Here is a 60948-nt window from a genome sequence, read left to right as displayed (position 1 = left end):
TTTGTGAGTTCATTAGTTGTCTTGTTCAGGTGATTGTTGAAAACACACACTAAAAAACTCAACTTAAACATCAGAAAATACAAATTATGAGAAAATGTATGAAGTTCTATAACAGGCAAAGTCATTTCAAATGTGTCTGTGTGAGTTGTCGTTACATTATATGCAGTGTTTTGTGATCTGGGGACTCCTTTCTGTTCATAATGTGTGAAGGTGTCTTTAGAGAGTCACTACAGTGTATTGATCAACAGCTCATTATGTGGAATTAGTTTAATTTTTTGTGGATCTTGGACATGACCAGTTTTCTGTTAATGGAGCACCATGTGATTGGGTAGTCCATGTACAGGATATGATAACAGCCTACACAGCAGTGCTCCTGTTGATGTTTTTAGTATCTTACTTGCTGAGTGAACAAACCAACACTTTATCAGTTCTTGGGCTTCCTGTGGCTGTGGCCCACCTGTTGGGCACTGAGGCAGGCGATCGTCTCTCAGCAGAACTGAACTTTGAGCTGTGACAGGCAGAGAGGGTGAAAATGCTGCTTAACATCAAACCAATTAGCAGTAAGTCGGAGGATTAGAGGCAGCACCTGATCTGCTGTTAATGGGATCAGAGCTGATCGGAGGTTTGGGATGACAAGTCACAGCTCACTCTCAGTTGAACCTTTTCTTCTGCAAGAAAATATCAGTGCTGAGGAGCTGAGTAGGCTACTTAAACAAGTAGGCTTTATGTAACTTTTTTTTTTGTAATTTTATGGCAGACCCCTCTGCCCCCCCATCATTATGGACTGTCCTGACCTGCTGGGCAATATGGGTCTAAAATTAGGAGTTCTGGCGGAGTCGCATTCAACTGCTTCTTTCTGGAACCAATCAAAACTCTGAAACTTGAAGGGATTTTCACTTTGAAGGAGCCTGGTTTTCTTCTTAATACCTGTTTGAAGTGATTTTTGATTTTAGCTGAGTGCTTCTTTCACACCAAAAGTTAAAAATGCCGTTCATGCCAGTGAAGTTTAACTCGCAAAAGCGGGTAAAGCTGGCTCAGGGCCTATGGCTGATCTACTGGCTCTCGGTCATCGTGGGGATCTTTATCTTCAGCCTCGGCATCTTTTTTAAGATCGAGCTGCGAAAGAGAAGCGAGATGATGGACAATAATGAGAGCCACTTAGTGCCCAACCTGTTGATCCTGGTTGGTTTGTTGGCCTGTGGGATCAACGCCTTTGGAGGAAAGGTGTGCCACGACTCTCTGGACCCTGTCAAATTTGCAAAATGGAAACCAATGTTGAAGCCATACCTGATGATGTGCTGCGGCTTCAACGGGCTGTTGCTGTTGACTGGGTTGCTCTGCTTCCTCATGCAGTTTGCCGTGTACCTGACACTGGCTGAGGGCCTGAAGAATAGCATCAAGTTCTATAAGGACACAGACACGCCAGGACGTTGCTTCATGAAGAGGACGCTTGACATGACACAGATCGAGTTCCGCTGCTGTGGCAACAACAACTTCAGGGACTGGTTCGAGGTGCAGTGGATCAGTAACCGCTACCTGGACATGAGCAATGATCTGGTCAAAGAGTGAGTACCCCTACACCAGCCGAACATTGAAACAGCTGAGACAGTTATTGCTAAGTTTATTGTAAGGAAATAACAAAACCAACAGTTCTGACAACTGATTAAGCAGAGTGTTATTTATCAACCTTCAACTCAATCAATCCTCTAGTGTCAGTGGTTTTATTACAGAAATTGTGTACAAAAAATAGCTAAAGATGGACAGAAACTTATGATATAAGATTAGTTTTCATCTGATCCAGATGTTGAGCTGTGCAGAACCTCCAATTGCTTTTTGTTTTAACTTTCCAAGAAAGTTATCCTTTTGACCTAATTTCTCTTAATTCTGCCTCTTTTTCTGTATCTTGAGGTCATCAAAAGCACAAACTGGGATTATCTCTTAGCTCCCTAATGAGAAAAGCCTTATTGAAACCTGCAGTATCTAAGTGCAGGGCGTTTTCAGCTGAATCACACTTTAAACCTTCAGAGCTCAGGGGGTCCAAAGAGAGAGTTTTGTTAAAACGGGTCAATGGAGGATATATGAGGGAATTAAGTGGGTAGAAGTTACCATACAGGAGGTCGATGCACTAGCTTCCCCTCCTTAAGTCTATAATCTGTTAGGATCTTATCTCAACCGAGCTGCAGCTTACACACCCATTTACATGGCAAGGTTAAACACATCATTGGTCTCTCACCATAAAAGCTCTTAAAATGTCGGACATATCGTGATCATTACAAACATACAAAGGCAGAACTCGTCTGATTTGATCAATAACTATATTTAACTGATTGGTAGGGACACGTAAGGCTCTGGTTGCGTGTTTCCATGTTCTGTTTCTGTACTAATGGACTTAAGAGATATTACTCTCTCTAGCTTTGAGATGATTATTTCTTGTCATCCAATCTTAACCCCCCTGTTAGCCACAGGCCACACCCACTGGTCAATTCTTTCAATCAGTCTTCACAGTGTCTTTTGACTTTATGTTCTTTTGTTTGTGGTGAAAAAAACTATAGATTTTCAGATTTTAATGTATTCAGATGAGGAATAACTTTACTCACACTGGAAACATATTAGTGTAAACTATGCCTGTGCTTTGGAGCAGTTCCCACTCTGACAGAGGAAATCAGTAAATTCTAATGATTTAATGAGCCACCGTAGCTTGCTGCATTTTTAGCTCTCTTTAGATTCAGAAGTCAGCTCTGACAGGACAGTTTGCTGGAAGATGATGCTGTAGATGCTGTTATGATATTGCTTTACATTTTATGTTTATTTTCTGGACTTCCTTCCTTTTCCTGCCTACTTTTTAATGGGCATGCCTCAGGGTTCTATACTGGGACTTTTACTATTTTCCATTAGTGTACATTAGCTTTGGTAATTTATGTTTAATGTAATACTAATGGTACTTTTTTTGTTTTCCAACATGAGCAGAGCAAACCTAGTAATTCTATTTATCTCATTTTAGTGTTAAGATAAGGTTAAGAGGTCACTAAAACAGAGCCTCAGTTCAAAGAGACATTTCTCATTTTTTGTTAGACAAAAATCCTCTTCTGATCGTCATTTAGCAAAAAGTTAACAGTCCCTTCAAACAGAGGCTCTGGCCCCAGCAGCCTGAGAGCTCAGAGGGCCCCAATAGTCCAACTGAGTTTTCATCCATACCTGTGTGGTTATGAGACCCATTGTGTCTGTGTTTGTGACCTCAGACCTCACTGTTGAGTCAGTAAACATGAATTCTAAATGTCTGTTCTGCAGTCGCGTCCTCAGTAATGTGGAGCAGAAGTACCTGATGGACAGCGTACCGTTCAGCTGCTGTAACCCTGGTTCCCCACGGCCCTGCATCCAGCATCACCTGACCAATAACTCTGCCCACTATGACTATGACCACCGCATTGAGGAGCTCAACATCTGGACCCGCGGCTGCCGTGAAGCCCTCTTTTCCTACTTCAGCAGTATGATGTCAAGCATTGGAATACTAGTCTTAGGCACCATCATCCTAGAGGTAAGGGTCCATACTCAACCATCCTCATCCAATCAGCAGCAGCACCAGACAAGTTTGTGACAACCAAAGAAATAATTCCTTATCTAGTGAACCCTGTTGCTTCCCTTTTTGGGGGGATTTTTGGATTGGCACAACTCTTTATATATTATGAAGCTACAACTAGCAGCTCCTTAGCTTAAAGACTGGTAACAGAAACAAACAGCTTTCATGGCTCACTCTAAAGTTTATTAACCCACCATACATCATTTGAATAATCCAAAAGAGACATTTTGTAGTTCAGAGGGTTATGTATATTATTATTTATTGTGAGGACAAGTAACTTCCTGGAGTTTCCAGAGCCAAGAAATAGCAATAACAAAACTGGTTTATATTTTTGTTCAGGTTAGCTGCATCAAACCTGCTGTAATTTTTAATCTGTGAGGAGTTTCTTTTGGAGGTTAACACAGGATATGTTCTCTTAATCTTCTGATTTAAAACAAGATAAACATAGCACACCTGCAGTAAATTAACCAAAGCAACCTTAAATGCTCCAGATTACCAACATAATTGATTAGCATGTGATAAGCATTAGTGTTGAAGGAACAGCTCCTCTTGACAAACAAAACCAGAAAAAGCTTTAACAGACAAACAGACCCAACAAGGACAAAACAATTGTTTTAATGAAACTAACTGAAAAAATGTGGCAATTCGCCCACTTGATTACATTTGTAAAATATATTTGCCTTTCATCCATAACATTTCAGATACCTTTCTGATATCCATTGTTTTGATTGATTCAAACTTAATTTGATCATCTATTAACCTCCTTTTATTCATTCATATTCATCCAGTTCAGTGTTAACATTGTGCAGCTCTGTTCATCGTCACAATTAGTTTAATTAAGATACATCACATTGTTTAGTACGTGGTTTTTATTAAGTATTGTGCTGAAACATCAGCCTAATCAAAGTTCATCATGTTGGAGTTGACTCAGGATTCAGTGGTTGATCGGGTGCGGAGGCGCAGTGCGTTAAGCTAAAGATCGTTGGTTAGGCTCACTGAGGATCAGGAACTATTTTGGGGGGGGTTAATCTCCACACAGCAGCAGCAGGTTGCATCCTGGGAAGATCAGGATAAGGGACGGTTCCTGAGAGTGAAAAGCAATTTGTTATTAGGGTCAGAACAACAAGTTTGACCTGAAGTGTCACGGCAGGCGGTGGATTTAAAAACAACATCCTGAACTCAATCACACGGTTTGTGTGCTGTTTCTGTTCACAGAGGATATATATATTCCACATGGTGAAGAAGTCATAACAAATGAAAAACATGTTATTAATTTAATATGATTTGGAGGAATTTGTTGGTCCTAATGTTGTTGTGACAGGCAGAGCTTCTTCTTGGGATCATCCAGGATCACTGCCTCATTACCTTACAACATGCCTCTCTAAGAAAACTATATTGAAATGGAATATTATAGGTGATGGTCTTTCTTGTTGGTTGCTGTCGAACATCCATCATGACCTCTCATTTTTGTGCACATGTGTTTGTCAGTCTGCAGACATGGCAGGGTTAAAGTACCTCACTACAGCTCTGGAGACAATGGAGGACCCAGAGAATCCCGAGTGTGAGAGTGAGGGCTGGCTGCTTGAGAAAGGCGTGAAGGAGACATTCGGCGATCTGCTAACCAAGATGAAGACTCTGGGTAAGGGGAACCAGGTGGATGAGGGAGGAGACGCACAGGAGGCTGCCACCTGAGAGCCCTGCCCACCACAAAAGACTGAGGTCGCCCCCCTTCTCCCCCACCTCTGCACGCCTCTCCCATTGATAACAGGGAGCAAGAGAGTAGAGGTCTCCTCAACCATCTGTTCCTATGCCATCATATATGAGTTAAAATACCACAAACACACACACACACACACACACACACACAAACACAAACTAATTCAAAGTGAACAAGCTGTTTAAAGTAACTGTGAATGTTAACCATTCTGTAAATATGTTGAACAGAGTTTATTTTTAAACCGGAGGAGCAGAAACCTGCTGTTGTAAATAAAAACGCCTGGGTTTTAAAATTATTACTAAATACAAAAATTAAATCATCCCCCCTTCCCCCTCCTGAACCAGAGGTTGCTTCCAGTCAGACACCGACAGGCCTGAACAATCGAAACCCTTTTTTACTGAAGCCCGACCGATTTACCACACTACTGATCTGTGATCAGAAAACAGCTTGTCGCACAGATAACAAAGATGTCTGAGATTGAGTAGAAACTTTAACACTTCCAATTTGTCTTGCTGACCGCAAAGTACAGGTATTCTTAAACCACTGATTGAATATGAAATATAAACAAGGAAAGACTCCTGCCAAACATATGTATTTATGTGAAATAAACTCAACTTTATAATCATTTATTTTTATGTCCCAATTTTGTTATCTGTGTGTCAGACACATACGATCGGTCGGACTCTGGTCTTTACTGTCTGACCTCTGACACGACATTGAAACAGACGGCCAAACATCTGGATAAACAAGGAGGGCATGGTGAAAGCAGGTACATTCAGAGGCATTTGCAGAGGTAAATAGAGAGGTATTAACACCGAGGTAAATACATAGGGAAATGCAGTTATATCCAGAGGTAAAAACAGAGGTATAAACAGATAAAGGTAGGTAGCTAAAGGTATAAAGCTGTAGACAGGTTATATGCAGGCAGGTATATACTAAGAAGGAATGTTCATTCAGCTTCATAAGTCTTCATTCAAAACATTTCAATTATTTTTATTGAAAAATCATCATAAAGACTCCACTTGTTTGCTGATAAAGTGTGCCGTGTGAACAACTACAGCTTCAGTTTCCTCCGTCAAAGGAACGCTAACATCTGCTGCTGTGAGCATATGATTAGTGGCGCGTGTTGGGCCAGGACTGAGCATGGCAGACTGAGTTCAGGGTGAGAATGTCCTGTTGTGGCCGTCTGGTTCCCTGTCAGAGTGATGCTGGTTCAGACTGCAACAGGAACTTTTTTTATACTCTAACAACGCAGCCAAACCAACACACAAGCTTTGATGAGGAGTTCATTTGAAACTGTACATTAATATTCAGCGTTTAACAAACAGGAAGCTGCATCAAAGGGAGTGTGTGGATCTGGTCTGTGTTCAGTTCTACAGAGGTAACTTCAGATAAGCTGTATAGAGATTTAAGAGTATTCCAGTTTTCAGTGACAGGTTGTAATATTTGTATGTCTGTTTTTTTTTCTTTTTTTCCTTGTAATATGGACAGTTGTTACATTTTCAGCCAGTTGTTGTGGGTTGGTTGGAGCTTGTAGTTGCTCCGTTGTGTATGAAAGTATTATAAAGAGATTGTGAATGACTCCAAACTGTCCGACTCATCTTTTAAAAAACTTATGAGCACTATCTCTCGACATGTGATTACAACCATTTGCAGGTGTATACACGTGTATATAAGGTCATAATGAAGAGCTTAGAAAGGTACTGAAACGTGTATAGGTGTAAATACAGGTTAAGAACATGGACTACCTTGTATGTAATGAAGTGAAGGATGTAAAGGTTCATACGTAGGTATATACAGGTGTATACACAGGTATGTATTGGGTTGTACATAGTTGTACCGAGAGGTAAAAACTCTGTGTTAATAGTATATGTATATACAATAAAGACAAAACTTTTAAAAATGAATAAAACACAAACAGAGTTTGGTTTTGTGTCATTTCTATCTTAGTGTTGGGGAAACTCAGCCAACATTTGTAAAATGTGTTAAAAAAAAATGACTTTGTAGCAGACAAAAACCAACAGGTATCATAGATCAGCTCAGCGTCTGGAAAGTTAACAACCAAGTGTGGCAGGGATGATGTTAATATGTGAAGGGGGAAATACAAAAGTCAACCATCTGTCAGATTTTCTAATTATTCAGGGTTTAAAATGTTTAACATTACATCATCACATGTTTTAAAAACTGAATGACAGTGTCTCAGTATGTTTCAGAGGGCCATTGTTCCACTGTGTCTCACTTTCTCCGTGATTTACAGCGTGTGCAGGTGGTTAACAACGTTTGAGTAGATAAACATTAAATCAGCTTAAAGGAACAGATTAACTGCTGATGTCAGCTCAGGGCCAAGGACAGCGGCCGTGACGCAGAGGGACACCCCAGGGGCCGTGGGGTGGGGGTCCTTTGAAGGACAAGTTCAAGACAGATGGATAGATAGATAGATAGATAGATAGATAGATAGATAGATAGATAGATAGATAAACAGACAGATAGATAGATAGATAGATAGATAAATAGATAGATAAATAGATAGATAAATAGATAGATAGATAGATAAACAGACAGATAGATAGATAGATAGATAGATAGATAGATAGATAGATAGATAGATAGATAGATAGATAAACAGACAGATAGATAGATAGATAGATAGATAAATAGATAGATAGATAAACAGACAGATAGATAGATAGATAGATAGATAGATAGATAGATAGATAAATAGATAGATAAATAGATAGATAGATAGATAAATACATAGATAGATAGATAGATAGATAGATAGATAGATAGATAGATAGATAGATAGATAGATAGATAGATAGATAAACAGACAGATAGATAGATAGTTTCCTGGTTTATATGATGTCATTTATTTCTTTACCTAACATTGTAATATGCCTACTCATTTATTTTTTCCTTATTATTTCCTCCACCCCCTGAATTTAAGATGTGAAACCTGGTCTCTGCTGTCATAGTATGAAATGTATTATGTTCAACATCCACCATGAGCTCTGACTTCTGTGCCTATGTGTGTGCGTGTGTGTGAGTGTGTGTGTGTGTGTGTGTGTGTGTGTGTGTGTGTGTATTCTTAGCCGCAGCTGTGATGAGATTAGGGTGAACCTGAGGAGAGCTAAATCCTTCAAAGGCCGCACGCAATACACACACACTTATTCAAAAGCAGTGTCAAATTGTGAGCCAATTAAGGAAGAACAGGTCAGAGTAATGAGGCGAGGTCAACTCGTGTTCTGACAGACAGTAGAGAAATAAAAGGGTTTTTTTACTGCAAGGGTTTTTATTTCACAGTCTGTGTTACAATGCCACATTGAAGTATTGTCATTCATAACAAGATTATTGTACTGTAGGAAACCTTGGATAGAGTAAGGATGGAACAGGGAAGACAAAGGGTTAAATGTTCCTGGAAATTGTAAGACAGTGAAAGGCTGACTCTGTTAAAGAAATAGGATGATCTGGCTTATCTGGCACTTTGCCTGCTGACAGTCCAGATGTACTACGAATTGTTATCAGTCCAAATTAAGAAAGTTTCCTCTGCCAACGACGTCCCTCCCCTCCAGAGTCCTAAACTGTCAGCAGCTCTCCGTCCACCACTTTGAGATTCTTCTAGGGAGGAGGGACAAGGGCCTGCTGTTTTGAGTTGCAGGGAAAGGAAGGTGCAGAAATCTAGCAGATTCACATTTGATCCGTTTTCGAGTGATACCACGCTCAGGGTGGGAAGTATGAGCAGTGTTAAGTAAATTGATTTTTTGAATGCTAAATGCAATAATAAACACACTCGTAATATGTTTTGTGAAAAGAGAAGAGTTACCCCTAAAGGAAAAGCTTTCTGCATAGAACAACATTTTTATAGATACAGATTGATAACAGGCATTACCTTTGCATTCTGTAAGAGAATTACATGTCACATTTTTGCCCAACATATATCCAAGTAACCTATATCTCACCAAATCCTTTGATATAGACAGCAAATGTACTTTCTGCAATAATGAAACAAAATCTTTAGTACACACCGGTGTAGTGGTTAGTGCACACGCACCATGTACAGAGGCTTCAGTACTTCAAGCAGGCTCGAACCCGACCTGTGGCTCCTCTCCTGCATGTCATTCCCCACTTTCTCTCTCTCCCTGATTTCTATTTCTATCCACTGTCCTGCCTCAAATAAAGGCACAAAAAGACCAAAAGTAAATCTTTAAAGAAATCAGGGGAAGCCGCCATGCTGGAAAGTCTAATTTTCAGTCAACCTTGGTGAGAAACCTAATCGCCATTCCCTTGATTAAATCGACAAATGGGCTGGGAAATATGCCATAATCCCAAGAAGGAAACAGCTACAACTATATTAATGCTTATATCAACAATGTTGGAGGTATAAGACTCTTATCTGTCTCCTAATAGCGTAGGCTGTAGAAACGAATCATTGACTAGCTAACATGAAGTAAAAATTAACAGTAACATCAACATGAGCTCAACTAAAGTAATACAATTATCAATGTGCTTGTACAAATGTGAAAAGGAATCTAATGTCATTCTTTCACTGATAATTTAGTGATACAGTAACATGAAAATAACAGCTTCTCAGTTAACGTTATGTTGTGATCACATCATTTATGTGGCTTTGTGTTAAAGAGGAGCCTTCATTTCTAGAATCAAAAATGACATTCCTATCGTATCCTTGACTCAGAAAGGGAAATGTTAGCTAGGGTAGCTAAAAAATAATATTTGCTGTGTCCTGATAGCAATAAAGTTTGAAATGTGGCCTGATGCCTGTTTTTTAGTCGCTTTTCAACCCTGTGAAATATTTTTTTTAAATCATATTCTTGAAGTTTATAGGACTTCCAATCTGTAACAAAGAACCTTTGAGTTTCCCACTTGGAGCATGATGTCACAGGAAATTGGTGGCCTGAGAGTATGGGCTTTGGGGCTTGCTTCCAGCCACCAATTAGCCTCCCAGGAGCAGCCATTTTAACTCCATAATGAATTGTTTACAGGCACCTTAGAGCATGTGGATTAATGCCAAGGTAGAGCCCTCTCTCAACCTCTGGAGAGCCTGCTTAGCCTTGGTAGATCCTGTAACTCCATATAAGGAAGGAGGGAGGGTGGAGGTAAGCACAAGCGGGACTTCAACTGTTCCAAAGTTCTTGGTAAAATATCTTTAGAGGTTAGCTAAACCCAGAAAAAATGTAAATTAGTACAGGCATGTTTATGTTCCGGAAAATAGATCGTCCAGTACAAAACTCCTTCACAGACCAATCACTTCTCTTTACCTCGAGGATCTGTGATCTTATTGTAAGAGGGGAGGAAGTAGAGAGCGTTCAAAGACAAAGCAATTTGTTGTTCCCTAGATATGCTAATTGAAGATTAGCATTGTGCTTGACTTAAATCAATTTAGAGACTGATAAAGCCCTAAAGCCATTTTGTTCTTGTAAGACATTATAGCAGTGGTTCCCAAACGTTTTCCCTGGAGCCCCCTGCTTGTATCCAAGAAAGGAATGATAAATGAACTTTTCTAGTCTTCTGAATACAAGAAGCACTTTAACACCGCAGTTCTCACCTACTCGTTCACAGAGCGAAAGAGGTTTCTTTGTAAAGTGTCCATCAGTTCTAACTAATTAATACGTCGCTGATGAAGCAGCAGGAGCAACTTGGGGTTAAGTGTCTTAGGGACACATCAGACATGTGGCTGCAGGAGCTGGAGATTGAACCCCTGATCTTTCAGATGAGATATGACCGAATGCACCACTGAACAACCCAGGGAACCCACATGAATAAAAGTTGTTACATTACTGTCAAAAATGATCAATTTAAATTACTTTAAGTCCCCACAGAATTGGCCTCCACAAACTTGTGTGGGGACATAGATAGCTGAGTCTCTGCCAACTGAAGATCTTGAGTACACAGCTCACTCTGCTGTAGCATGGTTATCAGCTCTACTGTTAAAAGGAAGATGATATAGGCTAAGATGAAGTCTGGAATAAGGAACTGTGCAGCTTCTGTGAAGACAACACAAAACCAGGAAGGAACTGCAGTTCCTGGGGGTTACTGGAAAAGTGAGGAACATACTGCATGACAAGGGGGGTGGGACTGAGGACAGATAAACAGAAAATAAAAAACACTTCCAATAAAAATGAGATTGTTTAACACATACAGATTAAGATGTTTTTTTTTCATAGATAAGTTTATTCTTAAGTTGAAGTGTGTTTAACAAATTGGGCATTTCCCAAAAAAACACTGAAACAAACACTAACAAACACTAACAGGTTTTGACCACTCAGGGCTTTGTTGGGAAGACGGCAAGATGCCATGAGAGCTGAGGTTCCCAACAAATAGCCCGATGTCTGAATTAAAGCAGCATATAAATAAATTACACAACAATATACAAGATGGGACATGATATCTAAAAGGGTGATGAGATTCATGTTATTGAACACATGATTTCAATAAACTGTTAAAAAGAACAATGTGTAGCTTTAATTAGTCAATATTAAAATCAGATAGAGAATAAAAGATCACATCATGTTATAGCTGATAATGATGAATATGGTTATCACAATATATAAAATAAGACAGTAAAGGAGGTATTTTTGTGGACCCTGACAGTATTATAGAAATGTCAAAAACTATCAGTCTACTCATCATATTACTGCTTCAAATTTAAATATCCAGCAAGTCTCCCGCTCGAGTAGTTTCCAACATTTCTCCTAAAAGACTTTTGCTTAAAGTTTTAACTTTAAATCTTACCGAGAAGGTTTTTCATAAACACAACTTTTTCAACGCAACGTTAAGTTTTAGGTTCAGTCGATTCAAAAATTGGGGAAAAAAATTAAATCACCTTCCCTAAAACTGTTTTTTAAAAAGAAATTGAAAACGAGCAGCCACAGTTCATCCCTTTTACCCACTAACTGTTTACACCTTAAAAAAAGACCAAGGTTAATACAGAATGTACGCAGGTATGTACAGTATCTCCAGGGTTTTTTGTTCCCTTTTAAATTGAATGACCATATATATATTGGAACCGGTTTGACAAAGTTTTAATTTGGGGTGCCAGTCAGAGTCAAGTCTGACAAATAAAAATTAAATGCAAACAAAAAATAGTCAACCTGCACAAAATATGACATACGCAGGAGCCACAAAACAATCAAACAAAACAGCAAGGCAATTTCATTAAAATATATTTTCGCAATTTATATCAACCACACTGCAAACTAAATGAAAGTGCACAATGTGTGTGCGCATTTCACAGTCTCTGTTTGTAAGCAAAGTCCCTTCCGGCAAAAGTCCGCTCCGGTGTACCCACAACCCACAGTTCAGTCCATTTCAGTTAAATGTTCAAACTACAAAACAAAAACTCTGCTCCGGGTTTTACCGCGGGCCTCGAAAACAAATATATATACATATAAATATATAAATACAAATTGTTGTCTGACACAGATCCTCCCTCCTAGAGAGAACACAGAGATGCTGAAGAACCAAATCTGTTCGGCCAGAAACCCAACCCAAACCCAGGATAAAGAGGTTCAGTGAAGGTGGTGTTGGACGTGTGGAGGTTGATCAGTTTATCAAATGAGACTTTGTAGAAGGACAGAGTGCCAGCAGGACAGTCCACATACACTGCTACTCTGTTAGAGAGGGAGGAAGAGGAGGAGGAGGAGGTAATGTATATGGCTTTGTTATTGTGCCAGAAACAGTAACCGTCTTCGGAGCACTCCAGACTCCAGGACTGATCATTCCTCCCGAACCTGCTGTCATATCTGTCTCCTCTCCTGCTGATTCCTCTGTAGCTCACTGATACATACACCAGTCCACTCCACTCCACCTCCCAGTAACAACGTCCAGTCAGGCCAGTTTGACACAGCAACTGAGGACACTTGTCAAATCTATTGGGATGATCAGGATAAGACTGATCCTCCATCACATATGTCCCCCTTCTGTTTCCGTCAGCTAGTTCGATGTTTCCGTTTACAGTGTTCGTGTCAAAAGTGAGTTCACAGGAATCTGATGGATAGAATGAGAAGGAGCTGCAGTTATTGATCGCTCATCTGATCACAGTCTGACACCCTCATGACATCAGAAAGATGAATAAGTGAAGTCACAGATTGAAAGTGGTTGAATGCTGTTTTTATGAATAAATCAAAACACACTCACACTTCCTCAGACCTGGTGTCAACCACTGAACTCCACCAGGCTCCAACCTGAAAGGAGCATGAGGTCAGTCCAGCATTAACCCTTTCAGCATCAGATTATCTTATCACATTATGCACAGTGGCTGGTTATTCTCTGCAAGTAAATGAACATCTTCACATGTAGCACTGATATCAATGAGCTGTTGTTTGTTTAGTGAAGGGGAATTCCTTAAAATTGGAAGATGATTGCATTATTATCAACAATTTATATCTAAGAATAATTGAAAATGTTATAGTTGTGAAAGTACATATAATGCAACCACTAATCACATCCTGTCTCCAAGCAACAGACAGTGAAACCATTTACACACAGACCTTTTTTTCCACTATAGTCACAAATGTCACATTTTTTAAGGGTTATTTTACATTATACAGTATGTTACACATTGACGTATTGTCATTTATAACATGTTACTGAGAACCTTGTTTTAGGTTTGCCATACCTAAGAGTGTTAAGTCTCCACTCTGGCTTCTCCAGTCCAGCAGAAAGCACCTTCACTCCAGACTCTCCTGGATGATTGAAACTCAGGTCCAGCTTTCTCAGATAGTAAGGGTTGAAGCTCAGAGCTGAGGCCAGAGAAGCACAGCCTACTTCTGTGATCAGACAGCCTGACAGCCTGCAAATATACAGAACATCAGCTGAGTGTACTGTGAGTGTTTTTAAGTTGACAGCAGTATTGCAATACCCTCAAAGGTTAGACTAAAGCTCCTGTGAGGAGTATAAAGCTGGCTATGAAACAGATCGAAATGAATGTAGTTGCATCTTTATGACCTTCAAAAGCAAACAAAAATCATAAGGAAGATTGAAAATGTAAATTCTGTTATTTGTACAGTTTAAAACTGCTGCTGGATGGTAGGTGTCACATTAAGTGATTAACTGCATGACGCTGAAACATTTTATTTTTTTGTAGTTTCCATGGCAATGATTCTTGATAAGTGAAATACTTCAAGAAAGCAGAATGAGATTTTTGTATAACCCACAACTTTTGTGTGAACATGACAAAATCCGCTAAGAGATAAGAGTTACCACTTTGTCCGCTTGGGTGTGAAAATCTTTCCTAACAGGAGCTTCAACATTATAATTGATTTCTTTCAAGTCATAACAATTATCCATATCTCATGTCCATAAACATATAACAACACTACTGGTAGCGTAGTATGAGACATGTTGATAGACAGAAGGACACCTAAAATGTGTATCCATTACTGTAAATCATTCAGTTGAATTCATCAGTTGCAAAAGGGTCTACAGATTCTGACCTGAGAGTTTCCAGAGTGCAGTGTGGACTCTTGAGTGCTTCAGAAAGCAGCTTGACTCCTGAATCCTGAAGGTCGTTGTTACTCAGGTCCAGGTCTCTCAGACTACAAGACGGGCAGCTCAGAACTGAAGACAGAGCCTCAAAGCTTTTCTCTAAGAGGTTGCAGCCACTCAGCCTAAAGAGACAATGATGAGAGGAGTGAATATTTTTTACATCTTTTAACGATGACAGTGTATTTACTATTCCTCATGTTGTGCTTACTGAGCTTTGTTGGAGACTTTGACCACTGGCAGCAGCCTCAGAAGAGCCTCCTCTGAGGCAGAGTATTTCTTCAGGTCAAACACATCCAGGTCTTTTTCAGATGAAAGTAAGATGAAGACCAGAGCTGACCAGTGAGCAGGTGAGAGTTCATTGGCAGAAAGTCTTTCTGATCTCAGGCACTGTTGGATCTCTTCCACTAGTGAACGATCATTCAGTTCGTTCAGACAGTGGAACAGATTGATGCTCTTCTCAGAAGAGAGATCTTCACTGATCTTCATCTTGATGTACTCGACTGTTTCCTGATTTATCTGAGAACTACTTTCAGTTGTTACCAGCAGGCCTTGCAGGAGAGTCTGGTTGGTCTGCAGAGAAAGGCCCACGAGGAAGCGGAGGAACAAGTCCAGGCGTCCATTTTGGCTCTTTGAAGCTTTATCCACAGCACTCTGGTAGAACTGTGTCATTGCACCTTTGTGTTTCTTCATTTGAGAATTATTGGATGTTGTTTGTCCTTCAGCTAGCAGATTGACTCCAGAGTTAATGAAGGTCAGATGGACATGAAGAGCAGCCAGAAACTCCTGAACGCTCAGATGGACAAAGCAGAACACCTTATCTTGGTACAGTCCTTTCTCCTCTTTAAAGATCTGTGTGAACACTCCTGAGGTCAAGGGGGCTGCTCTGATATCGATGCCGCACTCTGTCAGGTCTGAGTCATAGAAGATCAGGTTTCCTTTTTGCAGCTGCTCAAAAGCCAGTTTTCCCAGAGACTCAATCATCTTCCTGCTCTCTGGACTCCAGTGTGGATCTGTGTCAGCTCCTCCATTAAACTTCATGTTCTTCCGTTTGGTCTGAACCACCAGGAAGAGGATGTACATCTCAGTCAGGGTCTTGGGCAGATCTCCTCCTGCTCTGGTTTTAAACACATCCTCAGAAACTGTAGCAGTGATCCAGCAGAAGACCGGGATGTGGCATATGATGTTTAGGATTGGTGATGTCTTGATTTGGGAGATAGTTCTGCTGGCTTGTTTCTTGTCACTGAATTTCTTCCTGAAGTACTCGTCCTTCTGTGGATCAGTGAACCCTCTGACCTCTGTCACCCTATCAATATACTCAGGAGGGATCTGATTGGCTGCTGCAGGTCGTGTGGTTATCCAGAGGCGAGCAGAGGGAAGCAGTTTCCCCCTGATGAGGTTAGTCAGCAGCACATCCACTGACGTGGACTCTGTGACATCAGTCAGGGTCTGGTTGTTTTTAAAGTCCAGAGGAAGTCGACACTCATCCAGACCGTCAAAGATGAATAAAACCTTGTATTCTTCAAACCTCCAGATTCCTGCTTCTTTGGTTTCAGTAAAGAAGTGATGAACAAGTTCAACCAAGCTGAACTTTTTGTCTTTCAGCACATTCAACTCTCTGAAAGTGAATGGAAACACAAACTGTATGTCCAGGTTGGCTTTATCTTCAGCCCAGTCCAAAGTGAACTTCTGGGTTAAGACTGTTTTCCCGATGCCAGCCACTCCCTTTGTCATCACTGTTCTGATTGGCACATCTCTTCCAGGGGAGGGTTTAAAGATGTCTTCTTGTCTTATTGTTGTTTCTGGTTTGCATTGTTTTCTGAATGCTGTTTCAATCAGTCTGACCTCATGTTCTTCATCAATCCCCCCCTCTGTGATGTAGAGCTCTGTGTAGATCTGGTTTAGAAAGGTTTGGTTTCCTGCTTTAACGATCCCCTCAAAAACACGCTGGAACATCTCCTTCAGGTAAGATTTCAGTCTACGCTGTGCGCAAACTTGAACAGGATACCCTGAAAGAACACAAAGGAACTTTTATTTACTTGATAAATGAGTATAAAAACATATATTTTTGAGATATTTTGAGATTTCTGTGAATATGTTCTGTTTATCCAGCATGTTGAAAATGAAAAGAACTCGTCTTACTGCACTGCAGACAGTCAGCCAGCTTCTCCTGCTTCATTTTTCTCAGGAAGTACAATGTGATCTTCAGAACGGCATCTCTGCTGCCGCTCTTCTGTACTGCATCCTCCTCATACCTCTGGCTCTCTAAGCACTTTGAGAAGTCTGAACTCAGGACCTTTTGGATCTTCTTCAGCTCGTCCTTTACAAAAGCGACAATATCATCCTCCAGGGCCTGAAATAGAAAATGACAACGGAAGACACAATCAAACTACAAATCATTGAAACAACAGATCCTTAAAAGGTTGCAGGGAAGGGATAATTGTGGCACACCAACATGTAAATGTAGTTGCTGAAGATGTACAGACCATGAATATGGAGTCGAGGTGTGATTGATGCTGCTGCGCAGACTGACCTCCGGGAGCTTCTGCGCTATGCTCATCGTTTCTGTGGAATAATCACAAAGAAAAATCTCATCTTGTTTGTGTCCGCAAAGAGAAAAACACAAGATAAACTTCCAAAAGTTACTATTTCAATGTCAATGGTAAATTAGATTAAATTGTGTAGTATTGTGAAGCCGACAGAGAATCAACAGCTCAGTCTGCAGGTGTTTGTAAATGGACTTGAGCTTATCTAGTCTTCTGACAACTCAAAGCGCTTTCACACATACCCACCCTGATGGCAGAGGCTGTCTGCTGTATGTAAAGTGTTCATCAGTATGAACTCATTCAATTCATTCACACGCCGCTGACGAAGCAGCGGATGCAACTTGGGGTTAAGTGTCTTGCCCAAGAACACATCAGACATGTTGCTGCAGGAGCCGGGGACCGAACCCTCGAACTTCCAGTTGAGAGGCGACCGACTCTACCACTGAGCCACAGCCGCAAAGTGTTTTAAATCATTAGTGATCTTCGCTTAGTTCCAACAGCTACCCGGCTGCTATTTTTCCTCTGTCACTGTAAAGTACTTAAGTGCCCAGGGGCAAGGCACCTAGAACCCCCAGCTACTCTAGTGGACCTGCTCAGACTTTAGAGGACTGGGCAGCTCCAACATTGTCAGGTTGGTAGAGGTAGGTGTGAGGCAGCAAAGAAAAGGGACAAAATGCAGACAGTAAGTAACAGAGGAACAGTCAAATCTGCTGACAAAGGGGTGGCAGCACATCTTTTCAGTCAGTCCTGACTTCACTACTTCTCCATTCCTTTCACTGGTCACTTCTCATGACACTAAGAGGAAGAAATGATTATGGTATTTTGACCAAAGTTCATGCGAGGGGCCGCCTTTACACTGTTCATTTTTACTTTTTCACATTTAATTCTCACAGATCAGATCCGAAAATATATCAGTTAAACAAGCTTGGACGACTCAATATATGGACACTCTGCCATTACGCTTTGTACAGTAATTAAATGCCTATCTTTACTGCAGATCACAGCTTAGATTCAAACCCTCAGGTCCTCGCCTGATGAAATAAATATAATGTTATATAAAGAATACAAGCAGGCAGGAGGAAATCAAGGCTGAGGTGCCACAGGTTTTACATGTGGACCACACCTTTATCAAGGGACTCCAACAGGGAGAAACCTCTGAAAGTGGCAGGTGACACCCAATGGATGATAGCTGCCACACATCCGGATGGCTCAATGACTGACTGATTGAAGGCTCAAGAGATACAGAAAACAGGGACTCCAGGCTGGTGACTAGCTGACCCAGGGCAGGCAGGTAGCAGGTTAACTTAAGCACTGCTGGCATGAAATGAGGACAAAATGAGGGTCCACATACAGATGGCAGTGAGGGACTACAGGCAGCACAGATATTCATCTTTTTGAAGATGAAGTTCTCTCTCAGCTTTTTTTGTCCCTTTTCATTAAAACAGGTGATGTCAATGCTGACTGTCTTTATGAGTGGATATCTGATCATGTACCACTGCAGGTACAAACACCTCTGATGACTGAAATGGTATGAAAATATACTATTTATTAGAACTTCACTTGACTTTTTTTTCCCAACCTATTCTTTTCATATATAATCATTTTAGGAGGATTCATTGACCTTCTCATGTAGTACTCTGACTATTTCTAAGGAGTTAAAAACAAAACCATTTCTCTCAATGACAGACAGCTTTCAACAACAAAGAAACAGTTTGTTATGTCAAGATATTTTTTCACTCATACTATCAGATACAACTTACAGCGGACCAGCAGATGGAGGTTCTCCTTTAAACGTTTCCTTTGATCGGCTGGTTTTAATGGACAGACCAGTGGGTTCAGAAGTGTCTGGTCTCTGCTGGAGGAGCCTGAAAACATAAGCAGCTCAGATAAACATGCAGTTTGGACAGAAAACTGATCTTACCTTTAATTGATGACTTGATCTCTTTTTCCATTTTTTAAAAATCATTACCTTTCATAGTCAGGATGTTTAAACGTAAGAGGAACATCCATAGACGTAAAGGACAAACAACTGGGTTCACAGCCGTGCAACATCGGATCGATTCTGTAAGAAAGAAAGAGACTAAAGTTTAAATAAATCACAGAACTTCTCGTTGAATTGAAGACTTATATGTTAAATTTAAACATTTTGAATACTACAAAGCCCTTGAGGTCCACTAAGGTGATCATTTTTATCTTGTAAATATATCAATGATTCCACTTACCATCAGTTGCCATCAATCGTCATTATTCCCCATTATTTGCAAGTTACCTTCTATTTTAACATTGTGGATATAGTTCATTATGTATTCTTATCAGCATTACACTGGGATTGGTATTTTGTGCAAAACACGAGCGCCCTCTGCTGGGGCCCCTGAAGACTAAACACTCCATGTTGTGTTGATATGCAATAATCTAAAATACATTAAAATCATGACATTTTCTTGGTAAAAGTACTATTCATACATGTTTCAGAGAACCTCCAAATTGAATATAGAACACTTTTGTGATCATATCAATTTGCTGTAGAGTAATTACGGCTCACCAGGTTAAATCATGGCTTCATCTTTAATGTCTGTGCTGTAGCTCACTAACAAACAGTTTTTTAAGACGAGTCAAAATCCACGAGTAATGCACTGGAGGTGTTTATAGTTAAAGATGCACCGATCCACATTGTTTCAGTTCCGATCCGATTCCAATACGTACAGATACCGTCATTTTTATTATCATAACTAATAGGATTATTGTTGTTGGTGGTATCATGTGTAAGGCTACATAAAGTTGTAGTAAACCTGGGATTGCATACAAACAGGAAGCAGCACCAACCGTCAGGTTTTCAAATGAAATGTTTCAAACTGAAGTGTAAGAATTGTCATTTTGATCATATAGAAGGAGCTGTTCCATCTCGACTGATCGTCTTAATGTACTGTAGATTATTTGTGGACACTTCTTAAAGTTCAGTAATATTTAAAGTTCTCAACGATCTTTCTTGATGAGTGACGTGGATGGCGTTGATCGGGACCATTAGTCCGATATTCGATACGTAAATCATGTCAATATCGGACCTGATACCAATATTAGATGGTATCTAGGTGTTCATGTCATTTAGCAGGATATGATATAAATCCTTGAGCTGCACTATGATATGTAAATAATGACTGAATATGGATTATAATAAAGAATGGACACTGGAGAGAGGTAACAGCACCATCAAGTTGAAAAAGACAATGTGACTCTTTATTATGGTCAATATGGTCCAGGTCAGGTTCCTATTACTGTCTGTTCTCATAATGTACAGAGCATGAGTGCATCAGCCCTGACAAATTGTTAAGTGTAAGGTGGATAAAATCAATCACGCTGCACTAGCAGATGGTTGGAAACAGCAAAGTAGAGTAAAGATGGATACCTCCTTTACTTACACTGTTTGATGTCACAACAGAAGCAAAATCATTTTTCAATCAATTACATACAAATAGACATCTGAAAAGTGATTGCATACAGTAAAGTGAAGCAGAATGGCGTTAAATATCTTAAAGGTGCACTCTGGAGTTTTGGTAGAGAAATGTGGTAAGTGGAGAAATTTACAGATCATGTGGTAGATGTTCATAACTCTATACACAAACTGTCCTCTGGGGAAAATGTGTAACACTGTTTGAAGATAAAATGCTACGTGAGAGGTTATGGTGGTGGGCCCGCAACAGTGAAACTGTAACTCTCCTGGTAGCTTTTTAGCTCCAAACAGTGTTCCAGGGACACATTTTTTTCTTTGAATAAAGTTTGTTTATTTAGTTCAGAAAATATAGCATAGAATTGTTTCACTTCTCTAAATTTCACTAAATCTACATAGTGCACCTTTACCCAGTAGTTTGGTTCGGGTACTATCCTTTACATTGGGAATGTGAAGACATTTGAGTCTTGACAGTCAAGAATGCAGACAAACTCGTCTCCATGCAGAATAACGTGAAACATGTTGAACAGAACATGTTGTCTTGAATGCGTTTGGTTAAATGCTGTATTTCATGTCTGGGGATTTTTTTTCCATAATGTGGTAATGTTATTCTTAAAAGCGGCAGTGGTTCGAATCTGACCACTTCCATTTGCTGCATGTCATCCCCCACTCTCTCTCTCCTCCCAACATTTCCTGTCTCTCTTCAGCTGGCCTTTCCAATAAAGGCAAAAAATATCTTTAGAGAAAGAAAAGCTACTCTTGAATAAACTCAAAGGTTGTTGGGTTCCTCGTTTTCTGAGCCCGAACATGTTTTGGAAATAGGGTTTAATTCTTTTTATATTCAACTGATTGACTCATACACATGTTTTTGTTTGGTCATTGTGATGCTTGGCCTGGCAGTTTCACTTCCTGATGTTCATCTGAGGTTACTTGCCCTGTTTTATTACGGACTGCTACACACTTCTGAGGAGATTCATGTCTTTGTTGTTGTTTTTCTCACCTCTTTCTTTTAGAGGTGGGGACGTCCTCTCTGTCCTCCCTCCGATCCATACAGGAGCTCCCACCTTCACCCAAACACAACACCTGTGAAGAGAGTGTACTCATGTGACAAACATTACTCCTGTCATCAGGAGACCATTTATATTTCTGGTTATTTGATCTAAAAGAGACAGCAAACATTAACAAACTGTGTTAATCTTCTGTGTTTCAAGTAAATGTTCCAGATTTAACTCCACATTTTACCAAATGTGTAAAAGTCTTCCCAGATTACAACATTTCCAAAGATGATATTGAAGTGTCTTATACTATGTTAAGTCTTTTTATAAAGTGTTTAGTACTGATTGTAATGATCAGCTTTCTGTCCAACAGAAAGGCCTTGGTAATTACATGTGTCCTAATATGTCCAGAATTTGTTAAATTTAATTGATTCTCATCACAACTTTTGAAACTTGTATTTTGAATCTTACTGATATTTCTGATCATCTTCAGATTATAACATTAAAAGTTTTTCTAACAAGAAATTACACTTTAGTACCCCATGAAACTTTTTGTATCAACAATTATTTTGTAATAACTTAACATTGTACTCTTTTTCTTTCACTGTTTGCTGAGAATCTTAAAGTAAATTGTTTGTTCCTCGGAGGGGAAATTCAGTTTGACACTAATGTTAAGACATGCTACACACACACAGGAAGAAAAACAAACCAGTCACAAGACTGAGAATACAATTCATGTGAACACTTCATCATGAGTTTGATAGCGATGAAGACAAAACACATTCACAACAGTTTCCAGAGAAAAAGAGCTGTCGTGTCACAACGAAACTTTGACATCCACAATGCCTTGAAGACGGAGAACTTCGTTTTTTACTTCTATCTCACACTAACAGGTTTCTCAACATCCTAATACAAGACCCATATCTCTCTTGATCCACTACTTCCTGTCAGAGCGTCCAATCGCAGCTCGTGAAATAATCCAAAACAATTATCATCAGCTGCAGCTGAACACAAACACTTCAAATAAGTGTTAGCAGAGCTGAGAATAGTTCCGCTCTTTTACTGGAGCTTCAAAATAAATCAATAAAGACAACATGAACACAGAGTTACTCAGGAGTCAAATAGAGAATCACAAACCGTGTATGAAGACAAAGCTGCGACACGACGAACACCACTTTCCAAAGTGAAACTAAACTGAGCATCACTCGGGGAGTGGCTCTCAGGTCACGGGAGTGTCAACGTCATTACCACGTCATAACAACACCCATAACAACGATGAAGAAAACAGGAGTGACTACTGACTCCTCTCTTCTTTTGTATTTCCAGCAGACTAGATGCCTGTCTTAAATTCAGCTCTAGATTCTGCTGACTCATGCAGGGATGGCATGATGTACCCTTTGCATGAACATCATATATTTACCACCACTAATCATATCTAGGCTACTTTAAATAACTACTAACATTAACATATCAAAGTATATTTTTAACTTGAAAAAGTAACAAAACAGAGTGCAACATATACATCCTGGAAGCTAAATTCTTCAACAATTCAAATAGAAAGTGTTCGTCCAAAGTCACAATTTGTAGAAGGCTACTAGCTCAAATAAATGTGCCACAATGTAGGCCTAAAAAAGCTAGCCTCAAATAGTTCTGTCACTGGCAAAAGGCATATAGACAATCATAGTTCAGGGGTTTGGTTTGGCCAGTAGACTTCAGGAGGTGGGTAATAATAATAATACATTTTATTTCAAGGCGCCTTTCAAAACTCTCAAGGTCACCTTACAAAGCAGAGATAAAAACAACAAAGTAAAAACACAACCATAAAATGAACATTCAAAAAACACAAATGTTCAGGATGTAAAGGAGTTATGAGACCGGATGGAGAATGATCAGACTGAATATGCCAGTTTAAAAAGATGTGTGGTGTGCATGTGTGCGTGTGTGTGCGTGTGTGTGCGTGTGTGTGTGCGTGTGTGTGCGTGTGTGTGTGTGTGTGGGGGGGGGTGTCAGCAATATAGCCCCAGACCAATATATGGAGCACATTTAACAAGCAAACACAGCAGCAGAATGTCCCAGAAAGATATCACATCATGCTCAAGTTGACATGAGAAGAGACTCAAACTGCTCTCAGTGTAAATATGAATGAAAAGCTATTTTAAGAAAACCATTCAAACAGCTGTTCACATTAAAAGTAGACAATCTGCTCTCTATCTACTCCACATTTATCAACTTCATTTAACAGGCTGCTTTTCTCATTTGAGGGATAACATGCAAACAATTGTAACACGTGTAAATACTCTGAGAAAAGTCCGCAGCAGTAGACTTTTATCAAATGACCACAGGAGGGCCACTGATGATCTCACTAAGTATGATACTGTGACTGTGGAAGAACAAAGGTTTTGATGAATGTTCCTGCAGTAGTGCTGCACTTCTTCCTGCTCCTGATGGCTGCAGGTGTTTCATACCTGTCATACCGATCTCACATTTTTGGATATATATAACAGGGTGATTCACTAACAAAGACCAATGTTGAAGAAAGATATTGATTTAGAACAGTTTATTGAACTACGCAGGCCAGAGATAGAAGTAATAAGTGAAGTTGGATGATGGGACGATTGAGGGTGGATAGATGAAGGGGTGAAGGTTAGGGTGGAGAGATGGAGGTAAGAGATGTGGGAGGGGGTAAATGTAGATGGATGAATGGATGTATGTAAGGGTCAGGAGGTGAATTGAAGGACGATGGACTTGTGTCAGCTGATTTAGGTACAACGTGAGAAAAACCAGATGGGTGGAGACTCTGGGTGGGGGGGCCGTCTCCTCAGTTCTGTCTGTTTGGACACCTGTGGTTCCTCTATTTAGACAAAGAGAGAAGTGAAGAAACACAGAGGAGTTTGGGGGGGGGGGGGGGAAATCAGCATCAGAGGAATAGGAGTGATTAAGGCATGCTTACATACGTATGAAAAGGAAATGGGTTGTGTTTGAGGCATGCTCTATGTTCCTGAACCACGTTTCAAAAACTATATTTAGAGTGAAGTTCAGATTTGAGTGAAAGAAAAAAAAAGAGTTTAGCTTATCTGTTCCTCTATAATGCAAACGTATCTTTTGTTCTTTTTGTATCTGTCCATCGGTCTAACCTGCAGCCTCCTGAGTGTTCACCCTGTACGGTCTGTATTGTCTCTCTCTGATCCTCTACAGAGCGTATGTTGACCTGACTATCTCAACTACAAAAGCACGTTCAATAGCAGCTCTGCACTAACAGGAAGCGGTAACAGTGGTTTGAACTTTCTTCCACTTTAACATTCAGTGTTTTCTTATCTGTGATCTGAAGAACAACAAACATTTGTGTATGAAGAAAAAACTCTATAATTCACTGTAATGCAGACGGTAGCTCACATAAAAAAATTCCTTCCTACCACAGTGAGTTCATGGCTGAGATATTATTCAGGTTAAAGGAAAGAAACAGACGAACAGAAATAAAGTTCCATTAAAAAAACAACCCATGTGCCCATGAGTTGTTGTCTGTGTCTGGGTTTAAATCAGCCTCTCAAGGGCCATCCAGAGGTCTACAGAGAATTTCAGATCTGACATTTCTGACAGTCTCAAAAATGTTGCAGAGTACAAGAACATCAGTCAGGGACACTTAAATTTTCCATAATTTTTCCATCATTATTATACATTCAGTTTATACATTTTCTGCCATTTGAAAACATCTAGTATAGATTACATTATTTTCTTTTAGAATATTTTAATTTTTCTCTGTTTAAATTACAAAAAACATTCAGTCAGAGCTGGATGAGTTGCGGTAATTGCAGAAAATGCAATTAAAAACAAAAATAATTAATTCTTATGTTGAAATTACTCTTTGTGCAAGGTAGAGAATATTGTTGTCTTTATTATAATATTAAGGTATATAACTAAATTTCAAGTTTTATATTTAGAATCATTACTGCCATGGTACTTTAATGGTTTCATGAGAATGACCCACATATTGTGTTGGATATTGGACCAAAGTTTTAACCCCTTAGTAAAAAAAAAAGAAAAGAAAAGAAACTTCTCTCATTGATGTCTGGGTAAATATGTCCTCACTACTTTCATGAATTCACAAATGCAAATCTGGGGAGAGAATTCCAGTGGAAAATAGATTTTTTAGGAACAAAAACAGATACCAGTAAACCATGGCTAAAAGTGATGGAGACCTTCATGCACAAATCCAGCTTCTCTCACCATAAGAATAACATATATATATTTGTTATTGCTTCTGTGACAACCCAATTTCACACTAACTGTCTGCCTGCCTGTCCTTACATCTGTCTAACTGAGGGAAGACTAAAAACGTTTTATTGTAATTGTAGAACTTTGAGATTTTTGTTCAAATGTAAAGTGTGTTATAAAATAGATGTATTGTTAATATTTATTAAAACATGAGCTAAATCCTGTTAACAGTAAGAATTCATGTGAGCAGACATTGTTTGTGGTATGATGTCAGTAGTTTGGATACATCTGCAGTGTTAAAAAGCTTTCCATCAGATTCAAACGCACACAGACACTGTCTCTTTTAGTTTTCACTGTGATTCTGCACATGAAAACTGACAATAAAGCATATTTCAATGAGGTGTATTTTATTCAGAAAGGACTCATGGTAGTCTGGGCTGTGTGTAATTTTATGAACAGTGTTGTACTACTCACTCTGACCGAAGGGGTTTGTTTCACCTTCATCCTCCTCTTGTTGTCTGCTTCCCTCTGGTGTTCATGATGATCAGCTGCAACAAACACAGTGAGGGATGTATGGATACACACCGGGGTGATAATAAAGAAGCCTCTACTCTGGAGAAGGCAACACTCATTACATTGTCACAAAGCAGACTAAAGAAACTTTGTAATGGTAAAAAAAAAATCTTGTTAGAAAAAGGTTTGATGTCCTCTCCTGCCATCGACACATTCAAACTTCACTGACACACAGGAAACTTCTTTGAAAGGTTTATTACAAAACGCAAGACAATACATGTCCACTGGATTTATTCTATTGGCAAACACAATACAATGACGAACAACTTTCTATCTGGGGGTGAAGCTTTGCGGGAACCACAAACCAAACAGAAAACAAAGCAACACAACGTGGATCAAAAAAGATAACTGTGGACAAAAAGAGGAGAACAGCATCTTTAAGGCCCAAAACTGAGAGAACACAAACCGGAAGGATGAAGAGCAGGAGGGACGAGGAGGGACTTGTTTCTCATTTTTTCAGGAGGTTCATAGTGCGGACACACACTTATAAATAGGTAACATTAAATTAAGTCAAATCCAATTCACACAGTAAAATGTTATTCACAAACTCAAAGCGTTGCTGCTGTTAAGACATTTTGACAAGCAGGAAAAAAACGTGAGGGGTCGTATTTTGGCTGATTCTGTTCCAACTGTGAGGAAATAAAGCTGGTCCAAGTCACAGGATTGATCCTTCAGTTCCCATCACAGATCCAGACTTTTACTGTCATGTTGCCTAAGGGCAAATATATCACAAATTTAACATTTTAGAAACAACTTTTGAGTGTTTGTGCCTGCAAACTTGTCAAACAGCTGATAGAGATAACGTTTTTGAAGTGTCCATGTTGGTCCAGCGGGATGCCTGACGAGTCCAGATTTGTTTTTAATCTACAAAATGTGTCACATCTCACTTTCAGTTTTTGGAAACCGCTTGTTGTTTTTTCATCAACTCTTAGAATTCAATAAATTATTATTATTGTCGATAATAAGAAATGTCTAAATAATTTAGCCAAACCACCCCACCCCACCCAAAAGAGTCTACTTTGTAAGAACAGATGGTTTAATTTTAATTTTTGTTAAGATGTTTTTTTAGTTTGAGTAAGTGCAACAACAACAAAAAAGCTTGACAGCAAAAGAGCTGTCACATCGTGTGATGTTTGTGACATAATGAAGCGTTGTTGACAATGAGGATGTTGAACGATAAAGGTATTGGTGGTGGTGCTGCTACGATATCGAGGACAGCTAAGCCTGACTAGGTGCTCTCTTGTTTTCTTTATTTAACTGGTCAATCACATTTAAATACTATTTATATTTATATATTACAACATTGTTCCAAATTCATAAATAAGAAGTGCAGTTTCTCTTTGACCTCCACAAAACCATCTGTTGGTACGTGACAAATCCAAACGTCAAACGCTGCAGATCAGTCATCAACCAAACAGCTGGAAAAACTATAAATATGGCTGACTAGCTGCAGGTTATAGTCTTCATGCAAATGTTAATGTGTAGAAACGCCAGGTCAAACCAATCAGCTCGTCCGCTTCCATTTCACATTTTCAACCTTACAAAATATCAAAACTATTAAATTTTTAACCAATCAGAACAGTGCATCAGAAAGAACTTTAGCCAATCAAAATCACTCTATTAAAAAAAGCCACAAAGGAACTGGGGAAGTCACATACATGAAGACCAGCAGAGGCGTCTCTAGTCTGAGAAGAATTGGTCGTGAACCAGATCAGACCAGTACAGACGTTTACTAACAACAAAGGTGTCTCCAACTTTTTAAATTATTATTTATATTTTTTAGAATTACTATCGATGCAGAAAAATATGGGAGGGTCTGAGGGTCAGATTGATTAGTCCATCTCCTGTAAATGTCTCTGAAACAATTTGGCTAATCCATCAATCTTAGATTATTTTAATATTTTTCAGTCAATTAAATGGATGTTGGTTTTGGGATGAAAAAATAAAGACAAATTAAACATTACCAGCAGTTCTATTTGATTACATGGAATCAGCTAAGTAATGCAGAATAAATCAAAATCAACTTTTTTTTTATTTGGTGATCGTAATCTTGAAGTTTTAGACCAACAAATTAAACCTTAAACGATGATGAGGTGTTATTTTCCAGATAAGATACATATCTTAATTCTGACAGTTATCAGATTTATTGGTGTCTTCTCTGTAAGATGACACATTTATTGTAGTGAGAGACTGTACTGTGAAACACTAAGCTCCATAGAGAGAGCAACACTTTGATTTGAATGCTTTGAGGCATCTGATGTTTTTCTCTTTAAGGGCTTGTTTGGTCATCATTCTACGATGGTGATAAGCTTTGAACATTAGTTTGGAGCTTTCTGCAGTTTTGTTGCTAATAAACATCTTGGAAAATTCAAACTGACTTTCCTCAGTCTCAATCACTTCTACTCGAAACGCAATCTACAGGTTTTACTGTTGTTATTTTTGTGGAGACTTCATTTCCCATAATGCTCTTTGTGCTGACTTCTGACTGTCAGCAACCAGATTAACATGTCACGGACCTGATTGCAGGTGGATAAAAGGTTGACTCTGATACACAGAAGCTCCGAGCTCTCCCCCATGCTGGCTGATGGGAAATGGAGTGTAGAGAGGGAAGAATGAAAGCAAACAGGTCTGTGTGCAACCTAAAAGTCATGGGGGGGGGCGGCAGGGCAGGGCAGGGCAGGGCAGGGGGTTAACACTTTAAATCGAGCCCATCCTTTAGAGCAATTATTGAATGGTCAGTAATGGCCTTGTATGAATATGACCTTATATGGAGATCCCTTCGCCATATGACCATATATGGATGTCCTGCTGATATCTACACAAGCGAAGAATCAACCAGTTCCAGTCACAGAAACCTAGCTAAACAAACTGCCATGAGCATCCCAGAATCTATTCCAAACTGGTCCAAAACTGGTGGAGAACTTGCCCAGAACCTTTTCAAACTTAAACTCTACCAGAACTGCTCCCAAACGAGTCCAGAACCAGTCAGTGCTGATTCAGAACAAACCAGAAATGGTCCAGAACAGGGCCAATCCCTGTCCAGAACCAGGTGATGTCACTCAGAGTCGGACTCCAGCGGAGCAGTCTCGTCTAAGACCACTCTCTTCCGGCGCTTTACAGCCGCAGCCCGAGCCCTCTGCTCTTCCTCCAGATGAGCCTTCTTGTGGCGGGAGAAGCTGGATGAGTGCATGAAGGTCTTGTTGCAGGCGGCACAGGTGTAGGTCTTAGTCTTGGCAGTGGGAAGCCCAGACTTGACTTGAAGCTGTTTGTGGTGCTGCTGCAGCTTCCCCCCTCCAATGCCATCCACCCTGTGGGTCTGATGATGTCGCGCCAGGCTGGAGGCGTGGCTGAACCGCTTCCCGCACTGGCTGCAGCAGTGGCGACCTGTTCCACCTCCTCCTACAACCCTCTCCTCCCCCTCAGAGATGGCAGGGCCCCGTTTGCTCGCCCTGCCCCCCCGACGGCGACGATTCTTCTTGCAGAGGGTGTAGAAGTTGGGCTTGTCGCGGGAGCAGAGCTTGAGGCGGATCTTGAGGTCGGAAGAGCTCTCACCAAGGTTCTCCTTGCCAGGCGTGTAGTTGTCCAGCAGCTCCTTAACGTGGGTCACCTGGTGTTTGGACAGCTGCGTGGATGTTCTGAAGCTCATGTCACACTGGGGGCAAGCGTAGAACTTATCTCCGCCCTGACTCTGGATGATGGCGGTCGCCACATGCTGCTGCCTCTGATGCTGCCTCTTGGTCTTCCTGGCCCCAGCTTTCATAGAGTGGCGCAGTGAGGCCATGTTGGGCCCAATGGAGACATCCTTGGGGAGGCCTTTTCCTTTCTTGTGGATGAGGCGGTGGCGTGACAAGCTTGAGCTGTGGTTAAACTCCTTTCCGCAGATGTTGCAGGGGTGGATCCGCCGCTTCCCATGCAGTCGCAGGTGACTCCCCAACATCCTGATGGAACACCAAAACACAACAAATAAAAATGTACCTTCATGACACAGTGATCAAGAAAAACAGGAAAAGATGGCCTTTGAAAAGCTTATTATTCAAACCTTAAATATGTAATTCTGACACCTAGCTTTTAAAATGGGTACTGCAGTCCAAATTCAAAACTTTGGACAGCTGACTCCCCCCCCCCCCCCCCCCCCCCCCCCCAAAAAAACCTTCTTTTGCCACAAGTTTTCCAAATGGTGTTCAGATATGTCAAACAGTGACATGCAGTATTCTGCTGTCATCAGTACAGTATGCACAGCTGTTTTACAAAATGTTTCATCAAACATCACCAAATGATTTGATAATTCACCACAAACCGGCAGAATGATTTGTAAAATATTTTCAGAACTCTATCACCAATATTTTAACTTTTAGAAGCATAATAGTTTACTTTTTTTTTTTTTTTCTCTGATAAAACAGTTTTTGCATCATTAACCTGAAGACAAAGAAACAATGTTGATCGCAACTCATTAGTAAAAAGAAAATCAAGAGATTGTCTTCTTGATATTCAAATTTAATATCGGGTCCTACCCTGAAAATTTGCAGCATGTCAACCCCAACTCTCCTCTCCCAGCATTTACTCTTCACTGAAGATATTTGATATTTCCTCAATAGAAACAGGGTGTCGGTGAGGGGCTGCTAGTGGAGCTGCCAGTTACGTAAATGTATGTCGACTGATTGAATTTTTGTCAACAGATTCCTCACCATATTCAGTGTCTTTCTGTGGCAGTTGTCACAGTCTCTGCTTGGTGATTGGCTGTTAGATCTATCCACATCAAGTAAGAATGTCCAGGTTTATCCTTGTTATTGACGTAAGTTCATCACAATCCCCACTGTACATTAATCATCCAGCCCTAACTGGAAGTGCATTGGGAAAGTCTCTATAAACAGTTCCAGTTGTTCTAAACACTAGAACTATGACATGGGCAGAGAAAACCCCTTGATGTGATCATATAATCATCTGAATAAATAAAAGGAAATATTTTAGGGTTTGGTTGTTGGTCAAACAAACACAAACCACTGACTGACTGAAGTTGTTCAGTTTTAACTCATATCTCTAAACTGGTAAATACAGACCTGCTTCCTTTGAAGCTCATCCCACAATGAGGACAGGTGTAGCGTGAATCCTGGTGTGTCGGCTCTAGTGCCCGTTTGGTAGGGGGCGCTGGTCCAGTGCTCTTCCCAGTGTGGGTCTGCTGGTGGCGGTACAGGCTCGAGGCGTGACTGTAACACTTCCCACAGTAGCTGCAGCGGTACTGTCGCTCATCCGGCTCAAAGTCGGCCTGGTCCGAGTCCAACTCGCCATCAAGCCGGCTGCTCCCCGCCTCCACAAGCACCTCCTGCTCCTCTTCGGTGTCCTCCTCATCTTCATCTGAGTCTGTCTTTATCTCCACACTCTGCTCTGTCACCTCACAGGGGTACACCTCCTCATATGGAGCGAAGAAGGCTTCATCCGTCTCAATCTTAAGATGTTCAGCAGTCAGGTCTGATGGATCATCAGAGTCCTTCTTCACACAGGAGATGGTGAACTTGGAGCCGACCTCAGCCCACTTCACCACGTACTCAATGGGCTGGGTGTCCAACTCCACAGTGATGAAGTCTGCACCCAGGGCGTCCGACTCCGAAACCACCAGCTCTGTTTCAGAGTCCTCCATCCTATACCAAGTCTGGGTGGAGGGGCTGGAGATTCAGGGGAGCAGCTACAGGCCTGAAGAGGACATAAGAGAAGAAAACAAGAGAAAGAACAACGATTAGAAAAAAAGAGGAAGGAAAAAAGAAGAACAAGAAAAATTAAGATATAGACGCAGAAAATACAGGGGAGGACTTATAAGAAGAATATAAATAAGTACAACAAGAAGTGGAAGAATAACCAGAAAGATTAGAGAAGGAGGGGAAGATGTATAGAAGAGAAAGAATAAAGTAAAGAACTTGTAAGAATAATAAGAACAAGAAGAGGAAAAAAGATTTTTAAAAAAGAGGAATACAAAAAAAGAAGACAACTAAGACTTTGAAGAAGAGAGGGTGGAACGTGAAAATAGGGTAAACATGTTGTGTCAGAGGCGGCTGTGGATCAGTGGTAGAGTCAGTAGAATCGGGGGGGTTCGATCCCCAGCTCCATGCCAAAGTGACCTTGAAGACACTGAACCCCAAGTTGCTCACACTGCTGTGTCAGCTGTGTGTGAATGTGTATGAATGAGGTAATATTGATGGACACTTTACACAGCAGCCTCTGCCATCAGTGTGTGAATGTGGTGTGACTGTGTAGGTGTGAACTGCGGTGTAAAAAGCACTGAGTAGTTAGAAAACTAGAAAAGTGCTTTACAAGCTCAAGTTCATTTACCATTTACAGTGTTCTCAAAATAACTACTTCATTTGATTCTGAAACTATAAATGTTGATGCCTGAACAGGAACAGTAGAATATCTGATGCTGCACGCACTACCATCATCATAGGAGGTTATGTTTATATAAAGTACAAACCTTTGACTGATTATTTTCCTGATGATATTCTTAAAGAGATATAAGGATTCTGAACAGAGGGAAGATTTAATTTATAAAATATGCTGGTTTCTAACTGTTTTTAATGACATAAAACAATGCCAGAAGCAGAAATCTGCCCTTTGAACAGTTTATCTCTCTATCATCATCTCTACCTGCTTTAGGTCAAATCCATTCTTCAATTTCGCACAGCAGATCATCCACATACTTAAAGAATGATGAATGCAAAGCAACTATTAAACACTTTATGATTTTATTGTTTGGTCCAAATGTACACTCATGGCATAGCAGATTAAAAAAAATATTTATAACTGATCAAATACAAGGTTTTTTTCACAGATTCAGATTTCATTGGCATTCTTATTATTATTATTATTTGTCAGTGACAGCTGAAGATAGACAAGAAATGTGGGAAGAGGGAGTGGGGTAGATGTGCACCCAATGGCCGAGGCCAGGAATCAAACCAGCAATCAGTATATATATATATATACACTGAGGTCTGTGGCCTCTGAACATGGGGCGCTTGCTCATTCAACCGGTACCCTGAGGGGTCAAATGAAACTTTTAAGAGAAACTGTACTTTTAATAACTCAGAAACTGGAAAGATAGCCTTACAGTAGGACAATTTGAGACCCAAATCCCTTTCATAAATACACAATCCCCTTGGATGGTACCCTGACTTCAGCTACAGGAGCTGCATGAGAGAACACATGTTTGGACCACGAATATACGGATTCAAGAGTGATAGATCCACAGTGATGTCGACACGCCCTTAAAAGGTCTGTTTTCAGTGATGTCATGGCAACTAATAATGACAGGTGACCTCTGAACTGCTGTCAATCAACATGAAATTACATGACCATTATATAAGCTTAATAAGGTTCGAAATACAAAATCATCTTGGAACTACCACAGCAAAAAAATATATAGCTGCACTGAGGCGCTTAAATTATTTATTTTTCACGGCCAGACTAGCACGCCGAACTCCGTTCAAATAACTGCCTACTCGCCGGTAGCCCTCTGGAGAACACATAGACCTTTGTGTTTCGGCAAACTCTTCTTTTCCTCTTCAAACTATTATGCATCAAATAGATCAAGATGCATTTGATCCTTATTGAATATCGAAATAAATGACAGATGTCCACATTAGAGCCGAGTTGACTTCCCACTTAAAATCCCGGGGAGGGCGGTTGCTGGCAGGGCATCCATTACAATAGATGATATTTTATTCAAATTAAGATCTTAGTAAAGGTTATATGGAAGCCGAAATTGTAACAAGGATGATTTGTTTCGTAAAATGTCCGAACCCGTTTTTAATGTTTAATGTGTTCGCCGTTAAGGCAGAAGGATTTAAACAGTGTAGTTTTTGAGCGGAGTTCCGGGATCGGCCGGGCTCAGTGTCAGTGATGAGGAAGCAGAGGAGGGATTTACTGTCCCCGAACCTTAACTGTCAAAATAAAAGGCCAAAACGTTGTAATAAACGACGTTAACCATAACTGGCAGGGATATGTTTTGGAAATTTGGTCACTCACCGAGCTTACGGCGGGGGCACAGCGGCGTAAACGTTAGAATTTCACCGGTGGAGACGGTCACAATAAACAGGAAGCTGGGGACGTGGAAACAAAGCATTGTGGGAAAGGATTATATGGTGGCGAAGACCGGAAAAACGGTGGATAGTCTTTCAAAATAAAATAAAATAACAAAAAATTAAGTTATATGAAGGAAGGCTGAAAACCATACCAAAAATAAGCTTTAATGTTAAACACAAAGTTAAATATTATGTAAATACGGTCAATGTATTTTAACTATGAAAATAAGATACCATAAAAGTAAGATTATGATGTTGAATCTTAAAAATACTAAAATTCTAGTTTTTTAATGGACTAAGAGCCTGTGATGGTATGGTGAGTTCGAATCAACCACTTATAGAACATGCCTCTTTATAGCAAATTTGGCCTCTTGTATTTCTAAATCAGTGTAAGTGATCATTTTCAAACTACAGCAAAGTTGTTATACAGGAACAAACAGGTATTCATTTGTCTTTGGTGTGTGACACTACAAACTACTACTACTACTACACTACAAACAAGCTACTGGATGCTTTGAATTTCCCTCTGCATCAATAAAGTATCTATCTATCTATCTATCTATCTATCTATCTATCTATCTATCCTAAGGGGCCCCCTATACTACGACATAAGGTCAAAAATAAAGCAAGCCTATCCCTACAATTGCTAAAGTGGGTAGTTTCCACCTAGGTCTAGTTTCAGGTTGATGCCCACTTAAAGCTTCATTAAAGTACAAGCAAAGTTTCAGTAAGTCCTCTGTTATATCTCAGTAGAGTCACAGAGAGGTCTCAGGTACATCTCATTAAAGTCAGAGAAAAGTCTTTGTGAGCTCAAAGTAAATCTATTTGAATTAGAGAAGATAGGGGAGGATCGATTCATCCTCCTGAGAAGAACAATTAAATACAGTGATATCATCAGTTATATGACAAAATAATCTACTACTGCTACTACTAATACCATAACAGCTACAGTAACTTGTGTTCTCACTACAGATACTAGAACTGCTGCAGTTCCAGTTGTAGAGTTCCCTGATTCCACAAAGCTTCAAAAATGTCTCACTCGTCAGTCTTATGTCTGTCATTACTTCTGTGAGAATTTCACTGTTTCCACCTGCTAAAACAGTGATGACGATGATGATAACGATGATGGTGATTAACTTGCTGTCTAATTTATTTCTGAAGATAAATACGTCTTCCTTTTTCATATATTATTTTATTTAAATCATATTATTGTATTAAGTATTAATAATGTATATTAACAAAATAAAGTACACAGGTGGAACACAGAAACTGAGCAGAATGTGCATGTTTCTGATTGATCACTGTCATGTTTTGATAAAAAGTTATAACTTTTTTAAAAAACATTTTAAAATTAAAGACAATCAGAAAGGCTCCCACACACTGCCTCACTTTTTGCTGACATATTTATTTGATCATACAACGTTTCAGTCTAACTGCATGACCTTCATGGGGTAGACATTGCCGATGCACCTGTCACACATTAAGGTGTGCAGAGACATTTTCATCATTTCAATATAACAAATGAGAATTAGAGAATACACTTTCTGAAGAAGATGAAATGTGAAAAACTTGAATACTGGGTTCAAAGGTTGAAGAATATTGGTAATGTTACAAGGATATAGAATATGGTAAACAAGGAGACGAACCAAACTACATAGGTTTGTTAATGCCTGTAAACTAGTCTGTATATCTTCAGAGTGTGAGAGAGTGCCTGAGATCCAGATGGCAAAGCTTTACTAATTGGTGGGAGCTAAACTGTATAGTTGTATTCATTGCAGGGGTCCAAATGCATTATCTTTTTAATGGCTGGTAGACTAACTAGAAAGCTCTATTAACTGCTGGGGGCCACACTACATTGGTAAATTGATAACTGGAAGCTAAACTACATAACTGGATATATGGCTCGGAGCTACATTGCATTGCTTTAACGATGGAAGCTCAACTGCATAATTCAATATATGGTTGGGAGCAACACTGCATATAGCTTTCATGATAACAAGGAGCTTTGCTGCTGCCTTTAAGACAATCTGGATTTCTCTCTATATAGGCAGATATCGACAGATAATATTGCTGAGGTGTATTCTACCAACAGACCAACCAAAAAAATCTCTGCATCAACTTTTTCCGTGAGTGAAATCTAGAATTGTGCTGTTACAAATGAACATTTATTAGCAGGTTTCTGTTGTAGCTCGCTTGTGAGCATGTCAATGTCATCACATAAAGACTTGATAATATGGTGTTTGCTAACCCTTCGTTTCTCTCCAGCATCACCCTCTTGCAAAGATGGTCTCTTCTGGTTCCAGAAAACCAACATGGCCGCAGCCAGATGCCCAACTTGAGTGTTAAAAGGGGCAGTTGACAAACCAATGGATGGCTAACGTTAAGGTAGTTACCTTCATTATTTATACAGAAATGTCCAGTAAAAACTGAGGTTTTAAAATGTGATTGTATGAGTGAATGACATGAAGAGGGGAGGGGAGTCATTTGGAAAAGTCCCAAATATAAAGATCTTCTTCAAGTTTGAATGGAGCCCTGACATGGAATATTTTTGAGACATAAAAGTTCTGACTGAGAAGGTCCTAATTCAGTATCCTAAATTGATGTGCAGTAAAGTAAAGTAGGCCTGTTTGTTGTTAAACATGTGGATCTTGTTAATTGAAAAACAAAATAAAACAATAACAGGAAACATTAAAATAAGAAATTTAGAGCACAAAGGAATATAATATGAATGGAAGGTGTAAAAGATGAAGAGGAGGAGTAAAGGATAAAGAAAAACAGGAACATGAGAAGACTGAGAGGATGAAGAGCAGAGGATGACAGGGAGATGATGAAGAGAAGGTGGAGAAGATGATTAGGATGCAGAGGAGACAATACGGGATGAGGATGAATATGTGAAGAAATCAAAGTATAGATGAAGAGGATCACAAGGATGAGAAGCAGTAGATATCCGGGCCTTCTACTGAGTGACATTCTCCCTGGAAGCGGCGCGCTATGTGATAAACCTTTCCGACTTGATTTCGGTATTTCCTGAAATTGGTCTCGATGAGACTCTCGGTGGATACCTGCGTTGACTCTGGGTGGATGTCGAGTCACAGCCGATTTCCATCTAACACACACGCATACACGCGCACGCTCGCGTTCGCGCGCGCGCGCACACACACACACACACACACACACACACACACACACACACACACACACACACACACACACACACACACACACACACACACACACACACACACACACAGACCGCCAATTCAACCAGCCTCGTTTTAATCTCGCTCCAGTCACGGAGATTCCGTTCACTGCAAACACTTACGCTTCAATCCGGAACAGATGGATGAGATCTGGAGTCGGTTCTGGTTCTATCTGCTGCACCTCAGTCACATCCCAGCCGGAGAGCAGCGGCAGCCTGTCGGCTAGCAACCGCTGCAGCGACGTCCCTGATGCGGAGCGGCACGGAGCGGCAAGTCACCGGGAAGGGTGGAAGCATAGGGTGGAAGGCAAACCGCGGCCCAGATGCGGCAGGCGGCGGACCGTCCAGATCCTCTCCGTCATGTGATTGGTTGATCTGCTGCGCAGCCTTTTCGTTGCATAAAATCTGATTGGACGGCGCAATGACAACCCACACTTTACCTTAAGATGTCGCGAGGTGTCGTGAAGCTTCAGAATAACCTGTTTCTAATGGAAGGGGTACGAAATGTTTTTATTTATTTATTCTGTATTTATGACAGTAGGCTGAATTACTGGTGAACAATCCATCATTCATCACTGGAGTTACGGTATGTGTGCACAAGCTAAACGATTAGAACTCAACTAAGAATATTCTCGATTGGTATAGAACTTCTTTGAAATATCACAGATTATCTCACATACTGGAATAGAACAGAACAGAATAGAACAGGATAGAACAGAACAGAATAGAACAGGATAGGATAGAACAGAATAGAACAGGATAGGATAGAACAGAATAGAATAGAACAGGATAGGATAGAACAGAATAGAATAGAATAGAACAGGATAGAATAGAACAGGATAGAACAGGATAGAACAGAATAGAATAGAATAGAACAGGATAGGATAGAACAGAATAGAATAGAATAGAACAGGATAGAATAGAACAGGATAGGATAGAACGGAATAGAATAGAATAGAACAGGATAGAATAGAACAGGATAGGATAGAACGGAATAGAATAGAATAGAACAGGATAGAATAGAACAGAATAGAACAGAATAGAATAGAACAGAATAGAACAGGATAGAACAGAATAGAATAGAACAGGATAGAATAGAACATGATAGAATAGAACATGATAGAATAGAATAGAATAGAACAGAATAGAACAGAACAGAATAGGATAGGATAGAATATAATAGAATAGAACAGAATAGAACAGGATAGAATAGAACAGAATAGAACAGAATAGAACAGAACAGAATAGGATAGGATAGAATAGAATAGAATAGAACAGAATAGAACAGGATAGAATAGAATAGAACAGAATAGAACAGAATAGAATAGAACAGAACAGGATAGGATAGAATATAATATAATAGAACAGGATAGAATAGAATTGGAGATTTGTTTCTACAAAATCGTTGTTTTGTATGGCCTAATGAATAAAGCTTCGACTCACTTTCTACTGTCAAATGAAGTTATCATTCAGGAACTCAGATTCATGTCTAATACTTCAAGTAAACAAATGATTCAATCTATTCGTTCATTTTGGCTTCAACAAAATTAATACGTTACAGAATTTGATCTCAGTGATGTAGGCCTAACAGTGTTGTCGTGATTGTGACAAAATCTCTTTATTTTTAACTGGAACATTTAGTGAAGAGGAATAGGGTTAAATGAATAATGATAATAACAATAATAATAATAACTTTATTTATATAGCACTTATCCAAAGAAGGTTACAAAGTGCTTTACAGAATGCATTCAATCAAACTAAATAAAACGTACATTAAAAGTGCTTCACAAGATACACAGGATAAAACATTGGTGAGTTATAAAATGATGAATACAAGTTGATTAAATTAATTAAAGCAGGACATGAATTACTCATCAATCTTTAAAAAGGCCTTCCTATAAAAAAATATTTTGAGCAAGGATTTAAAAATAGGAACAGAGTTTGCCAGCCTAATTTCTATGGGTAGGGAGTTCCAGAGATTGAAAAACAACATAATTCCTTCAATCTAAATGATCATTGAGGAAATCAAAAAGGACAAATTCTGATAAACGAGTAGGATAGTCCTTACATTTGAGGTCAAATTTATTATTAATAATAATAATAATAATAATAATAATAACAATACATTTAATTTGTAATGCACTTTACATTTTTGCAAAAAAATCTCAAAGTGCTACAGGAAGAAAAAATAGAAATAAAAACAAATTTAATCAACTAAGCAACTAACGAAACTAAAAGCACAAGCAGAAGGCTTTGTTAAAAAGGTTTTTAGGGCCCTTTTAAAAGCGTCAGCAGACTGTGGAGCCCTCAGCTGCTCGGGGAGAGCGTTCCACAGACTGGGAGCAGAGGAGCAGAAGGCCCGGTCAGCCATGGTGTGGAGTTTAGTCCTGGGGGGATGGAGGAGGTTGGTGTTTCCAGAGAGGAGACTTCGTGTGGAGGATTGTGGGGTGAGGACTTCTTTGAGATAGAGGGGGGCATTTCTATGGGTGCAGAAGGGTGACTTTGTATTGAATCCTGAATGAAATAGGGAGCCAGTGTAGAGTCTGAAGGATGGGTGTGATGTGTTCATATTTACACACTCTCATCAGGACCCTAGCAGCGCTGTTCTGGACATGTTGGAGCTTCTGGAGGCTCTTGCTAGGGATCCCGATGAGGAGTGCGTTGCAGTAGTCCAGCCTGGAGGAGACAAAGGTGTGGACGAGTTTCTCTGCATCTGAGAGGGAGAGTGTAGGACGGAGTTTGGCAATGTTTCTGAGGTGGTAGAATGAGTTTTTGCACAGGTGTTTAATGTGGGCTTCAAATTTCAGTTGAGGGTCCATTTTGATGCCGAGATTTGTGACGGTTGGAGAGAGGTGGATGAATTGGCCAGAAAAGGTGATGGTGATTATGGGGGATGACTTGATCTGGTGTGGGGTGCCAAGTAGAATAGCTTCTGTTTAACTTGAGAAAGTTGTTCTTCATCCACGCCTCTGTCTCCTCCAGGCAGGTGGTCAGTGTCGATGATGGCAGAGGTGCAGAGGGGGTTTGATTTGTTTTTAGGTATATTTGAGTGTCATCAGCATAACAATGGAATGAAATTCCATGTTGGCTGATGACGCGGCCAAGGGGTAGCATGTAGATATTGAACAGGGTGGGGCCGCAGGTGACAAGGTGAGTCCGGGATTTTTTGTCTCCAAGGGAGACATGTTCGGTTCTTTCAGTGAGGTATGAACAGAACCAGTCTAGGGCTGAGTCAGAAAGACCGATGACAGAGTGAAGGCGGTTGAGGAGGACGGCGTGATCGATGGTGTCAAATGCTGCTGTCAGGTCGAGGAGAACAAGGAGAGATGGAGAACCAGCGTCAGCTGCCATCAGCACGTCATTTGTGACCCTGACCAGAGCTGTTTCTGTACTGTGGGCAGAGCGGAAACCAGACTGAAATTTCTCAAATAGTTTGTTGTGTTGTAGATGGTCGTGAAGTTGAGCTGCAACTGCTTTTTCCAGCACTTTGGAGATGAACGGAAGGTTGGAGATGGGCCTGTAGTTGGCAAAGACATCTGGATCTAGGGTGGGTTTTTTGAGAAGTGGTGATATGACAGCAGTTTTTAAGGCAGATGGAACATGGCCGGTCTGTAGGGAGTGATTTACTTTGGTGATGAGGGGACTTATGGCAGAGATGTTTGATTTGACCAGGGCTGTGGGAAAGGGATCCAGATTGCAAGTGGAAGGTTTCATTTTTTTGATGATCTCCTCAGTCTCTCGCTGCGTAATTGCAGAGAGGCAGCAGAGAGGCTGGGTGGTCCCCGGCTGTGGGTCGGCAGTCGGGACAGGTGGAGAGGCGGAGCTGAAGAGGAGAGAGCGGATGGTGTTAACTTTTGTTCTGAAAAAGTCCATGAAATCGTTGCACCGCTCCTCTGTGGGGTCTGAGAGGAAGGGGGTTGGTGGATTTAGGAGATGGTTTATGGTGGAGAAAAGTTGCTTTGAGTTGCCGGGGATATTATTTATGATATTTGAGTAGAACTGTGACCGGGCATTTCTGAGGGACTTTGAGTAGGCTTTTTGGTGTTCCCGATATGCTAGCCTGTGCACAGTGAGTCCTGAGACCTTGAGACGCCGTTCAAGGACACGACCAGTCGCTTTCATTTTCCGCAGCTCGGAGGTGTACCATGGGGCTGAGTGTGGGAACGTGGCTGTACTGGTTTTGAGAGGGGCGTGGAGATCCAGGAGACTGTTTAGGGATTTGTTGTAAAATTCCACTGCTTCACTGGTTGATGAGAAGTTAGCAGAGGAGAGATGTAGAAGGTCTAGTGTTAGTGAGTCCGGGTTGATGTTTTTTAGATTTCTGAAGTGAATCTGGAGCTTGGGTTTGGTGAGAGCAGACTGGAAAAGCAGCTCCATTGGAATAGGACCTACTTTCTAGCTTTTACTATGGTTAACTTAATTTGTATACTGAATATCCCCTCGCGGGATTAATAAAGGATAAATTATTATTATTATTATTATACTTTTACTAGTGGGTAGGCAGGAAGTGACGTCACATGTTGACTGAGCTACAGGTTAAGCTCTGGATACATATGGACATGGAGTTTAATAAACTGTAAATTCACTATATAGGCCTATGTCACTAATTATTTTCTATAATATGTAAGAAGTGTTTAGGGACATTGTTTGGTAGTGTTCATTGAAAATCTGCTGAAACAAGATGTTTGACCTTTGTCCTCAAGAGTGGGGCCCTCTGTCCTTTAAGACTGAACAACCTATTTTTTATATCATAGCTAATAGCTTAGATACTAATAGTATTATTGTTAAACTTATATTGAGATTGGTTGAATTATTCTTAATTATTGACTATTAATGCATATTAGAGTGCAATCTGATTTTCTGTGTACTTCCACCAGAGGGCGCCACCACACTAATACATATCTTAGTTTATGATAGTGAGCTATAAAAGTGCATATTTGTCCTGCTTGTTTTCATTATGTTGTCCTCTAAGGTTAATGTAGATCAACAAAGATGTACTTGAGCATTGAAATCAAGCCATAAGCAGAAGGTGAAGAATACAAAGACAACAATAAATAAACACTTTTAGAGTAGAACAAACCAAGGCCCACTATTTATTTCTCTTTTTTTTTATTCCTATCTCTACTATTATTGTTTTTTGTTTGTTAAGTCAGTCTGCTCGGTTGCTTTTCATCACCTTTCATTTTATTGTTGTTATTTTATTTATTTTTTAAATCTTTCTGATTCTTTTCTGTCGCAGGATGAGCTACCAGAAATATACATCTGTGTAGAAAAAATGACTAAATATTGAAGTGCATCTTCTATACTAACCATATGAAAATGTATGTTTTTTATTTTTCAAAACTATCACATGAAAGTATTAAAACAAAAAATTATGTCCTCTTAATGTATGGGAACTATCCACATCCTTCTTTATCATTTTCAGCAGTATATTATCATTCAATGTGTTATTATCACAAGCCCCCCCACCCCCCATCATGTAGTTTCTATCTTTAGACATCTGACAGAACTGAATCCATATAAACCTTTAAAAAAAGAGGTGTGTGTGTGTGTGTGTGTGTGTTGGGGGGGGGGGGGGGGGGGGGGGGGTCAAAGGGCACAGAGCTTAGCAGAAGAGGTGAGTACATGTTGACATGTGATTGAAAAATCAAAAACATTATTGATCTTCAGTCATTTCAAAACAGTTATCAATATACCCTGTTTCCAAACGGTTGGGACAAGAATGTAGAATGTGGTTTATCATTGTCTTTCTGGAATAATTAAGGCTATCCCTAAAGGGAAATTGATGATTTGTCACCATATGACCCTTCAATGGTTCATCATCAATGATGCCTTCACATGAGCGTAGATTGATGGTCTTGAGCTTGTATATTTCTTTTCTAGTCTTTCGACTACTCAAAGGGCTTTTAGACCGCAGGTCACACATTAACACACTGATGGCAGAGGTTGTTCATTAAAGTGACCATCAGAGGTAACTAATCCCATTCACACACATTCACACACCGCTGATGAAGCAGCGGGAGCAACTTTAGGTTAAGTGTCTTGCCCAAGGACACATCGGACATGTGGCTGCAGGAGCTGGAGTTCGAACCTTCTGGTTGAGACGACTGACTCTGAGCCACAGCCGCACACACATATCGTACCCCCATAATATCATGGATGCTGACTTTTTAACTGTGTGCTGATGACAAGCCAGATCTTATTTCCAACGGGCATTATTTGCTAACAGAAATTCAAATGTTGATTCCTGTCAGACCTCAGGGCAGTTTTCCACCTCGACTCAGTCCATTTGAAATGAGCCCTGACCCAGAGAAGCTGGAAGCACTTCTGGGCCTGGTTTATATTCGGTTGCCTCTTTAGATGGAAGAGTTTCCATCGAATTTGTGGATGCACAATGGATTATGTTCACAGGCAATGGTTTTTGAAGATGTCACAAAGTTACAGCCATCCAATTAAGTTGTTGGACTTTGTCCCCTGCAGAAAGAGAGTTCTTCAGATTCTCTGAACTCAATTCTTTTCATCAATCATTTTTCCAACCTGTTCTCCTAACATTCACTGTGAGATGATCCATTCATTTTTTGTTTTTTACAATTACACCCCTTTGTCAGTCTTGAGGATTGAGGATTTGATCTAATTGACCCTCGCCTTGCTCTTGACTTTCAGATTTGGGAAGTGACTTGGGTTGGTTTCCTCTTTCTCAGGACTTCTATTGGATGTGAGACCGGGATAGGACACGATTCTGGACTGGACTTATGTAAAACCTGTGAACAGTGACATCTTTACACTCTTCTTGTCAATTTCTGGATCTCATTACCACACATGTGGAGCATCCGTCTGAGTTAAAGATCTTTGACCCTCAGACTTACTGTAACTGTTCCTTGTTCAAAATAAAAGGTCTGTATAGATTTAAACAAACACAGTACTTCAGTAGTTTCCTCTGCAGGTTGACAAGCGGAGGCAGTAACATCTTCAGTGATGTCAAAGCTCTGTATCAGCATGCTCCTTATGGAGGGTGTGAACTCTTCAGCTGAAGTACACATGAAGTTTATCAGCACAGACACATGGCTCAGTCTATGCAGTAGTAGAAGAAATGGACCTAATGAACGTTAATTTGTGTTTGCATGAAAATTCTACATAGTCTTTGTACATGGAAACACAGCGGCTGAGCATGTTATTTCATCCCGATAGGCACACCGTCTCCCTGGAGTCACAGTGATGGAAAACAGCACCTTTGAATGTTTTAATTCATAGTACAAAAATAATAATAAAAATAAAAGCCGAACAATTCTTACTTTGAATTTTTGTGGATTAAGAATGTGATTAATCACAAATAACTATTGAAATTTTGCGATTAATCAGGATGAAACATTTTCATTGTTTGACAGCTCTAGTAAAAATGGTTGAGCTCATTAACCCCCTTTTTTGTAAATAAACTGGTATACTTGATGGCATCTTCCTCTTCTATCAATCATTGTTGAAACACATTTTAATTGAACCGATAACACGGTTATGTGAGGGAAATACTGAACTTGAGATTGCCATTAGTTTTTTTTTCATGAATCACCTTTTAGCCTTAGACCCAATAATACTTAGGTTTATAATTGTTATTATGAATCCAATATAGCTTCATTTTCATTTCTCTGGTTTCTCCATAAACATTGCAAAGTAGATGATTTTAACATCCATGGTCCAGTTTCTACTTCACCTCCTGCAGTGGGACACTGAGCCAGTAATGTGTAGTTAATAAGTAGAATGACAGCACATGCCACCTGCTGCTTTTGACGGCTTTATCAACTCAGTCAAAAGAGGAGCCGAGTGTTTCAGCTTCCCAAAATAAAACAAACCTTATGTGTACCTCATTGCCAAACTAGACTACAGATCACAAGCAGCAGTTAACCCAGGAGGCCAACCAGTGTGGACGTTCATCCAGATAACAAGTTTAAATAAATCATTCTTTGATTCAAGCATGCCATTAACACATTAAAGGGCAGTATTTAGAGTGCCTGTCCTTTACCGATCATGTTGCTGATCATACTGGTCCACATTTTGGAGGTCTATTGGCTCTTTTTCAGGAACCTTTGTGTTCAAAAGTTACTTTTTTGGGAATTGAAGGTTTTAAGTAATTCTGGTGATGAGTTCACTGAAACACAAGATTGTAACCTAAATCTAAATCCAGTTCAGGCACAGATTATGGCTGGGAAATATGGACCAAAACTCATATCTTGATATTGTTTAGCTGAATGGCGATACTCGATATATATTTTATTAACAGTGAAAACACATGGAAAATAAACTACCTGTTTGTGAATTTATTATAAAATAAAAATGTTCTTTAAATACAATAAAAGAGAGAGAGAGGAGGAGCAGGGTTAAGAGGGACAGACAGTCAGTCATCAGTGAGATGAGAAAAAGGTGACCTGGCACCTCTATAATGTTATTTTAATGCAACTTAAACTATATCCATATTAACGATATTGTTTTACCCTATATCTTGTTTGAAAATATATCGATATATCTTAAAAACTCAATATATTTCCCAGCCCTAGCATAGATATTCAATCCAAATCAGCTCATTCAGAGAACTGAGAAAAGCTCAAGTATTCACTTAAGGAACAACAGTGATGATGTCATTAGGTTTTATTCAGCAGAGAAACACAGCAGGAAGAGAAGACTGAAGACATCATAGCTCTTCATGAGCGAACAAACCCATACACACCAACATTAAACCAGAGCTTAAAATAATGCACCAATCACTGCAGACTGCAGAATCATGTGACCTTCAGACAGACTGCAGGTTGCCTCTGTCCGAGGCATTCTGGGAAACACCCTGCCCTTTTGTGTTTCTGGAGATTTAAGGATTTTGTTTTTATCTGCCCTTATCTCAGTCTCCCAGGTGGTTAGTAACATGTAGCTAGCTTCACCAATCAAAAGCATTGCATTAAAGAATGCCTGCAAAGCTACACCCAGGGAACAAATAAGCATTTTGATCTGAAATAATTAAACATATATAGCGTAAAACTCGCATATAGATTAAAACAGATTTCAAAGCGTGTGATTTTACAAAATAAAAGTGAATAAACACTACTGAGCATGTGGAAACCCTAACACAAGTGGTAAGATGACCTGACAGACTAGACCTTTGCAGTAAAAAAATCACCACTCAGGTAACAGCCTGCAGTCTGGACAGGAAATAGATCTGTGTAGATGAACAGCTTCACAGAAGAAGAAAATGAGCATTCCACCATAAAAGGTGGAGATTCTGTTAAAAAGTAAAATAAGTCAAATGTTTGATAAAATATACTGCATTCAAATAAACTACTTTAGATCTACATTTACCTCCACCCTCCATAATGTTTAGTCCCATGCATCCACTTTACCCTGCCGCCTAGGACTCGGCCTCCTCTTCCTTGTGAGGATCAGCTGATGAAATTAGTTCCAGGAGAAGTTTCTCCTTTAAAGCAGATCAGCAGCCATTTGTGTCAATCAGATAGAAATGAAAAACAAAGACGAGCAGATGGTCCATCATCTCATCAACTAACATATTGTGAATAAAAAAGGATCAAATTAATTCTGTTTGATGAGCAATTTGGAGTTCTCCCTTAGAGCTGTAACCTACTACATCTCTGTTGTCATAGTAACAGCTGAGTCAGCTCATTCCTCTTGTGAAGACTGAGAGGCACGGCTGAAAGGCTCAAGCTTTGGGTAGAAATTCTTGATTTCAACCCAAAGAATGAAAGTCCAGGTAGTGAACTGTTGGATGGGTTCTTGTTCCTGACTGGAAGAGAATGGCGGGTAGAGGCTCAGTGTGGTGATGTCACAGGAAGAAAGTGGCGGCGTTGGTTAGATTGTTTGCAATCGTGTGCGCAGATCAGCGATAGATTCTCCCAGAGGAGAAGAGAAGAAACATCTATGATCATCGTTGCCATCATCACATCTGGAGGGGGAAAGAAAATAAAGTGATCAGCTGATGAGCGTCTGTCTTTCATTCATGCACAGGAGAATTGGTTTCTAAAACTTCCAAGTAAAAGACACATTTTTGTTACAGCCTTCCTTGTTTCAGAGAGGACATTGAACACAACACAGACCTCTGTTATAGTACACACAAAAGGGATGAGTTGCTGCTGACATTCAACAGTGACTTTAAACAAGACACTTCACCCCGACGTAAACATGAACACAGACGGTTGTTGCTGTGTGATGTTCACTCAGGTTCTGCTCTGAATCTGCCCCCAGCATGCCCCCAGGCTCACCTGTTCAGCAGCTTTGTGCAGCCACTTTTCTTTGTCTCCACCCACTTTCATACACGAGAACAGGTCACAGACTGTGGGAAGTGCCAGGCGCTCCTGTAAACCAGAAACACCTAGTCAACATGACAGCACTAATAACCAACAAGAAGAAACACGTTGAGTGTTTCTGCATGACTGATTGTCTTATCTCAACTCTGATCTATGATGGTTTCTGCTGATCTGAACTGGTCTCAGTGGTGCTGTTACCTGAGCCTGACTCCTCTTCTTCAAAAGCCATTTGTCTTCCTCTTCTGTAGGGTGGGGCTGACCTTCTGACCCCTTGGCAGACTGTCCTGGAAGAACCCAGAGACCTGGATCCAGAGGCTGCTGGAACAGAGAAAAAGAGGAGGCGGGCTTGAACTGGGAGCTGTGCTCCTCCCTGCTGGCCTTCTCCTCCTCAGGAACCACCCAACCTGAGAGGGAGGTTGTTAAAGTTTTCAGTGGAATCTTGCAGGTGGAAGAAGTGTTGGTGGGGTGGAGCCAAGCCTCCAGGATGGCTTGAACCTAAGGAGAAATAGAGCAAAATAATTGAATTATCAGACACTTAATGGACTGACCGTCCCACTGGTGGTTTAATGTTAATGGACTCTCTAGAGTTTCAGACTAAACAAAATAAAAAAAATCAACATCTAACATTATGGAATTGTTACCTTTTGTTCCTTCTCCATCAGGTTATGGTTAGATTGGATGTTCTTGACTGTGGTAGGTGGGGCATTCTTGGTGGTGGGCGAGGCATTCTTGGTTACAGAGACTCCATTCTTGTCCCGTCCATCCTGTCTCAGCAGCCAAAGGCTCAGAGGTTCTTTCGCACAGTTCTCATCACAGACACAGGCAGAGTAGGTAGAACAAACCTCGTTAGCCTTGCAGGTCTGCTGCAATGGCACCACCTGCTGCAGCCATGCATCCACGGTTGCTGATGGTGCTGTAGTGGTCGGGGAGGCAGGGCTGGAGGTGGGCGGGGTCTTCAGGCACTTGAGCAGGCCCAGGTTCTCGATCTCCACGGCTTTGCTGGTCTGGCAGCAGGAGGAGCAGTCTGCATTGGGGGGGCTTGGCTCCACCAGCCACTCACTGGAGGACCACTTGTCCTCAAACGGCTTCAACACTCTCTGCCACCGCTCTGCATCTGACATTGTATCCATGGCAACAGGAGAGGGTGTGATGAGCCAGTCGCTTATCTCATCCTCCTCCTCCTCCTCCTCCTCTTCAGGAGAGGTGTTGAATTCTGATTCATCAATCTTCTCAATGGAGAAGGACGAGCTGCAGCTGCTGATTGTCCTCTCCCTGCTGACGGGGGTCTGCTGGTCCTGGAGAAGCCATGCTTCCAGGTCTCTAAGCTGACCCCAGGCCTGCAGGAAATCAATCGAAGCCAGGACAGGACATGAAGTCTGGAGAAAAAAAACAACACAAAAAACCCAAATGAAAAAACTATGAGAGCTGTTAAAGACGTCATTTGTAGAAGTTTGCAATTTCTAAGGCCACTTCTGGACAATGCTTTTTACTTTCCAATAACAGAGATGAACTGAAGTACTAAAGCCTTGTAGTAGTTGTACTTTGACAAAGGAGTAAGAGTATTTGCGGCTTTGCTGTTTTATATTGATTTCTAACATTTCTCCTTCTATTTGGCACCACAAGCTGACAGAATAAGTCTGAATCCATGATACACTACAGAGTGATTTGCATAATAATAAAAGAGATTTGGTTGGTTGTCTCTCTCACCTTGCTCTCTCTAGGTGCCACAAGCCAATCCTCAGGGTTCTTGCTTGACTGGTAACCAATCGGAGACTTGCTAGCTGGTTGAGTTCCCAGCAGCCATTCACCCAGAGCTGTGATGTCCATCTTCTGCAGAGATACAGTCTGCTCCATCACAATAATCAATACATTTATATCTGTGTTTTCCTCTATCTGTCCATATGCAGTAGGTGGCTTACCTGTTTCTTTGCAGCGACTGGACAACTCTGCACCTCAGGTCTGTTGTGGGAAGAGCTTTGAGAAGATGCACCTTCCACAGGCTTCAGAACAGGATGGACAGTAAACAACCGATTAGCATCCACTAACTGGGTGTGTGTCTGTGTGTTTGCGTTTGTATGAGTGAGTGTGACTGCGTTTTACCTGAGCTGTGATACTCCCAAATGAGGTGATGGCCTGTCTCAGAGAGCGAGTGTCGGCCTGGAAACTCAGCTCAGGCGTTTCCTCAGGTGTCAGACTGAGAGCAGACAACCTACAAACACAGGGGGAGAAAATAAGCACACAGAGCAGTTACAGCAACAGTTTCATCACTTGGATAATAATTCACAGTTATTTTCATCATCAGAAGCCTCACCATCACTCTCATACTCGTCATCATCCTTACCACCTTCCTCAACTAAATTACAAACTCTATCATTTTTTTCACTTTTATTAGTATCCAGCCCTATTGTCGGTGATGTGTTGGGTTGCGTTTCAGTGTATGATCTCCATCATTAGTTTGATAGAACAAAAAAAAACAGATCTTCTTGATAGCCTTCACATGGTTTTAGATAAAATACACTAGAGTTTTCTTCAACCCTATTCCACAAAGCCCCTGGCCCTGCTATGCAAATAAAACAATTGCAGATAGTGCTGTGAGTGAATTCAAAGAGTCTGGAAAGTAAATATGGCCAAAAATAAATATCAGCTGATCCATCACGAGAGCCTAGTAGTTGTACTAAAAAATTACGAGTGAAATGACATGGCTGCTATGTCTACTTTCTTCTCAGAGGCTTGTATCAAACCCTGAGCTTCCTCCTGCTGCTGCTTTAAGTTAAGGTGGTGAATGCGTTAGAACAGAGTCTCTGCAGACTGCAGCCTTTGTCTTCAGACATATAAACACCAGACTGGGAAACAGTCATCAAGAACAAACCAAAAACAGTCATTTACCAAATCTGTCGTGTGTCTGTGTATGCATTGTAGTGGAAAAATACTATCTGTCTGTTTCCTTCGTCTGACCTTAAAAGATTAGGATGTTCGTGCGTCATTTAGCAATTAGAATCTGTTTCTCTGTATGGCCTGGGTCTGTATCTCCAACAGGAACACTCCTTTGTGGCCTCGGTCTGTATCTCCAACAGGGACACTCCTCAAGATCTGGGTACAGCATGACCTTAGATCAGTGCCCTCCTGACAAAGGAGTTTCTGTTGGTGTTTTTCCATACCAGGTGCCTAATAGAAAGAAGCTTGCATAGATAAATCACCAGACAAACTAGCAGAAGGCGTAGTCACTAGGGCAAGCTGAAACCAATGACGATGTATCACTCATGTATATGCAAAATACCTACACCCTGTGAAAGTATAAATATGCTCTGCAACCTGGACTGCCCCGGGAATCTTTGATGCACTTGTGACTGATGTTACTTTTGTAGCTGATTACCCCTTTTGCAAAATAACTTTTTATTATATGCAATAAAATACACAAAGACAAAAGACTTTGACTTGAGATCTTTCATTACCAACAGAAAAATCCACAACAGCATGTGTGTGCGTTGTGTGTCTGTGTGTCTGCCTGTGTGTGTATGCGTGTGTCTGTGTATGCATGTGTGTGCGTTGTGTGTCTGTGTGTGTGTGTGTGTGTGTGTGTGTGTATTACCTCTCCATGCAGCTGGTCAGCTGGTTGCTCAGGTCGTTGCTGCTGTTGGAGTTCTGCAGCTGATGGACAATAACATCAAACTGACCCCGGAGCTGAAACACAGTAAACTGAGTTTAATATGTTGTTTCTGTTTCTGTAAAAGTCACCGACTGGCCACACTCATTGTTTGATTTCCTGATGTTAATTACAGTCTGTGTTATGGATCAGACCAGACAGTTATCCTCTGTTATGGAGGAAACAGTTTGATGTTTCAACGAGTTACAGCTAAGACCAGTACAACAAGTAGGTGCAAGCACTTACCCAGTGCAGCTGGTACAGCTGCTGCTGCAGAGTTTCAGTCTTGAGTTGTTCGAGCAGCTCAATCTGCCCAAGAAGCCACACCTCCCTGCTGCGTAGTGCCTCCTGCTGGCGGCTCACACAGCTCTGCAGCTCGGCACGAACCTGGGAGGAAGACAGGAAGGGAGAGGGGCCGGTAAGAGACCCTGGAGAGGAACAAATCTGTGGTGGTCTGGCAATGGCCGCTGATTTTGGAAACTTGGAAAATATGTGTGAGCTCTAGTATTAGTCTCATTATGCAATTTGGATGATGCAGCAGCTGACCATTCATACGCACTATGACATCAGTCTGAAATCAGGCCTGAAAACTGTGACCTGCTACATACTTGGCTTAAAGCGTCACAATTAGTTCATTGTAGAGGCTCCGCTCCGGGTGTTTTCCGTTTTCCTTACACCTGGTACACCAGCTTCCTGCCGTGCTTATCATAGCTTTACTATAGAGAGGGACACTACAGCCAGTGACCGTTAAACGTTTCTTCCTCTCGTCTGTGTGAAGTAAACACCAGCACCGGGTTTCATCAGCTATGTGCAAGTTCAACCACTTGTCACTGTTGTTATTTTAAACTAGCTGGAGATCAAGGTCAGAGCTGTTATCACTTTTTCACAATGCTTTGTCATATTTTAAATACATTTGATTTTACAGTTTATTGCCCACATAAAGAAAAAGTAAAATCTATAATCACGGCATCCCTACTACACGCACACACATGGCTTTACCTGCTTTACAGAGGAGGAGAAGTGTGCAGTAGATCACAGCTGTTGAATCTGCTCTCAGTCCATCAATGATATGATCTCTCTCACTTCACTCATTCTTATACTCGCTTCACCACACCCACTTTTCTCTGAACACCCTGTATTATGCTGACTTGACCACATATACACACACACGCACACACACACGCACACACACACACACGCATGCACGCAACGTGACCTAACGTCTGTGGGTAGTTGAGCAAGCCGAGCTTACAGGGTGACCGCAGGTGCTGGACTAAACAATAAGTTTTTAGATGTTAATGGTCACACACAAACACACACTATAAGTACGAACACTGTTTTCATGTTTACATCATTGAATTTGCTCATCTTTAACTGAATCATAAATGCCGACATAATCAGGCTTCTTGCTGCTCTGAGACGTTGTGGTTCCACTTCGGGTAATGGACTCAGCAACAGTAATTCTAGTGTTTTTTTTTTTTAATCCTCACTTGGACAAACAACCTTTTCAGCGCTGGGGATCAATATGTTAAATACCTTACATGCAAAACTCTGAACTGATTACTCACAGGGATGCCTATACATTTTCCACCATTTTAAACAGGTTTAGTCATGTATGAGCTAGTATCTCTTGTTTTGTTTTATTTTGAAAGGGTGGGGGGTGTTCTATGGTCTTTTAGTTTGAAACTCTTCTCTCATTTAATTTGTTGAGTTTCTTTGTTCTGTACCGTCTCTTGGGCTTTTGTTGTGACAGGCTAACAAAATTAAGGCTTTGGAGAATGCAGAGATGTGGAGTTGTGGTTCACATTAATCTTGTCCCTGAACAAATAAAAGTTATACAAACAAACAATTTCCCTCCTTTAAATATCAGAAGATATTAACAAAACTCTTCAGAACTGCTGTCCAAACAGTGTCGCCTGACAGTTAATTGATGGCCCCTTCAGAGTGGCCTGACGATCCTGGCCTCCGACCGCTACAGCTAACATGTTTCTGCTGCACGTTGTCTCCAGTTAATGACTGACTTTACCGCAGCTTTTTTTATACTTTAACTTTTATTTTCCTCTTCAACACCAGAGCTGCAAAGCAGAAGAAAATGACTACCAGCCATTTGTGCTGTGTGGGTCAGTAACCACTTTCTGACTCAGTGAGCTCCTCAATAAACCACTGACAAGTACACAACTGAAATAATATTCATCATACTTTATCATTCAGTGGATATCAACATACTGAGTGTTTAGCCCCTTTGTAATGCTTGTTGAAGATGGCAGAGAGGGAAGAACAGAACTGTGCTACATGTGTGAGAGTGTCGCAACCTCAGCGTTCACAGGTCGTGCCTTTCACTCCCTAACACAATGTGAAATCGTACACTGGGACACCAATATTATGCCACTGCAAATAAAAGTTCGAAGATGTAGTGGCAGTGGAGGTTCATTACGGGCTGTTGCAGACTCATGATGGAAAATGGGCTTTTGTTATGAAGATAGCTCTGAATGTTAGCGGTTGGTTTCTGGTGTACCAGCAGCAACGTGCTCAAGCAAAGTACGAGTTACCATCAAAAGCAAAAAATCTTACTGTACCACGAGGGACAGATGATCGATAATCTAACAGATAAGTGTTGTTCTCTTATTTGAAAAGAGACCTAAATACAGATAGAGGATGTTTAAGGAGGAGGAAGAAGAAGGTCCTGACCTCTCTGGTGCTCTCCCTCAGCTGCTGCTCGGCCTTCATCACCCCCTTGATGGCATCCTCCAGCTGATCCTGGGCCTGCCGGCACTGCTTCAGCCCGCTCACTGCTGCCTCGGTTGCCGGCATCCTGGATAGAAAAACAGGAACGACAAAGTGTCAAGATAAAGTTTAGATAAAATGTGTCAGCTTCGCATTAGACATCACTCAACAGTTATCAGAAGGTGCTGTATTTCATAGAACCTCATTCATAAATTTAACAATAATTCTGGGAATTGAGAATTTACCTAATCTTCACCTTGCAGCTTATAACGAAATACTACTAAAAAAAAAAAAAAAAAAACTTTCCCCTCTCCCTGACTTCTCTACTAGTTATGATTTCTCAACAAACTCTCACTTCAGTTTTCTGGACCAAGACTAAACATGTTCGTCATCCTCCACTTCTGCTTTTCATCATCACTTTCTACAACCAGGTTTCCATACTTTGTTTTCTTGTAGCTTACTTTCAAACCCAACAGGGACTTTCTATTACAGTTCGAGGAAAAAAAACGATTCATGTAAAAGTCGAGATTCTTATCTTCTGAGATTTTAAATAGATTCATAACTTCCAGAAAACAATTTTATTTTTTTTGGCTTATCAGTCACTCCCTGCTAAGTGTTAATGCTAGCTCTTAAACTCAGTAGAATCAATCAATCAACTTTTATTTGTATAGCGTCAACTCATAACAAGTGTTATCTCGAGACACTTTACAAGAAGCAGGTAAAATACCTTACTCTTTGTCTGTTAACATTACAAAAGAGCAGGTAAAAAGAATGCCAAAAAGAGCAACAAGAAATTCAGCCAGTCTCACTGATGACTGGAGTAGATCCAGAAGTATTTACTTCAAAAATGGACTTTGAATCCATGGATCCAGAATCGTTTTGAATCGAAAATAGATTCTGAATAGAATCGTGACCCAAGAATCAAAATCAAAATCAAATTGTGTGACACCCAAAGATTCCCAGCCCTATTTTCTATCATCGTATTCAGAAACAACGGGCTATTTTTGTAGGTATGTAACAGAGATTATAAAAAGTTAAGACAGATATTTTACTCCGGAAATATTATATTTTTTACATATCGTTTTAAGTTTGTAAAATGTAGAGTATAACCTCTGACTGTTGGCGTAGTATACTACCTAAAAACACAAAGAGTCTTTATAATCTATATTTACAACATGAACCGTTTCTGTTCATAAGCTGGTCAGGTTAAGAACTAAATAAGGGAGACTGAGGCCACAGGTGAGTCACTCTTTAAAACAGGTGAGCTTTTTACTGCAGGTTGTGTTCTGTGTTTGACTCAGCTGAGGGTAGATCAGCAGTTTATTCGTGCTGTCGTGTTGTGGTGAAAGCCTCAGCTGAGATCCATGGTGTTTATGAACAGCTGTATTGTGCTCTGAGGTCGGTCAGCAGGCTGCTGGCTCAACAGGATCCACTGGGATGAAACAAGTCTGACCATTAATCTAGTGTCAGACAGACACAGTCCTCAAAAAATCTAAAAATACACTCAGTGTGCGAGTATTTCAGGACACTGGAGTAGGGGGTCAGGGAAGGTTGGGGTTGGGAAGGGTTGTCCTTGAAGACATGGCGGCCAACAGACCTACTTGAGGTACTTAAAAAATCAGCATGGTACTTTTAAGACTGATTGCAGGACTTCATTGTGAAGGTGATCTTGTATTTTGAAATGTATTCTAGCCTATCACAAGATTAAGTAAATGTCACTGTAACATCTTTCTGCTGTCAAGGAAATGGCAAGATGTACCCAATGAACTTGTTTTGCTAGTGGTGAATAAGGGTGGGGTGTCCTGTAGTATCAGTTGTACACAGCCAAACTCTGCTCTCTTAAATAACAGCTGACATTGGACCATGTGACTTGAAGGTTTACAGCTCAAACAGAACAAGGGAAAATTTCAACATGGTTTTACTGCTGACACTCTTTAACCCACCAGTGTCAAAGCTCACTTCAGAGCGTCAAAGGGGTCAAAGTTTGACAGCATCCTGAGGATTCATGTTTGTCTTCTTTGAACCGACTAAGCAGAGGATTTTTCAGCTGCACTTTAGAAAAAGTCAATATTCTGGAGAAACTGTTTCTACGCACAAATTGAGCAGGAAAAAGTCAGAAATCAAACCACACAACATTCCAAACGTCAAGAGATTTTGGACTAAATCCCTGAAAGGCCTTTGTGTAATAAATATTATACTATCATATAATGTCTGTAATAATGTAACAATACGAATTAGATGTGCTTTTGAAAGTTCCAAATAAGCATATTGAGCTCTAAGCTTCTCTCTCCATGCGCTACTTATAAATTAAGTTTTGTTACTTAAAACAAAAATAAACAAACTTAAGTCACTGTTAATCAAGTGTTAAATGCCTCCTTATTAACTTCATCCACTTGACTTGGTGATAATGGATATGTGAGATATCTAGCATGGAAAAAAGTCAATGATTATTTTAGGACAAGGTGTTTGATAGATTATCCTGAATCAAAATAAATGATTGGAAAAACTGCTCTCCTGCTCACCAGCAGTGACTTTCACTTTAAAGTAAACATTACTGAAAAATAGCCTAGATTATTTAATTTTACTTTTAATTACTGCTATATTAATCTACCAGTTTCTTCAAATTGAGATAATCTTGAAGACCTTCATGTTTAACTTCCTTACATTGTTAACAAGTTAGGTACTAAGTAAACAATAATTAATCCGTAATAATATACAAGATATAACACTTTTTGGTTATAACAGGACATTTCATTCATCTATACTTTAAATTGATTTAAATGCATCATTTTAACTTTCAAAGGATTATTTGTGCAGTATGTAAATAGTGTTTTTACCTTTGAGTAGGCTACCATATCTCACCAGTGCCCAGTGAATACCATTTAGTTCTCGCTTTAAATGTAAGAACTTCAGACCTTAAATTTGACAAGTGCGAGTCTATATCTGTATCTAAAACAATCAAAAGCGATATTACATTGTGAAGTGAAACTACACATTGTTATAGTCATTTCTCGTACCTCATGATGCAACGAGCAGACAGAAAATATCAACAAGCCGGCTGCTCCTCCAGTTCTAGTTCTGCACGTTGATAGTGAAAATACAGAAATAAACCGCAAAAAAAAAGTTTTTCTTTCGTTTGCGTTTCTTTCTGTCACCTCGGAGCTCAGAGGAATGAGGAAGCTGCTCTCTGACTATCCGCCATCACTGCCTTTGGGTCCGCACGTACACACAAAGGCTGGGGAGGGGAGTGCTGCGGAGGGGGCCGCGAAAAACCGTCATCTGCTGCTGTAGCTGTGCTGCTATAGTATATATATATATATATATACATATATATATATATATATATATATATATATATGCGTTGTATAATAGATCATTTTGTTTTATCTATGAGATAAAACCTCGGAAATGACAGACGTCAGTAAATACCGCTGATAACTCGGTTTAATATTAACCCAGAGTAAACGTGACTGTCTGTGTCGAACTCCATACAAAACATTGAATGTTTGTTTATGTCAGGGTTTTTCATAGTCAGGTGCACAGTAACCAGAACAACGCAACACTTTCTTTGAATTTCAAAGATCACCTCGTAAAAAAAAGCACCCAGCAGTGCACTGAACTTCTTAAATGTGTACGTTTTTATAACCAGGAGTGCAGCAGCGCTCACTCTCACTTCTCCGTGCTGCTATTTATAAGGAGGCAGAAGATAACCTCTGAGAATAACACTATAACATCTTATTACTGTCATTCTGAAACATCACACACTGAGCGGTGATGTTTCAGTATGCAGAATTACACAAGTGCTTTGGTTAATAACAAAAATATGTGAAATCATGTAATGTATAAGTATATGAGGGACGAAAAATTACTAAAGTATAAATAGTTGGGAGACATGCATACAATAATGTATAAATAAATGCATCAATAAATATATAAATGCTGAAAACAATACATCATTGAATAAATAATAAATACACTTTGTTAATGAAAAAGGCTATTTATATATTTTTACATGTATTTATTCATTTATTAGCGTATTTCTACAGTTATATATGTATAAATGCATACATTTCCACATTAATTGAGTTATTCATTTATTTCTGTATTTTTACATTTACACATTTATTTATTTCTGTGTCCAGATCATTATTATTAATGATTAATTAATTTATTTATACTTAAGTCGTTTTTTGTCTCTCATATAAGTAAGAGAGGGAAAGTGAAATAAAACCAATTAAAGGTGAGTTTGGTTTCAAAACACAGGAATTTGAGTTATGTGAGATACTAAATATAAAACTACTGGGATTAAATAATCAAGATCTTTTCCACGGATCCAAAAGCCCTGACAAAACGTAAAGGGCTTTATATCTATAAAGATATATATATATTATATTTATATCTGAAGTTAACAAATGGAGGTCATGTTGTATTTTTTAGCTAAGGTAGCTAACAGTTTGCTCGGTCTATTACATTTTTGATATCGTCTACTGTTATAGATTTAATTCAATACTGAAGACAGTAAATGTAGACTAATACAAAAACAGATTTTCTTCAAGCTGCTGAACATATGCCTGTTTTCAAGCCGAGTTAGCAGCTAGCCTGCGTGGCTACCAGGTCAGCTCAGCTAGCTGCGTTAGCTAGCTTACTTATTTGACACGTACACCGGGTGTCGGCTAGAGTTAGAAGATTTAACTCACCGTAAGCTTTTGCTGTAGACTCTCGACTTCGATGTCATAAATGATCCAAGTTGTTTCGCTGACACGTTTAACTGAAAAGTTTCGCTAAGCAGGTGTTTCCATCAGCTGGCATTCAATGTCACAATAACGTAACGTAAAGGAAGAAAAAAATACGGAATCGGAAGTATTTCTCGTTGGAAAGTCTCGCGAGAATCGGAAGTATTTCTGGAAAGTCGGGGTCGGAATCAGAAAACGAGAGTGACACTGCTCCCTGCAGGTGAAACTGATTTTTTTTTTTTACATTTTTAATACTGAATGGTGACAGAATGTGAAGTTACTAGGCTACCTTTACTCAAGTAATGAGTTCTGAGCATTGAATGAAAGATATAGGCCCTACAATTCAGACAGACTAGCCATTTGCATCAAACACTGAACCACCAACTAAGGTAGGCACATTGCATTCACCAAATAAAATAAATATTTGACCCTTCATCTCAAACTTATGAGATCAGGATATCGTAATTACAAGAAAAAGCTCATAATAAGGCAATGAGGAGTAGCCTACGGAGATCATAGCTTAAGGGAAAAGATCTCATAATTACGAGATCCTGAGCTCAAAATTACAAGATAAGGGGTTAAAAAATGCTCTTTCGTGAATGCAATGCACTTCCGTACAATTGAAATTGTCCAACAATAACAAAATCCAAGGACATGTTTATAAATAGTCAGGCTGTCCGAAATCATGAGAAAATATATTTTTTAGACACACTAAAAAACATGTCTAAATAACGAGAACAGTATTGATTAAAAAATAAAAACACCAACAAAATTGGTTCTGATTGCCTTTATATTCCTAAAGCCTTTGTTGTCATAGGTGAGCTAGGCTATGTCATTACCTTATAATTACCAGGATTTCCCTTTTTGATATATATATATATATATATATATATATATATATATATTTCCTGCTTCTCTTTTCTTATAAAGAATGCAGTCCATAAGCCTTAAATAGTTTGATTTATATACAGTGGAAATAAAATTGGCATATTTTTTTAGCTATGGAGTCAATCCATAATCAGAACAGCCAGCATGACCATCTGCAGCCCGTGATACAGAACACAATTATTCAGATTCTTTCCACGTTTTAACTGATTGTTTAAAAGACCCAGTCACAGACAGTACAGGAGTTTTCACAACCCTTGAATGGATTAAATATAAGCCAAACAAAGTTCTTACCCACAGTGATTATGTGGTTCTCTGTAGCCTTGGATCCAGTTTATGTCCTTTACACGTCCGGATTTGTAGTGTAAAATAATTTCAAGTCACACAAGAACAAAGAACAGGACACAGAGGTCATATTCAAATAGGTTCAGGTACATACAGTAGAGCTATTAGAGGAAATTAAAAGTGGACAAACAGGCCAAAAAAGCAAAGCATACAGGACAGGAAATATGGATGTCAGTATCATACTATCAAACTCGGGGGGTAAGGGAATTAAAAATAAAATATGGCAACAGCATTGAAACCAGGAGAATAGGGGTAGACATACACAGTACAATTCAAATGAAATAGTCAGTATAGGGAAATGGGTGGAAACAGGAGAGAATAAGCCTTTTTTATTTTATTATTTTTTTTAATCAAGAATGAGGATGAATAAAACACAGCAGCCTAAGCAGCTCATTACATATGAAAGGGAAGCATCCAACTGGTCTTTGTGAGCACTGCTCTTTAAGTCTATGCTGGAAACTGTAGACCAGGAGATGCAAGACTTGGAGGAGA

General features: G+C 40.0%; 4 protein-coding genes across 10 annotated transcripts in view; 1 reads left to right on the top strand and 3 right to left on the bottom strand.

Annotated features, from left to right (window-relative positions):
• The first annotated feature begins 626 nt into the window (after positions 1–626).
• prph2b (peripherin 2b (retinal degeneration, slow)) lies at positions 627–6876 on the top strand. The gene is made up of 3 exons (XM_061040869.1): positions 627–1565; positions 3289–3535; positions 5066–6876. Exons 1-3 carry the CDS (start codon positions 985–987, stop codon positions 5267–5269), a joined length of 1032 nt encoding a protein of 343 aa, XP_060896852.1. The 5' UTR covers positions 627–984; the 3' UTR covers positions 5270–6876.
• A 4587-nt stretch (positions 6877–11463) lies between these two features.
• On the bottom strand, positions 11464–22969 carry LOC132975956 (protein NLRC3-like). Of its 2 annotated transcripts, XM_061040868.1 has the most exons (11): positions 22919–22969; positions 21787–21869; positions 19311–19403; positions 19102–19206; positions 17282–17360; positions 16938–17148; positions 15007–16804; positions 14747–14920; positions 13930–14103; positions 13449–13495; positions 11464–13298 (listed from the first exon to the last, which is right to left on the bottom strand). In XM_061040868.1, exons 2-11 carry the CDS (start codon positions 21834–21836, stop codon positions 12745–12747), a joined length of 3285 nt encoding a protein of 1094 aa, XP_060896851.1. In that variant the 5' UTR covers positions 21837–21869; positions 22919–22969; the 3' UTR covers positions 11464–12744. The 2 variants fall into 2 exon arrangements, with proteins under 2 accessions (XP_060896851.1, XP_060896848.1); XM_061040865.1 differs by lacking the exon at positions 22919–22969 and having other exon boundaries at positions 21787–22456.
• Positions 22970–26745: 3776 nt separating this feature from the next.
• On the bottom strand, positions 26746–38150 carry LOC132975955 (zinc finger protein 135). 3 transcript variants are annotated; one of them, XM_061040864.1, is made up of 4 exons: positions 37955–38150; positions 37695–37738; positions 31624–32254; positions 26746–30504 (listed from the first exon to the last, which is right to left on the bottom strand). In XM_061040864.1, the coding sequence occupies exons 3-4, from the start codon at positions 32199–32201 to the stop codon at positions 29622–29624; spliced, it is 1461 nt and encodes a 486-aa protein (XP_060896847.1). In that variant the 5' UTR covers positions 32202–32254; positions 37695–37738; positions 37955–38150; the 3' UTR covers positions 26746–29621. The 3 variants fall into 3 exon arrangements, with proteins under 3 accessions (XP_060896847.1, XP_060896846.1, XP_060896845.1); XM_061040863.1 differs by lacking the exon at positions 37695–37738 and having other exon boundaries at positions 37955–38149; XM_061040862.1 differs by lacking the exons at positions 37695–37738; positions 37955–38150 and adding an exon at positions 34577–34740.
• An 8300-nt stretch (positions 38151–46450) lies between these two features.
• Positions 46451–60948, bottom strand: part of ncoa4 (nuclear receptor coactivator 4) — a 182416-nt gene continuing 167918 nt past the window's right edge. The window contains exons 1-11 of one of the 4 annotated variants that reach the window (XM_061040855.1): positions 59191–59337; positions 54458–54581; positions 52016–52156; positions 51716–51807; positions 50227–50335; positions 50046–50126; positions 49834–49971; positions 48768–49502; positions 48325–48621; positions 48082–48174; positions 46451–47765 (exon numbers count right to left, since the gene is read on the bottom strand). In XM_061040855.1, the coding sequence (XP_060896838.1) occupies positions 47760–47765; positions 48082–48174; positions 48325–48621; positions 48768–49502; positions 49834–49971; positions 50046–50126; positions 50227–50335; positions 51716–51807; positions 52016–52156; positions 54458–54581; positions 59191–59228 (1854 nt within the window). In that variant the 5' untranslated portion in view covers positions 59229–59337 and the 3' untranslated portion in view covers positions 46451–47759. Of the gene's footprint in view, positions 47766–48081; positions 48175–48324; positions 48622–48767; positions 49503–49833; positions 49972–50045; positions 50127–50226; positions 50336–51715; positions 51808–52015; positions 52157–54457; positions 54582–57510; positions 57783–59190; positions 59338–60948 lie in introns of those variants that run through there. The other 3 variants (XM_061040856.1, XM_061040857.1, XM_061040858.1) reach the window with 3 other exon arrangements.

This window comes from Labrus mixtus, chromosome 6 (assembly GCF_963584025.1).
Source record: "Labrus mixtus chromosome 6, fLabMix1.1, whole genome shotgun sequence".
NCBI lineage: Eukaryota > Metazoa > Chordata > Actinopteri > Labriformes > Labridae > Labrus > Labrus mixtus.
Note: the sequence above shows the minus strand (reverse complement) of the source record. Positions and strands in the feature narration are given on the sequence as shown.

Excerpts from the sequence above, each read along its gene's own strand:
- LOC132975955 (XM_061040864.1), bottom strand. The coding sequence starts at position 32,201 with ATGGAGGACTCTGAAACAGAGCTGGTGGTTTCGGAGTCGGACGCCCTG. Across the intron at positions 30,505-31,623 it reads ATGAGCTTCAAAGGAAGCAG|GATGTTGGGGAGTCACCTGC; the intron begins GTCTGTATTTAC and ends GTGTTCCATCAG.
- LOC132975956 (XM_061040865.1), bottom strand. The coding sequence starts at position 21,965 with ATGTTTGCTGTCTCTTTTAGATCAAATAACCAGAAATATAAATGGTCT. Across the intron at positions 13,496-13,929 it reads TGGAGACTTAACACTCTTAG|GTTGGAGCCTGGTGGAGTTC; the intron begins GTATGGCAAACC and ends TGCTCCTTTCAG. Across the intron at positions 13,299-13,448 it reads GACACCAGGTCTGAGGAAGT|ATTCCTGTGAACTCACTTTT; the intron begins GTGAGTGTGTTT and ends TCTATCCATCAG.
- prph2b (XM_061040869.1), top strand. The coding sequence starts at position 985 with ATGCCGTTCATGCCAGTGAAGTTTAACTCGCAAAAGCGGGTAAAGCTG. Across the intron at positions 1,566-3,288 it reads AGCAATGATCTGGTCAAAGA|TCGCGTCCTCAGTAATGTGG; the intron begins GTGAGTACCCCT and ends TCTGTTCTGCAG. Across the intron at positions 3,536-5,065 it reads TAGGCACCATCATCCTAGAG|TCTGCAGACATGGCAGGGTT; the intron begins GTAAGGGTCCAT and ends TGTGTTTGTCAG.